Raw genomic sequence first — 72089 nt, 5'->3', positions numbered from 1 at the left:
AAGAAAACATAAGAATCTCTACGTCAGAGTGCAGAATATAATTAATTCTTAATTAAACTCAAAATAGCATCCATAGTGGCTAAAATAAACAGTATTGCACAAAACTCAAAATAGCATCCATAGTGGCTAAAATATAATTAATTCTTAATTAAACTCAACAATTTAAGTGCAAATTTACTAGGAAAAGATAGACAAGATGCTCACGCATCAGTGACTTCATGCAAGGATGCATACGCACCAAATGTCATGCGTACACACGATGGGAATTCTGCGCTACTGTGCATACGCGTGCATATGCGTGAGGTCATTAATGGAAATTGCTGGGGGCGAATTCTGGGCCTCCAAAACCCAATCCAACTCATTTTCTGAAGCTATTTAAGGCCAAAGTAAAGAGGAATGAAGGGGGCAATTATGTTTAGCTTTTATCATGTTTTAGTGTAGTTCTCTAGAGAGAGAAATTCCCCTCTCTCTCTAGAATTAGGGTTCTTTAGTTTAATTTCTTGTAATTTCTACTTTTAATTCTTGTTTTCATTTACTTTTCCTTGTCATTTATTGTTATTGCATCTTTGTTCTTCTTCATTTCTCTTGTTATTTTCCTTTATTTTGTCATTTTCATGTTTATGCACACTCTTGTTATTTTGATTTTCAATTAATGCAATTTATGTTTTATGCTCATTTAGTGCTTTCTTTAATTGTTATTATCATTTTCTTGCTTTTGGTAATTAGCTTTTATTTTTAATACAATTTAATGTTATTTTATTTTCATGCACACCAAGTGTTTGATAAAATGCTTGGCTTAGTTTTTACATAGTTTTTCTCCACTCTTGGCTTGAAATTGATGACTTTGGTGATCCTTGAGTCATTGATGTCCATTCTTGTTTGATACATTAGAGTAGTTAGTTGATTTGGTCTCCCTTGACTCTATGTGACCCCTTAGTGTTGACATAGGACTTAGGGATTGAAATTAACTATGCCTATTTGACTTATCTTCGATGTAAGGTTGACTAAGTAGGATTAACTCTTCATAATCATCATGTGTTTGTGGTCAATGACTAGATAGTTAGCCTTAACTCTCAATTACTTGCCAAGAGGTTTTCTTGCATTTGAAGTTTACTTGCTTTGACTTTACTTGCTTTGACTTTTATTGCTTTGATGTTTAATTTCTTGCATGTTTAGCTTTTCCCACTCTTGGTTGAGAAATTGGATGTTTGGGTGAAATTGAGTTGTGGATGTCCATTCCGCAGTGTGGGAATGGCTAATTAGTTTGGTTTCAAATGACGCTAGTCTTTCACTAAGTAATTAGTAAGTTGATTAGGACTTATGGATTGAGACCAATTATGCCCTTTTGACTAATTCTCAAGGAGGATTGACTAATTTGGATTGACCCCACACAATTGCCATGTTTGTGGTCCATAACTAGGATAGGAATCCTAAATTACCTAATTATCACCAAGAGTCATTTTTAGCATTTAATTTCCATTTTCATTGCCTTACTTGCTTTCTCTTTTAATTTCCTTGTATGATCATCTACTTTCTTGCTATTTACATTAGTTGCTTGCTTTCTTGCTATCATTCTCCATGCTCTCTCTCATTGCCAATAATTGTACATTTCATTGCAACTCCTAGGGAAGACGACCCCAGGTTTAAATACTCTCGGTTAATTAGAATTTGTAAACATTTGATTAAGAGAATTCATTGTTGGTTTGGACTATGCTACCAACGAATTGATGCTTGTTTTGATTGATTCCAAACTATACAGTAATTCTCTCGCCAATACGCCAATAAAGTATTCTGGATAGTGTTGTGCTGGTTTGATTTTTATTTTTTTATTTCATTCAATTTTATTCAAATAATTTAAAATTTTAAAATTAAAAAAATTGTAATTTAAAATTTAAATAAATATAAGTTAAATTAACGATTTAATTCAATCCAATACAAATAAACGTACTCGTATTATTGTACTCTTATTTAAAAGTAATTAAAAATTAGTTATGTAAGTATAATAATACAAGTACGTTTCTTTATATTAAATTAAATTAAGTCGTTAATTTTAATTATATCTATCTAAATTTTAAATTCAATTTTTTTAAATTATTTGAATAATATTAATTTAAATAAAAAACTATAATAAAATCATATTGTAACACATTACAATCTCAGGTACACTTGGTTGAAAGTTTTTTAGAGAAATTTTAGAAGACTATCAGAATTTATTAATTTTGGCCATCATTTAGCCATCAATTTAATTATTTTAGTATAATTCTTTTAGTTTAGTAATCCAACAACATATTTTTAAATTTTTTTAGTCTAGTTCCTTTAGTCTAGTAATCTAACAATATACTTTGTCCTATATTTTGAAACATTAATGACTAACTCATGACTAAAAATAATAAACTCTGATGACCCTTCAGCATTCCTCTTTTTTCTATGTAACATGTGTTCAACTATTTTAATGGTATATGTTCCAAGGGTTACATGAAATGTTGATTTAGGTCTGAACATGAGGTCTAGGTCCCTTTGTATGGCAGTGTCCGATTTGTTGATGTTGCGGTGCCGCCTGTCCGAGTTCCTTGTGAGGAGGTGGGGGGTGGTAGCTGCAAAAGACTCCGATGCTTAAGTTATCAAGGGCTTTAAGGTGGTTTTTAGTAGGTTAGAATGTGAGTTATACCTAGGAGATGCCAGTGTATTTATAGTAGAGTTGATAACCACCTTTGCTGGAGTAGTTCTATATTTTTTGATAGATAAACGTTCCCTTTATCTTGGGAGTTTGTTAGGATCTACCTTTTAGATGAGGTAGAGTTATTTGGAGAGACTTAAGGAGGCAGTTACTTGTTATACCAAGTAGAGCTAGACCTCTATGTCATTGTCCGACCTCTTTAAAGAGGTCAGGCTTTTCATGAGGTCCACCTTTATTGGTGGACCTTTTTGTGTTATTGGGCCTAGCCTTCAATTATTGCTACAAGGTATGAACAGTGCCCCTGCTTGAGTACATTCCTTGTATAGGTCGTGCTCAAGCACTTCACTGCTTCTGCTGTTGACGTCGGGTTCGAGCTTATCGGGTTGCCAGACGTGTTTTAAAATTTTGAACGTTGGAAGGGTTTTAATGATGTGCGAGTAATGTGGAACAACTGTTCCTGGGGGTCCATGCTTTTTAAAGAGGAAAAGGGAATTGTTTGACTTTGTTTCATATAAAGGGCTTTTCAGTTTTCCTTTTCCCTTCTTCTTTGCTTCTACTTTCTTAAAGAAACTTCTCTGTGCTATTTCAACTGCTTCTTTTTCCTCCAAGATATCTTTTGTTAGATTTTGAAGAATTTTTTTGCTTTTGGCGTGAGTATCATTCGTGTTTGTGCTGTCATAGGCATGTTCTTCCTTTTTCACAGTCCTCTTCGAGGTTGGTTCAATTCCCCCTTTTTCTGGATTCTCGGTTGCTTGTTTGTCTGGGATTGCTTGCTATTTGTGTTAAGTTTTTATCGACCTGCTTTGTTTGTTGTTTCTCTTTTCTTCAAATAATCTTTTGATTTTAATTATCTTGCGAGCTTGATTTGATATTTTGAAAATGCTTTGTAAGTAGGAGATTTTGCACATTTGCCTAACTGTGATCATTTTCCTTTGTCGCCTGTTGACTGTACGTCTGTATTGCCCCTAATGGTGTCACTTTGATGTACTGTTGGGTGGGAAGTGGCATCATTTGGCTTTTATGTAAAAAAGATTTTGAAAAGGGTAGTTGTTTTCTGTAGATTTGTCTGACCTCTTTGAAGTGATGTCCAATTTACGTGGTAACGGTGCTCTTTATTTTTTGCATTTGTAGGTGTAGCCTTTATGTCTCGCCGTGTTATTAAGAACATGTCAACCAAAGTTCCCCTAATCTTCGTGTTTGGGTAGATAATATCGTTCTTTATTGTGTCTCCATTACTGATAATGAATATTGTGAGGAATTTTTTAGGCACCATAGTATCTGCGAGAATAGCGAAGAGGAGAAAAACCATGTTTTAGAGCCATCTGACCCAGAGGAGAGAGTGTTCTTTCCCCCTTTAGTGGATTCAGAGCGGCCTTTCTTCTATGCCCATGACTGCTTTTTCACTAGGTTAGGCATCCGACTTCCATTTACTCCCTTTGAAATGGAGGTTCTTAGAGCTTATAACCTTGCCCTTACCCAATTGCACCCGAATTCTCGAGCGTTTGTGAAGATGTACGAGCTCCTATGTTAGGAGATAAGTGTCGGACCCTCCTTAAATATTTTCTTTTATCTCTTTGTTGTGACGAAGCCTCATAGTTTTTCAAGTAGGTCGAGATGGATATCCTTCCGAGCTATAAAGGTCGTAAGGTATTTTCCATTTTTTATGAGCCTTTCCATGATTTTAAGAACCACTTTTTCAAAGTTTGAGCTGCTGACAATACCCGAGCTTTCTTTCTTCCTAAAAACCAAGAACTTCCCTTTCCTCTATACTGACAAGAGAACCTCATAATTTGTAAAGTTGACTTATCCGAGTTAGATGACCTAGAGAGGGGTGTGATGGATTTTTTGTTGGATACTTGGGGTCAAGCTCCCCATTTGGATTCAAAAAGAATTTTGGGAGATCCCGGCCTTCTGAAGTCCGAGCTTGGTAGCTCCCTTTCCTTTTCTTGTTAAATTTTATTTATTTGTAATTTATTGTATTTTATTGTATTTTGCTTTGTTTTGCAGAAAGTATGGCTCCCATGTCTGGTATGAAGCTTCTTTGCAACACCAAGAAGACGGTTGTAGCTCGGAACCTTTAGCGGTAGAAAGAAGTCAGGGAGGGTTCTTTGCAACAGGAAGTTGGGAAGATTGTTCGATCTTCTCCTAAGAAGAGGCCGGGGTTGGATCCTTCTGATCCAAAAGTTATTAATCCTACTCCCCTCTCTCGTCTTATCCCTTCAAAGTCCACTCCTTCACCTCCTTCTTCTACCGAGCCTCCCTCCAAAAAACAAAAAAATGATGAAGAGGAGAGCATCTACACCAAAAACTTCGATGCTTTAGCTTGGGGGGAAGAGAACCTTTTCCCTCATCATCGTGTGAGCATGGATGATGTGGCAATTCAGAACCATCTCTAAACTCTTGCTCGTCGGGGACTTTGCCCTGTGGGAGTGTGCTCTCAACTTTCTAGGGAGCTGAAGAGCTCTCCCATCCAAGCTATGAGTGGGGCCTTGGTGGCTGCCCGAGCCGATGTGGAGAGGCTCAGTGAGATCAAGGTGGAGTTGGATCAAGAGAAAAACACATTAAAGGCCGATTTGGAGAGAGCTCAAGAGAGGGCAAGCAAGGCTGAGGCTACCGTCACCTTGGCCGAGAAGAAGGCCAAAAAGTATCAAGAAATTTATACTCGGGTCTTCGAGGAGAGGTTGGCTCAGGAAGAGGAGCTAGAAAAACTGAAGCAGGAGTTGGCCGAGTTCCAACATACAGCTGCCTTGGGCATGGATGAAATGTTCGAGAACCTGGAGGCTCAGATTAAGGTATTGGCTCCCGACCTTAATCTCTCCCTCATTAGCATAGACAATATAGTGGTGGACTGGAAGATTGTCTGTGCACCTGAGTCGGACGAGGAGGAAGAGCCTTCTCAGGATCCAAAGTCTTCGAAACTTCAGGTCAGTCCACCCTCCACTTCGGGACCACAGACAGCTTCGACTTCCTCCTTAGGAGCCCCACCTGAAAATGTTGCTATTGAGGCCTCCTCGGATCCAGTATCGGTCGTGCCTGTCTCCATGCTTCTTCCTTCTCCCCAAAAAGATGAAGCTACTGGGGAGAAACTTGACTCTCTTTTTGGCAAGGATCCTTAAGTTCTCTTCAAATCTCTTTTGTTATTTGCTAGTAGCTTAACCTGTGGGCTTTTATAACATTTTGACTTTCTAATAGTTGGTAGTTTCTTGAACACTTTACTTTTATTGTGTAATTGCTTGTTTACAACTTTTATTAAGCAATGTTAAGAACTTTTATAACTTCTTGCACTAACTTGTACCTCGTCGCTTTATTTTGCCAACCACTTTAGGTCGAGCAATGATTTATATGGTTTGTCGAGCTTAAGTTAATGCGTTTGAAATAGGAAACTTAAAAAGATATAAACTAGGAATATTTTATTAATGTTTAAGGAATTTTTTTACAAAGCTATTTGCTAGAGGCTTGGGTGCCTCTAGTGTAACACCCTAATTAGCCTAAGCCTTACCTCGCGTCATAAAGCAAAGGTTAATCAGAGATTACGACAGTTCTAAGCTCATACATAATATATATATATATAGAAAGAATAGTATAATCTAGAAGCCCGATGAGGGATATAGTCTCAAAAATAGGATTTAAAAGCGCAAAACAAACTAACGTAGCGTCTAACTTAAAGCTCAAGAAACAAATGTCATGTATATAAAGAGGATAGTGTAATAGCATAAGAAACTAGTCCCGACTCATGGAGTTTAAGCCGGCTAGTCAAATATCCAGACAAAAAGAAACTAAAGTTTAAAATGGCTTATACAAGTTTTGCTCTCTCTCAAATACAAGCCTCTAGGCCAAAACAAAATACAAAAGCGAGAGATAAATATAAAACCAATAAAAAGACTCCAAAAGGTATCTGGATCCTCCATTTCTGTCACCAATCGAACAACTCACCGAGGTGGGTTGCGATCTGCATCTGAAAAACACAACAGAAATATGGTATGAGAACCGAAGGTTCTCGGTATGGTAATAGTACCCAATAATGTAGGATATAAGACCCCGGGACGCCAAAGGCAATCCTAAGCTCCATATCCATCACAAGATTCAAGCTTAAAGCATTCTAAAACAATTAAGCATAATATACCAACATTGACTTAAAATAAACCAGGTTATCTATCTTAGGGGATTTCTACTCTAAACAAACACCGCTGTCCCACAGCTTTCACCAACCTATCATCCATGTGATCCCATCGCCACCGCCTTCCAAACCTCCTCAATCCCAGTAGAAAGCACAGGTAATATACAATGCAAGTAAAGCACAAGTAGAAGCATATAAAGCAAATAATTCAAATAGCAAGTAAGCATATTATTCAATTAGGCAAGCCATTACAAGTAAACAAAGAATACAGACAGGTAGAAAATGCATATGATGAATGCCTGCCCTACTGGCTGTGATATCACATTGTCGGTTCAACTGCCAACCCGACACATCTCCATGGAGACGTCGCCCTTCGGATTTCTCATATGGGAACCCTCGAGATATAGTGCCCGGATCACTGTCTAGGTACCGGCGCCTGCTCGCCCTATAGATCCAAAGGGATGCGAGCGGGATACTCTTGCCACAGACCTCACATCTCAACGCAAGCGGGACGAACCACCGCCCTTACGCCGCCGTCGCTACCTCGAACAGGTGGGATCCAACCTCAGCCCCTGCCCGGGCTTATAACGTCTCATAGTTTCAATAAAAAGTAGTGTAGTGGTTTTGAAAACATTTTCAATATATCATGGATCCAACATCTCATTCAGAGTCCTCGATTCATCTCAACCACTTGTCATTTCAACATTTCCATTCTTCATTCTCACTCTACTAACCTATCCTCAGTACACCATAAACCTAAGCCTCCGTTCTCTAATATTTCATAATAGTCATCGACTAAAACCCTTAGCATATGTCCCATATTTCCATACTCAAAATTAAGCCCAAAAGCCTTAAAATGGTGTTATAGAAGCTTACAACCTTGTTGGGAAGGTGAAATAGTTGAAAACAAAGTCTAAAATTGTGAAACTGGCATGTGCGGCCGCACAGGGGTGTGTGCGTGCGCACACTTCTGACAGTTTTAAAATGTGTGCGTACGAACAGGGGTGTGCGTACGCACAGGCGTTAAATTTTACAAAAATCTGTTCACTCGCACAACCTGTGCCAATTCCCCCAATAGATTGGACTCTCCAACGTGTGCGTCCGCACAGATTGAAATTCTTCCTTAGATATGCGAACGCACAAGCTGTGCTAGCGCTGCAAACAGAACGCACTTCCCTGCCTGTGCATGTGCACAAGTGTGTGTGCGTCTGCACAAGTCCAAATTTTCACAGGGTGTGCGTCTGCACAAGGGTGTGTGCCCGCACATATTAGAAATCATGAAATTTTGAATGATCATAACTTCCTCTACAAAATTCCAATTTTCACAAACTTCATATCGATTTAAAGGGTTTTCAAAGGTCTTTAATTCTAAACAAATTTCACCCAATTTTGAAAACCGAGGCAAAAGTTATGATCATACAAAGTTCACCAAAAACCAACTTTTACCTAATATCACCATTACCTCAATTTCTCATAAAACACAATCAAAACCATACCAAACCATTCCAAACTTCATTTCTCATCAATATTAACTCTTTATGTCATATAATACCAAGCACACCACAATTTCCTTTACCATTCATCATCCTCAACTTCCACATCAATAAATCACATTTAAATCAATTCTCATTAATACTTTTCTAACTACCTTACCATATCATCATCATTATCATCATATATACTAACACAATCCACTTCTTAACCTCACAATTCATTCATCCTTATCATATCATTATCAATCATCATAATTAAAATTCAACAACCATCAATTCATCATAAATCAACATACAACAACATTCAATACTTATCAACCATATTAATTCAAACCTATCCTATGGGTCACTAGCCTAAGTGTCCATGAATATTATATACTACATAGAGGAAACCGAAACCATACCTTGGCCGATTCTCAAATGCTCCAAACACCAAAACAAAACCACCAAACTTGATCCAAAGCCTCAACCAATTCCAACAAACACCAAAGCTCAAACTAACAACACATATATCACCAAAATCAAAACCAAGGATACATAAAATAACTAAACACAAGGGTTTAGTGAAATCTTACCTTATCCAACGTGAGTAGGGGTAAAATCCATCAATTACCCGTTACTAGAGATCACCTAAACAAGCAAAACCACAAAAATCTACTAAAAAACTAAACCCAAAAACGAACAGAACTTAGGGCATAAAACTGGAGTGTGGAGAGAGAGATCTTACCAGATTTATTTAAATAGAAGGGAAGAGCTCGTTGATAGCTTCACGTGGCCGCAAATGCCTCGTCAATCGGAGCTTCGGATAAGAAGTTATGGAGCTTTGAAGGAGTAAGTGAATAGTGTTCTTCTTTCTCCTCTCCTCTCTCAACTTGGGCCAAAACTTAAGTTTGGGCCCAACTTGGGCCTGGTCCAATCCGTTAGCGTTTTTATCCCGTTTGGCCCAACTTCGGGCCAAACCTTTAAAATTAACGCCCGGTTTTTAACTTCTAATATTTTTCTAAGGTCTTGGACTATTTTCACTTTTTCTCACGCATCATCGGGCAGACTTGAACCGGTTAAACCGATTCGATAGCCGGTTCACAGTTTTTCATGGTTTTTCGCAGAAAATACATTTACTGACTCAGAAAAATCTGTGGAGTCCAAAAATCATATTTAAATCCCCAAATTCTCATCCAAACTTTCCAGAATTTAATTTGGGCATTTAAATGATTTTATCCGTGAAAAATCTGGTTCTTACATCTAGCCCTTGTCCTGGTGCCTCATTAAAAAATCCTTACTTATCGGGTAAAAGACTGTACCTAGGTACAAGGCTTTTTAGCTATAGTACCTTTTTAGGTTACAAGCGTACCAAGACCTTGGGAGCTTCTACCCTTGGAGGTCGAACACCTTATAGGAACTTTTGCTTAGGACCTCTACTATCTTGTAAGGTCCTTTTGTAGCTAGGTTTTCTTCACTCGACTTTTGTGTTTCGATGTCGTTCCGAATCACGACGACGTCATTGGTGGTGAAGTTTCTCTTGATCACCTTTTTATTGTACCTTAGAGCCATCCTTTTCTTCATAGCTTCTTCTTTAATCCGAACTCTTTCTCGGACTTCATATAAGATGTTAAACTCTTCTCTTTGAGCCTGGGTGTTAGCTCTTTCATTGTAAAATAAAACTCTAGGTGATTCTTCAGCTACTTCTATAAGGATCACTGCTTCCATTCCATATGCAAGTCGGAAGGGTGATTCTCCCGTTGTGGAATGTGGAGTGGTCCGATAAGCCTACAAGACCTGATGAAGCTCGTCAGCCCAAGCTCCTTTCGCATCTTGCAATTGATGCTTTAACCCGACTGTTCTGAGGGTTACCTGAAACTGTAGGTCGATCTCAAACGAGATCTTTTATACTGGTCGGCGCTGTTGAGTCCGACTTGATGATGTTGGCCGAAGCCGCTGTGTCTGACTTGTTGAACTTGGTGGTGGTGCTGATCCTTCGTCACGGGAGGGTGGTCGTACCTACAAGGGACTCCGATGCTTAAGTTAGCTAGGGTATTAATTAGGTTTTTCGTAGAATCAGAGTATGAGTTATACCTGGATGCTCCAGTGTATTTATAATGGCGTAGAGTGACCTTCTTAGATAAGATAAGTTAGTTATCTTATCTTTATCTTATCTTCAAGTGAGGTCATCTTATTGATGACTTGCATCATCTACCCTTCTTTCTTGCATAAAGAAGACCATAAAAGAGCACAAATCTCATTTGATCAGTACAATTCATGCATTATTTGATGAATATTATGGTACACTACTTTGAGATGAGTTGTGCTGAATTTCAGGTGAAAAAAGCATCAAAAATGGGAAGAAGACAAACAAAAAGCTGGGCCTGTGAAACTGGCATGCCACTTGGGGTAAACGCCGCAAAAATGCACTGGTGTGGCACGCCAGGAGCTAAGCGTGGCACGCCAGTACTAAATTCCAGAAGGGAGATCCAAGCATGCATGTGGGCGTGGCACGCCAGGGATTGGGCGTGGCACGCTAGTACAAATTTCCAGAGAGCAAAATGGAGGATATAAAAGGGGTGTGGCATGCCAGGTTGGGCGTGGCACGCCTGACCCATCAACTACTATGGGCGTGCCACTTGAGCAAAGGGGCGTGGCATGCCAACTCACCATCTCAAGAAGAACCTCCACTATGGCGTGCCACTTGGTGTCGAAGGCGTGGCACACCAGCTCCAAAAAGTCACTTTGGCGTGCCACTTGAAGACCCAGGCGTGGCACGCCAAGCTTGAAGAGTGCACAAATACATGGGCGTGCCACTTGAGCAGCCTGGCGTGGCACGCTGGTACAATGATCCAGAGAAGGGGCTGAAGGCAATTGAAGACTGGGCGTGCCACTTGAAGTCGAAGGCGTGGCACACCAACCTCTCAACCTCACTTAGGCGTGCCACTTGAGCAACCAGGCATGGCACGCCAATGCACAAGATAACATAAGCAAGGACTGGGCGTGCCACTTGGTGTCGAAGGCGTGGCACGCCAATCCAAGCATGTCACTATGACGTGCCACTTGAAGGCCGAGGCGTGGCATGCCAACTACTGGAACAAGACAAGATCATGGGCGTGGCACACCAACCATTAGGTGTGGCACGCTGGTATAAGTTTCCAGAGAGGATGGAAGAGGCCAATTACATGGGGTGTGCCACTTGGTATCGAAGGCGTGGCATGCCATTCACTATTCTTCACTTAGGCATGCCACTTGAGCAACCAGGCGTGGCACGCCAGTGTCATTCAGAGGGAAAAGAAGCATTGGGGCGTGCCACTTGAGTTCATGGCATGGCACGCCAAATAGAGGAACCATTCACTCACAAAGGGGCGTGGCACGCCAGACCCTGGGCGTGCCACGCTAGTGCAACTTTTCAGAGGAGGTTAGCCAAGCACACAACAAGGGTGTGGCACGCCAGACCCTGAGCGTGCCACGCTAGTTCAAGTTTCCAGAGGCAAAGGAAAGTAGAATAATCAAAAGGCGTGCCACTTGAGCTCGAAGGCGTGGCACGCCAACACAAGAATTCCACTATGGCGTGCCACTTGAGTTTGAAGGCGTGGCATGCCAAGGTTGATAATTGGACGAGCGTGCCACTTGAAGGATTGAGTGTGGCACGCCAAGCTAGTTTGAAGGGCACGTGACACGCCGGTAAAGCACCAGCCACACGCCAGCTAAGAAATCATGCTTATTGAGTGTTTTCTTTCCCTCAAAAATATAATTTTCCCTTTTTCAGTTTTGTAATTCTTTTATTTTTACTAGGAGTAGTATAAATACCCCCAAGGAGTACTGAAGAGGGGTTAAACAGTTAGTTTTAGATCTACTTTTACACTCCACTTTTGAGTACTAATCAAGCTATGAGTAGCTAACTTCCCTCTCATTGAGAGAGGGAGCTCTGTTGTACTTGATGGATTGATAATAGTGAAATTCTTCTTCTCTTCATCTTCTCTTTGATTTGCTAGAAGGAATTTCGCTCTTAATGCTTAGTGTTCAATTATCTTGGGAAAGAGATTGAATGCAATTGGGTTTCATGGGAACCTTGGGAAAGGAAACATGAAACCATGCTCGAAATCCCTTCTCACACTTGAGTAGAATTTGGGTTTTGGTGATGGGATACGTGACATATAATCCACCCTCTACCTGGACCTATGAGGGTGTGTGGTATAATCAGGGACCAAGCATATCTCTCTTCATGAGCAATTAAACCAAGGAATTGGCTATTGATCAAGATCTGAGAGATTGAGTCACCAAGGGATTGGGGCTCAATCAATCATGATTACCAAGAGGTCAATGAGTTGCATGATTGAAGAAGATATAAGCTAGATTTGATCCAAAGAGACAACATCTCCCAATCTCAATGAATTCCCCCATTCTTATCTATCCATTTCTTTACATCTTAATTTTACATTCAGCAATTCCCCACTCCCATTTACATTCAAGTCATTTATGATTCAGCACTTTACATTCTGCAATTTCCCTTTCTGTACTTTATTGCTTTTCTTTATATTCTAGTCATTTACATTTATGTCATCATTTACAATTCTGCACTTCACAATCTTATTGATCTGCTTGACTAATTCATCAATTAATTAAAACTGTTTGGATTTGCCAATCTCTGTGGATACGATCCCACTCCACTGTGGGTTATTACTTGACGATAATTTTGGTGTGCTTGCCAAAAGAACTAATTCACTAATTTTTGAAAGGGGTAGTGAATTCTGGTCATCAAGTTTTATGGCGCTTGGTGCACAAAATTGTGATCTCTACTTTTCACAACTTAAACAATCCCCGGTAATGGTTCCAAAAACTTGGTGCTCAATACCATGGTCTAAACATAATTTCACAACTTCGCACAACTAACCAGCAAGTGCACTGGGTCGTCCAAGTAATAAACCTTACGCGAGTAGGGGTCGATCCCACGGAGATTGTTGGTATAAAGCAAGCTATGGTCATCTTGTAAATCTCAGTCAGGCAGATTCAAATGGGTATGGGTGATATATGAACAAAGCATAAAGTAAAGATAGAGATACTTATGTAATTCATTGGTGAGAACTTCAGATAAGCGAATGGAGATGCTTTGTCCCTCCCGTCTCTCTGCTTTCCTACTGTCTTCATCCAATCCTCCTTACTCCTTTCCATGGCAAGCTGTATGTTGGGCATCACCGTTGTCAGTGGCTACAGTCCCGTCCTCTCAGTGAAAATGTTCAACGCACCCTGTCACGGCACGGCTAATCATCTGTCGGTTCTCAATCAGGTTGGAATAGAATCCATTGATTCTTTTGCGTCTGTCACTAACGCCCAGCCTTCAGGAGTTTGAAGCTCGTCACAGTCATTCAATCCTTAAATCCTACTCAGAATACCACAGAAAAGGTTTAGACCTTCCAGATTCTCTTGAATGCCACCATCAATTCTAGCTTATACCACGAAGATTCCGATTAAGGAATCCAAGAGATATCCACTCAATCTAAAGTAGAACGGAGGTGGTTGTCAGGCACACGTTCATAGGTGAGAATGATGATGAGTGTCACGGATCATCACATTCATCAAGTTGAGGAACAAGTGATATCATAGAACAAGAACAAGCTGAATTGAATAGAAGAACAATAGTAATTGCATTAATACTCGAGGTACAGCAGAGCTCCACACCTTAATCTATGGTGTGTAGAAACTCCACCGTTGAAAATACATAAGAACAAGGTCTAGGCATGGCCAAATGGCCAGCCTCCCAAAGAGGGTTCAATCATAAAAACATGATCAAAAGATCTAAAGATCGAAAGACTTCGAATACAATAGGAAAAGGTCCTATATGTAGAAAACTAGTAGCCTAGGGTTTACAGAAATGAGTAAATGACAGAAAAATCCACTTCCGGGCCCACTTGGTGTGTGCTTGGGCTGAGCATTGAAGCATTTTCGTGTAGAGACTTCTCTTGGAGTTAAACGCCAGCTTTTGTGCCAGTTTGGGCGTTTAACTCCCATTCTTGTGCCAGTTCCGGCGTTTAACGCCGGGCAGTTTTGAGCTGATATGGAACGCCAGTTTGGGCCATCAAATCTCGGGCAAAGTATGGACTATTATACATTTCTGGAAAGCCCAGGATGTCTACTTTCCAACGCCGTTGAGAACGCGCCAATTGAGCTTCTGTAGCTCCAGAAAATCCACTTCGAGTGCAGGGAGGTCAGAATCCAGCAGCATCTGTAGTCCTTTTCAGTCTCTGAATCAGATTTTTGCTCAAGTCCCTCAATTCCAGCCAGAAAATACCTGAAATCACAGAAAAACACACAAACTCATAGTAAAGTCCAGAAAAGTGAATTTTAACTAAAAACTAATAAAAATATAATAAAAACTAACTAAAACATACTAAAAACAATGCCAAAAAGCGTATAAATTATCCGCTCATCACAACACCAAACTTAAATTGTTGCTTGTCCCCAATCAACTGAAAATCAAATAAGATAAAGAGAAGAGAATATGCAATGAATTCCAAAAACATCTATGAAGATCAGTATTAATTAGATGAGCGGGGCTTTTAGCTTTTTACCTCTGAACAGTTTTGGCATCTCACTCTATCCTTTGAAATTCAGAATGATTGGTTCTATTGGAACTTAGAATCCAGATAGTGTTATTGATTCTCCTAGTTAAGTATGATGATTCTTGAACACAGCTACTTTATGAGTCTTAGCCGTGGGCCAAAGCACTCTGTCTTCCAGTATTACCACCGGATACATACATGCCACAGACACATAATTGGGTGAACCTTTTCAGATTGTGACTCAGCTTTGCTAGAGTCCCCAATTAGAGGTGTCCAGGGTTCTTAAGCACACTCTTTTTGCCTTGGATCACAACTTCATTATTTTTTTTCTTTTCTTTTTTTTTTCGTTTTCTCTTTTCTCTCTTTTTTTTTTGAATATTCACTGCTTTTTCTTGCTTCAAGAATCATTTTTATGATTTTTCAGATCCTCAGTAACATGTCTCCTTTTTCATCATTCTTTCAAGAGCCAACATTCATGAACAACAAATTCAAAAGACATATGCATTGTTTAAGCATACATTCAGAAAACAAAAGTATTGCCACCACATCAAAATAATTAATTTGTTATAAAATTCAGAATTCATGTAATTCTTCTCTTTTTCAATTAAGAACAATTTTTTATTTAAGAAAGGTGATGGATTCATAGGACATTCATAACTTTAAGGCATAGACACTAAGACACTAATGATCACAAGACACAAACATAGATAAACATAAGCATGAAAATTCGAAAAACAGGAAAATAAGGAACAAGGAGATTAAAGAACGGGTCCACCTTAGTGATGGCGGCTTGTTCTTCCTCTTGAAGATCTTATGGAGTGCTTGAGCTCCTCAATCTCTGTTCCTTGCCTTTGTTGCTCCTCTCTCATGATTGTTTGATCTTCTCTAAATTCATGGAGGAGGATGGAATGTTCTTGGTGCTCCACCCTTAGTTGTCCCATGTTGGAACTCAATTCTCCTAGGGAGGTATTGATTTGCTCCCAATAGTTTTGTGGAGGAAAGTGCATCCCTTGAGGTATCTCAGGGATTTCATGATGAGTGAGATCTCTTGTTTGCTCCATCCTTTTCTTAGTGATGGGCTTGTGGTCATGCCTTCTTAGTTGAACCGGCTTCCCTCTTGAATCTCTCTTCCATTGAGCGCCCTCTTCACAAATATCTATGAGGACTTGGTCCAACCTTTGATCAAAGTTGACCCTTCTAGTGTAAGCGTGTTCATCTCCTTGCATCATGGGCAAGTTGAATGCCAACCTTACATTTTCCGGACTGAAATCCAAGCATTTCCCCCGAACCATTGTAAGCCAATTCTTTGGGTTCGGGTTCACACTTTGATCATGGCTCTTGGTGATCCATGCATTGGCATAGAACTCTTAGACCATTAAGATTCTGACTTGTTGAATGGGGTTGGTAAGAACTTCCCAACCTCTTCTTCGAATCTCATGTCGGATCTCCGGATATTCACTCTTTTTGAGTTTGAAAGGGACCTCGGGGATCACCTTCTTCAAGGCCACAACTTCATAGAAGTGGTCTTGATGCACCATTGAGATGAATCTCTCCATCTCCCATGACTCGGAGGTGGAAGCTTTTGCCTTCCCTTTCCTCTTTCTAGAGGTTTCTCCGGCCTTAGATGCCATAAATGGTTATGGAAAAACAAAAAGCAATGCTTTTACCACACCAAACTTAAAAGGTTTGCTCGTCCTCAAGCAAAAAGAAGAAAGAAGAGAGTAGAAGAAGAAGAAATAGAGGAGATGGAGATGGCTTTGTGGTTCGGCCAAAGGGTGAGAAGTAGTGTTTAGGTTGTGTAAAAATGAAGGAGCGAAGATGGGTTTATATAGGGGTGGAGAGAGGGGTATGGTTCGGTCATGTAAGGGTGGGTTTGGGAGGGATAGTGGTTTGAATTTGAATGGTGAGGTAGGTGGGGTTTTATGAAGGATGGATGTGAGTGGTGAAGAGAAAGATGGGATTTAATAGGTGAGGGGTTTTTGGGGAAGAGGTGTTGAGGTGATTGGTGAATGGGTGAAGAAAAGAGAGTGTGGGTGGTGGGGTAGGTGAGGATCCTGTGGGGTCCACAGATTTTGAGGTGTCAAGGAAAATTCATCCCTGCACCAAGTGGCGAGCAAAAATGCTCTTCATGCCAATTCTGGCGTTAAACGCCGGGCTGGTGCCCATTTCTGGCTTTTAACGCCAACTTCTTGCCCTTTCCTGGCGTTTAACGCCAGTCTGGTGCCCTTTTCTGGCGTTAAACACCCAGAATGGTGCCAGACTGGGCGTTAAACGCCCATTTGCTGCCCTTACTGGCGTTTAAACACCAGCAAGGTCTTCCTCCAGGGTGTGCTATTTTTCTTTCTGTTTTTCATTCTATTTTTGCTTTTTCAATTGATTTTGTGACTTCCCATGATCATCAACCTACAGAAAACATAAAATAACAAAGGAAGATAGATAAATATAACATTGGGTTTCCTCCCAACAAGCGCTTCTTTAATGTCAGTAGCTTGACAGTGGGCTCTCATGGAGGCTCACAGATACTCAGAGCAATGTTGGAACCTCCCAACACCAAACTTAGAGTTTGACTGTGGGGGCTCTGTTTGACTCTGTTTTGGCTCTTCATGCTTCCTCTCCATGGTTACAGAGGGATAACCTTGAGCCTTAAACACAAAGGATTATTCATTCACTTGAATGATCAATTCTCCTCTGTCAACATCAATCACAGCCTTTACTGTGGCTAGGAAGGGTCTGCCAAGGATGATGGATTCATCCATGCACTTCCCAGTCTCTAGGACTATAAAATCAGTAGGGATGGAATGGTCTTCAATCTTTACCAGAACATCTTCTACAAGTCCATAAGTTTGTTTTCTTGAATTGTCTGCCATCTCTAGTGAGACTCTTGCAGCTTGCACCTCAAAGATCCCTAGCTTCTCCATTACAGAGAGAGGCATGAGGTTTATACTTGACCCTAGGTCACACAGAGCCTTCTTAAAGGTCATGAAGCCTATGGTACAAGGTATTGAAAACTTCCCAGGATCTTGTCTCTTTTGAAGTAATTTCTGCCTAGACAAGTCATCCAGTTCTTTGGTGAGCAAAGGAGGTTCGTTCTCCCAAGTCTCATTACCAAATAACCTGTCATTTAGCTTCATGATTGCTCCAAGGTATTTAGCAACTTGCTCTTCAGTGACATACTCATCCTCTTCAGAGGAAGAATACTCATCAGAGCTCATGAATGGCAGAAGTAAATCCAATGGAATCTCTATGGTCTCAGTGTGAGCCTCAGATTTCCATGGTTCCTCATTAGGGAACTCATTGGAGGCCAGTGGACGTCCATTGAGGTCTTCCTCAGTGGCGTTCACTGCCTCTTCCTTCACTCCTAGTTTGGCCATGTGGGTCATGTTAATGGCCTTGCATTCTTCTTTTGGATTCTCCTCTGTATTGCTTGGAAGAGTACTAGGAGGGGGTTCAGTAATTTTCTTACTCAGCTGTCCCACTTGTGCCTCCAAGTTTCTAATGGAGGACCTTGTTTCAGTCATGAAACTTTGAGTGGTTTTGATTAGATCAGAGACCATGGTTGCTAAATCAGAGTGGCTCTGCTTAGAATTCTCTGTCTGTTGCTGAAAAGATGATGGAAAAGGCTTGCCATTGCTAAACCTGTTTCTTCCACCATTATTGTTGTTGAAACCTTGTTGAGGTCTCTGTTGATCCTTCCATGAGAGATTTGGATGATTTCTCCATGAAGAATTATAGGTGTTTCCATAGGGTTCTCCCATGTAATTCACCTCTTCCATTGAAGGGTTCTCAGGATCATAAGCTTCTTCTTCAGATGAAGCGTCCTTAGTACTGCCTGGTGCAGCTTGCATTCCAGACAGACTTTGAGAATTCAAATTGACTTGCTGAGTCAAAATTTTGTTCTGAGCCAATATGGCATTTAGAGTATCAATCTCAAGAACTCCTTTCTTCTGATTCGTCCCATTGTTCACAGGATTCCTTTCATAAGTGTACATGAATTGGTTATTTGCAACCATTTCAATGATCTCTTGAGCTTCTGTAGGCGTCTTCTTCAGATGAAGAGATCCTCCAGCAGAGCTGTCCAATGACATCTTGGACAGTTCAGATAGACCATCATAGAAGATACCTATGATGCTCCATTCAGAAAGCATGTCAGAAGGACACTTTCTAATCAATTGTTTGTATCTTTCCCAAGCTTCATAGAGGGATTCTCCTTCCTTCTGTCTGAAGGTTTGGACTTCCACTCTAAGCTTACTCAATTTTTGAGGTGGAAAGAACTTTGCCAAGAAGGCATTGACTAGCTTTTCCCAAGAGTTCAGGCTTTCTTTAGGTTGTGAATCCAACCATATCCTAGCTCTGTCTCTTACAGCACAAGGGAATAGCATAAGTCTGTAGACCTCAGGGTCAACCCCATTAGTCTTGACAGTGTCACAGATTTGCAAGAACTCAGCTAAAAACTGATGAGGATCTTCCAATGGAAGTCCATGGAACTTGCAATTCTGTTGCATCAGAGAAACTAATTGAGGCTTAAGCTCAAAGTTGTTTGCTCCAATGGCAGGGATAGAGATGCTTCTCCCATAGAAGTCAGGAGTAGGTGCAGTAAAGTCACCCAGCACCTTCCTTGCATTGTTGGCATTGTTGTTGTTTTTGGCAGCCATGTCTTCTTCTTGTTTGAAGATTTCTGTTAGGTCCTCTACGGAGAGTTGTGCCTTAGCTTCTCTTAGCTTTCGCTTCAAGGTCCTTTCAGGTTCAGGGTCAGCCTCAACAAGAATGCTTTTGTCTTTGCTCCTGCTCATATGAAAGAGAAGAGAACAAGAAAATATGGAATCCTCTATGTCACAGTATAGAGATTCCTTGAGGTGTCAGAGGAAAAGAAAAATGGAAGGAAGAGGTAGAATAATTCGAACTTATCAAGAAAGATGGAGTTCGAATTGTGTATTAAGGAGGAGTGTTGGTCCATAAATAGAAGGATGTGAGAAGAGGGGAAGAAATTCTCGAAAATAAATTAAAAAGATTTTAAAAACATTTTGAAAAATACTAATTGATTTTCGAAAACTAAGAGTGGAAAAAGAAATCAAGTGATTTTTGAAAAAGATTTTGAAATTAGAAATAAAAAAGATATGATTGAAAACTATTTTGAAAAAGATGTGATTAAGAAGATATGATTGAAAAGTTATGGTTTTAAAAAAGATGTGATTGAGAAGATATGATTTGAAAAATAATTTAAAAAGATTTGATTTTGAAAATTAATTACTTGGCTAACAAGAAAAGATATGATTCAGACATTAAACCTTTCTCAACAGAAAAGGCAACATACATGAAATGTTGAATCAAATCATTAATTGTTAGCAAGTATCTTTGAAAATGGAAAGAAATTGATTTTGAAAATATATGATTGAAAAGATATGATTTTGAAAAAGATTTGATTTAGAAAAATTTTGAAAACTTGAAAAAATTTTGAGTTAAAAACAAAATCTTCCCTCTTGTGCCATCCTGGCATTAAACGCCCAGAATGGTGCACATTCTGGCATTTAACGCCCAAATCTCTACCCTTTTGGGCGTTAAACGCCCAACTAGGCACCCTGGCTGGCGTTTAAACCCCAGTTTTCCTTCTTCACTGGGCGTTTTGAACGCCCAGCCTTTTCTATGTAATTCCTCTGCTGTATATTCTGAATCTTCAATTCTCTGTATTATTGACTTGAAAAGACACAAATTAAAAATTTTTTTGATTTTTAATAATGAGGAATAGTCAAAATGCAACTAAGATCAAATAAAAAATACATGCAAGACACCAAACTTAGAAGTTTGTATACTATTGACACTAACAAATGAGAATGCATATGAGAAAAAACAAAACACTCAAGTCAAGAGAATTTAAAGATCAGAGCAAGGAAATCATCAAGAACAACTTGAAGATCAATGAAGACACATGCATGAATTCAAAAAATGCAAGAAGAACAGAAACATGCAATTGACACCAAACTTAAAATGAGACACTAGACTCAACAAGAAACATGAAAATATTTTTGGTTTTTATGATTTTGTAATTTTTTTTGGATTTTTTGAAAATTAAGTGGAAAAGAAAATAAAGATATCAAAATTCTTAATGAGAATTCCAGGAATCATGCAATGTTAGTCTAAAGCTTTAGTCTAAAGAAATTAGACATGGCTAGCCAAGCTTCAGCAGGACATTGCATTCAAGAGCTAAATTGATGAAAATCAATCAGCTTTGGTGATGATAAGAACATCACCTTGAAACACTAGAATTCATTCTTAAGAACTCTGAAAAAAATACCTAATCTAAGCAACAAGATGAACCGTCAGTTGTCCAAACTCAACAATCCCCGGCAATGGCGCCAAAAACTTGGTGCACGAAATTGTGATCTCTACTTTTCACAACTTAAACAATCCCCGGTAATGGTTCCAAAAACTTGGTGCTCAATACCATGGTCTAAACATAATTTCACAACTTCGCACAACTAACCAGCAAGTGCACTGGGTCGTCCAAGTAATAAACCTTACGCGAGTAAGGGTCGATCCCACGGAGATTGTTGGTATGAAACAAGCTATGGTCATCTTGTAAATCTCAGTCAGACAGATTCAAATGGGTATGGGTGATATATGAATAAAGCATAAAGTAAAGATAGAGATACTTATGTAATTCATTGGTGAGAACTTCAGATAAGCGAATGGAGATGCTTTGTCCCTTCCGTCTCTCTGCTTTCCTACTGTCTTCATCCAATCCTTCTTACTCCTTTCCATGGCAAGCTGTATGTTGGGCATCACCGTTGTCAGTGGCTACAGTCCCATCCTCTCAGTGAAAATGTTCAACGCACACTGTCATGGCACGGCTAAACATCTGTCGGTTCTCAATCAGGTTGGAATAGAATCCATTGATTCTTTTGCGTCTGTCACTAACGCCCAGCCTTCAGGAGTTTGAAGCTCGTCACAGTCATTCAATCATTGAATCCTACTCAGAATACCACAGACAAGGTTTAGACCTTCCGGATTCTCTTGAATGCCGCCATCAATTCTAGCTTATACCACGAAGATTCTGATTAAGGAATCCAAGAGATATCCACTCAATCTAAAGTAGAACGGAGGTGGTTGTCAGGCACACGTTCATAGGTGAGAATGATGATGAGTGTCACGGATCATCACATTCATCAAGTTGAGGAACAAGTGATATCTTAGAACAAGAACAAGCTGAATTGAATAGAAGAACAATAGTAATTGCATTAATACTCGAGGTACAGCAGAGCTCCACACCTTAATCTATGGTGTGTAGAAACTCCACCGTTGAAAATACATAAGAACAAGGTCCAGACATGGCCGAATGGCCAGCCTTCCAAAGAAGGTTCAATCATAAAAACATGATCAGAAGATCTAAAGATCGAAAGACTTCGAATACAATAGGAAAAGGTCCTATATGTAGAAAACTAGTAGCCTAGGGTTTACAGAAATGAGTAAATGACAGAAAAATCCACTTCCGAGCCCACTTGGTGTGTGCTTGGGCTGAGCATTGAAGCATTTTCGTGTAGAGACTTCTCTTGGAGTTAAACGCCAGCTTTTGTGCCAGTTTGGGCGTTTAACTCTCATTCTTGTGCCAGTTCCGGCGTTTAACGCCAGGCAGTTTTGAGCTGATTTGGAGCGCCAGTTTGGGCCATCAAATCTCGGGCAAAGTATGGACTATTATTTATTGCTGGAAAGCCCAGGATGTCTACTTTCTAACACAATTGAGAGCGCGCCAATTAGGTTTCTGTAGCTCCAGAAAATTCACTTCGAGTGCAGTGAGGTCAGAATCCAACAGCATCTGCAGTCCTTTTCAGTCTCTGAATCAGATTTTTGCTCAGGTCCCTCAATTCCAGCCAGAAAATACCTGAAATCATAGAAAAACACACAAACTCATAGTAAAGTCTAGAAAAGTGAATTTTAACTAAAAACTAATAAAAATATAATAAAAACTAACTAAAACATACTAAAAACAATGCCAAAAAGCATATAAATTATCCGCTCATCACAACACCAAACTTAAATTGTTGCTTGTCCCCAAGCAACTGAAAATCAAATAAGATAAAGAGAAGAGAATATGCAATGAATTCCAAAAACATCTATGAAGATCAGTATTAATTAGATGAGCGGGGCTTTTAGCTTTTTGCCTCTGAACAGTTTTGGCATCTCACTCTATCCTTTGAAATTCAAAATGATTGGTTCTATAGGAACTCAGAATCCAGATAGTGTTATTGATTCTCCTAGTTAAGTATGATGATTCTTGAACACAGCTACTTTATGAGTCTTGGCCGTGGCCCAAAGCACTCTGTCTTCCAGTATTACCACCGGATACATACATGCCGCAGACACATAATTGGGTGAACCTTTTCAGATTGTGACTCAGCTTTGCTAGAGTCCCCAATTAGAGGTGTCCAGGGTTCTTAAGCACACTCTTTTTGCCTTGGATCACAACTTCATTATTTTTTCTTGTTTTTCTTTTCCTTTTTTTTGTTTTCTCTTTTCTCTCTTTTTTTTTTGAATATTCACTGCTTTTTCTTACTTCAAGAATCATTTTTATGATTTTTCAGATCCTCAGTAACATGTCTCCTTTTTCATCATTTTTTCAAGAGCCAACATTCATGAACAACAAATTCAAAAGACATATGCACTGTTTAAGCATACATTCAGAAAACAAAAGTATTGCCACCACATCAAAATAATTAATCTGTTATAAAATTCAGAATTCATGCAATTCTTCTCTTTTTCAATTAAGAACAATTTTTTATTTAACAAAGGTGATGGATTCATAGGACATTCATAACTTTAAGGCATAGACACTAAGACACTAATGATCACAAGACACAAACATAGATAAACATAAGCATGAAAATTTGAAAAACAGGAAAATAAGGAACAAGGAGATTAAAGAGCGGGTCCACCTTAGTGATGGAGGCTTGTTCTTCCTCTTGAAGATCTTATGGAGTGCTTGTTGCTCCTCAATGTCTTTTTGGCACTGTTTTTAGTATGTTTTTAGTATGTTTTTATGAGTTTTTATTTAAAATTCACTTTTCTGGGCTTTACTATGAGTTTGTGTGTTTTTCTGTGATTTCAGGTAATTTCTGGCTGAAATTGAGGGACCTGAGCAAAAATCTGATTCAGAGGCTGAAAAAGGACTGCAGATGCTATTGGATTCTGACCTCCCTGCACTCGAAGTGAATTTTCTGGAGCTACAGAAATCTAATTGGCGCGCTCTCAATTGTGTTAGAAAGTAGACATCCTGGGCTTTCCAGCAATAAATAATAGTCCATACTTTGCCCGAGATTTGATGGCCCAAACCGGCGTTGCAAATCAGCTTCAGAATTCCCGGCGTTTAACGCCGGAACTGGCACAAAAGTTGGAGTTAAACGCCCAAACTGGCACAAAAGCTGGCGTTTAACTCCAGGAAAAGTCTCTACACATGAAAGCTTCAATGCTCAGCCCAAGCACACACCAAGTGGACCCCGAAAGTGGATTTTTACGTCATTTACTCATTTCTGTATATCATAGGTTACTAGTTCACTATAAATAGGATCTTTTGACATTGTATCTTTACCTCATGACAGTTTACACGTTTCATATTGTACCTTCTACGGCATGAGTCTCTAAACCCCATGGTTGGGGGTAAGGAGCTCTGCTGTGTCTTGATGGATTAATGCAATTACTACTGTTTTTCATTCAAACACGCTTGTTTCCATTCTAAGATATCACTTGCTCCTCAACTTGATGAATGTGATGATCCGTGACACTCATCATCATTCTCACCTATGAACGTGTGCCTGACAACCACCTCCGTTCTACTTTAGATTGAGTGGATATCTCTTGGATTCTTTAGCCAGAATCTTCGTGGTATAAGCTAGAATATATTGGTGGCCATTCTTGACGATCCGGAAGGTCTAAACCTTGTCTGTGGTATTCTGAGTAGGATTCAGGGATTGAATGACTGTGACGAGCTTCAAACTCGCAATTGTGGGGCGTTAGTGACAGACGCAAAAGAATCACTGGATTCTATTCCGACATGATCAAGAACTGACAGATGAATAGCCGTGCTATGACAGAGCGCGTTGAACATTTTCACTGAGAGGATGGGAGGTAGCCATTGACAACGGTGAAACCCTACATACAGCTTGCCATGGAAGGAGCCTTGCGTGTATGAAGAAGAAGACAGTAGGAAAGCAGAGATTCAGAAGATAGAGTATCTCCAAAACCTCAACCTGTTCTCCATTACTGCAAAACAAGTATTTATTTCATGTTCTTCTACTTTTCACAATTAAACCTGAGAATTATTGATCTCCTGACTAAGAGTTACAAGATAACTATAGCTTGCTTCAAGCCGACAATCTCTGTGGGATCGACCCTTACTCACGTAAGGTATTACTTGGATGACCCAGTGCACTTGCTGGTTAGTTGTGCGGAATTGTAAAAGTGTGATTGCAATTTCGTGCACCAAATGCCATTTTGGCTCAGAACAAAATGTTGACCCAGCAAGTCAACATGATTTTTCAAAGTCTGAATGGATGGAAAAAAGCATCCAACAGTACTAAAGAGGCATCTTCTGAAGAAGAAGCTTATGATCCTGAGTAACCTGCAATAGCAGAGGTAAATTATATGGGTGAACCTTATGGAAACACCTATAATTCATCATGGAGAAATCATCCAAATTTCTGATGGAAGGATCAACAAAAGCCTCAACAAGGCTTTAATAATAGTGGAAGAAATAGGCTCAGCAATATCAAGCCTTATCCATCATCTTCTCAGCAACAGATAGAGAATTCTGAACAGAACACCTCTAACTTAGCAAATTTAGTCTCTGATCTGTCTAAGGCCACTTTAAGTTTCATGAGTGAGACAAGGTCTTCCATCAGAAATTTGGAGGCACAAGTGGGCCAGCTGAGTAAGAAAATCACTAAAACTCCTCCTAGTACTCTCCCAAGCAATACTGAAGAGAATCCAAAAAGAGAGTGCAAGGCCATTGATATAATCAACATGGCCAAACCTAGAGAGGAAGGAGAGAACGTGAATCTCAATGAGGAATACTTCATGGGACGTCTCTCAAGTAAGAAGGAGTTCCCTATTGAGGACCCAAAGGAACTTGAGGCTCATATAGAGACCATAGAGATTCCATTAAACCTCCTTCTGCCATTCATGAGCTCTGAAGACTATTCTTTCTCTGAAGAAGATGAAGATGTAACTGGAGAGCAAGTTGCTCAATATCTAGGAGCTATCATGAAGCTGAATGCCAAGTTATTTGGTAATGAGACTTGGGAAGGTGAACCTCCTTTGCTCATTAGTGAACTAGATACATGGGTTCAGCAAACCTTACCTCAAAAGAGACAAGATCCTGGCAAATTCTTAATACCCTGTACTATAGGCACCATGACCTTTGAAAAGGCTCTGTGTGACCTGGGGTCAAGCATAAATCTTATGCCACTCTTTGTAATGAAAAAGCTGGGGATCATTGAGGTACAACCTGTCATATTTTCATTGCAAATGGCAGATAAGTCAGTAAGACAGGCGTATGAATTGGTAGAGGACGTGTTAGTAAAGGTTGAAGGCCTTTACATCCCTGCTGATTTCATAATCTTAGACACTAAGAAGGAGGAGGATAAATGCATCATCCTTGGAAGACCTTTCCTAGCCACAGGAGGTGCTGTGATAGATGTTAACAGAGGAGAATTAGTCCTTCAATTGAATGGGGACTACCTTGTGTTTAAGACCCAAGGGTGTTCTGCTGTAAACATGGAGAGGAAGCATGAAAAGCTTCTCTCAGTACAGAGTCAAACAAAGCCCCCACCATCAAACTCTAAGTTTGGTGTTAGGAGGCCACAGCCAAACTCTAAGTTTGGTGTTGGGAGTCTACAACATTGACCTGATCACCTGTGTGGCTCCATGAGAGCCCACTGTCAAGCTATTGACATAAAAGAAGCGCTTATTAGGAGGCAACCCAATTTTTATTTATCTAATTTTATTTTCCTTTTATTATTCTTTTATGTTTTATTAGGTTCATGATCATGTGGCGTCACAAAAAGACATACTAAAATTAAAAACAGAATCAAAAACAGCAGAAGAAAAATCACACCCTGGAGGAAGGACTTACTGGCGTTTAAATGCCAGTAAGGAGCATCTGGCTGGCGTTCAACGCCAGAACAAAGCATGGATCTGGCGTTGAACGCCAGAAACAAGCAGCATCCTGGCATTTGAACGCCAGGAATATACCCTGAGGAAAGCTGGCGCTGAACGCCAGAAACAAGCATGGAACTGGCATTCAACGCCAGAAACATGCTGCAATTGGGCGTTGAACGCCCAAAATAAGAATCACTTTGGCGTTTAAATGCCAGAATTGTATGCAAAGATGTTTTAGATGCCTAATTGGTGCAGGGATGTAAATCCTTGACACCTTAGGATCTGTGGACCCCACAGGATCATCCCAAGATCTGTGGACCCCACAGGATCCCCACTTACCTCAACTCACCTTCTCTCTCTTCTTCACCAATCACCTCAATCTCTCTTCCCAATACCACCCATATGGCCGAAACATACACATCTCTCCCTCTCCTTCATATCTTCTTTTCCTTCCATTCTTTCTTCTTTGCTCCAGGGCGAGCAACATTCTAAGTTTGGTGTGGTAAAAGCATAGTTTTTTTGCTTTTCCATAACCATTGATGGCACCTAAGGCCAGAGAAACCTCAAAAAAAAAAAAAAGAGAAGAAGAAGAGAAAAGGGAAGATAATTGCTTCCACCTCTGAGTCATGGGAGATGGAGAGATTCATCTCAAGGGTCCATAGCTCAGTAATAAAGAATTTGACTGCACATCAAGAGGGCATGAGGAATTCCCTCATCAAGAAATCCCTGAGATACCTCAAGGGATGCACTTTCCTCTCAACAACTATTGGGAACAACTCAACACTTCTCTAGAAGATTTGAGTTACAATATGGATCAATTAAGGGTGGAACATCAAGAGCACTCCATCATTCTCCATGAAATTAGAGAAGATCAAAGAGCAATGAGGGAGGAGCAACAAAGGCAAGGAAGAGACATAGAAGAACTCAAGGACATCATTGGTTCTTCAAAAAGAAAGCGCCACCATCACTAAGGTGGACTCATTCCTTGTTCTTATTTTTTCTGTTTTTTGAATTTATGTTATATGTTTGTTTATGTTTTGTGTTTCTACTTCATGATCATTAGTATGTAGTAACTGTCTTAAGGCTATAAATAGTTCCATAAATCCTTCACCTCTCTTAAATGAAAAATGTTTCTAATTCAAAAAGAACAACAAGTACATGAATTTCGAAATTATCCTTGAATTTAGTTTAATTATATTGATGTGGTGACAATACTTTTTGTTTTCTGAATAAATGCTTGAACAATGCATAATTTTGATCTTGTTGTTTATGAATGTTAAAAATGTTGGCTCTTGAAAGAATGATGAACAAAGAGAATGTTATTGACAATCTGAAAAATCATAAAAATTGATTCTTGAAGCAAGAAAAAGCAGTGAAAAAGCAAAAGCTTGCGAAAAAAAAATTTGCGAAAAAAATTAGAAAGAAAAAGAAAAAGCAAGCAGAAAAAGCCAATAGCCCTCAAAACCAAAAGGCAAGGGTATAAAGGATCCAAGGCTTTGAGCATCAATGGATAGGAGGGCCTAAGGAAATAAAATCCAGGCCTAAGCGGCTAAATCAAGCTGTCCCTAACCACGTGCTTGTGGCATGCAGGTCCAAGTGAAAAGCTTGAGACTGAGTGGTTAAAGTCGTGATCCAAAAAGAGTGTGCTTAAGAGCTCTGGACACCTCTAACTGGGGACTTTAGCAAAGCTGTGTCACAATCTGAAAAGGTTCACCCAGCTATGTGTCTGTGGCATTTATGTATCCGGTGGTAATATTGGAAAACAAAGTGCTTAGGGCCACGGCCAAGACTCATAAAAGTAGCTGTGTTCAAGAATCAACAAAATTAACTAGGAGAATCAATAACACTATCTGAAATTCTAAGTTCCTAGAGATGCCAATCATTCTAAACTTCAAAGGGGAAATTGAGATGCCAAAACTGTCCAGAAGCAAAAAGCTACAAGTCCCGCTCATCTAATTAGAATTAATATTCATTGATATTCTGGAATTTATAGTATATTCTCTTCTTTTTATCCTAATTGATTTTCAGTTGCTTGGGGACCAGCAACAATTTAAGTTTGGTGTTGTGATGAGCTGATAATTTATACGATTTTTGGCATTGTTTTTAGATAGTTTTTAGTATAATCTAGCTACTTTTAGGGATGTTTTCATTAGTTTTTATGCTAAATTCAAATTTCTAGACTTTACTATGAGTTGGTGTGTTTTTTTGTGATTTCAGGTAATTTCTGGCTGAAATTGAGGGACCTGAGCAAAACTCTGATAAAAGGCTGACAAAGGACTGCTGATGCTGTTGGATTCTGACCTCCCTACACTTGAAATAGATTTTCTGGAGCTAAAGAACACCAAATGGCGCGCTCTCAACGGCGTTGGAAAGTATACATCTAGAGCTTTCCAGCAATATATAATAGTTCATACTTTATTCGAGATTAGACGACGTAAACTGGCGCTCAACGCCAGTTCCATGTTGCATTCTGGAGTCAAACGCCAGAAACACGTCACGAACCAGAGTTGAACGCCAAAACACGTTACAACTTGGCGTTCAACTCCAAAAGAAGCCTCTGAACGTGTAAAGCTCAAGCTCAGCCCAAGCACACACCAAGTGGGCCCCGGAAGTGGATTTCTGCATCAATTACTTACTTCTGTAAACCCTAGTAGCTAGTCTAGTATAAATAGGACATTTTACTATTGTACTAGGTGTCTTTGACCATTCGGTCTTTTGACCACATATCTGGTCCTTCTCCTTAGTTTCAAATTCATATCACGTTTTGGGGGGCTAGCCATTCGGCCATTCCTGGACCTTCATCACTTATGTATTTTCAACGGTGGAGTTTCTACACTCCATAGATTAAGGGTGTGGAGCTCTGCTGTACCTCGAGTTTTAATGCAATTACTACTATCTTTTATTCAATTTCAATCTTATTTCTATTCTAAGATACTACTCATACTTCAACCTGATGGATGTGATGATCTGTGACACTCATCATCATCCGTCCCTATGAACGCGTGCCTGACAACCACTTCTGCTCTACAAGCGAAAGCTAGAGTGTGTATCTCTTGGATTCCTGATGCACGACACATGGTTGCCCTCGCCTGACAACCGAGCCTTCCATTTTGTGACATCAGAGTAGGATTCCGGGATTGAATGACTGTGACGAGCTTCAAACTCGTGATTGTTGGGCGTGATGACAAACGCAAAAGAATCAAGGGATTCTATTCCGACATGATCGAGAACCAATAGATGATTAGCCATGCCGTGACAGAGCATTTGGACCTTTTTCACTGAGAGGATGGGATGTAGCCATTGACAACGGTGATGCCCTACATACAGCTTGCCATGGAAAGGAGTAAGAAGGATTGGATGAAGGCAGTAGGAAAGCAGAGATTCAGAAGGAGCACAGCATCTTCATACGCCTATCTGAAATTCTCATCGATGATCTACATAAGTATTTCTATCTTTATTTTCAGTTTATTTATTATTATTATTCGAAAACTCCATAACCATATATTATCCGCCTAACTGAGTATTTCAAGATGACCATAGCTTGCTTCATATCAACAATCTCCGTGGGATCGACCCTTACTCACGTAAGGTTTATTACTTAGACGACCCAGTGCACTTGCTGGTTAGTTGTGCGAGGTTGTGAAGAAAGTGCTGAGTAATAAACGTGCATACCAAGTTGAATGCCATTATTAGAGATCACAATTTCGCCCATCACCAACACTCTAAGACATACAACCCAGGTTGGAAGAACCACCCAAACTTTGGGTGGGGAAATCAACAAAACCACAACCAGGACCACAACAAGCCTTACCCATCAAATCAGCATCCCAACCACAACCCCAACCATCAAACAGGGAACCATAGACCCTACCATAACTCACAAAACACATCATACCATAACAACCAACCCATACACAACAACCTCAATCAAGATGCACCATCCTCAACTATGCAATCATGCGAAATCAAGAGCAACTTTGAGAGGATGGAGGCTGCAATAGTACAACTGTTATCCCAAATTTTAGGGGCAGTTTCCTCCCTCATGGACAGACAAGCACAAACTGACGGAAGGATAGATGCTAATCAAGAGGAATACAGGTCAAATCTGAAAAATCAAGGCGCAGCAATTTCAAAGTTGGAGACACAAGTGGGGATTTTGTCCAAGAATATCCCACTTTCCACACACACATTTCCCAGCGATACCATGGCTAACCCAAGAGGGGAATGCAAATCCATAACTCTGGGAAGTGGGAAGGTTGTAGAGGAAGGAGCCCCAAGCAAAGATAATCATGAAGAGGTTGCACCAAAACATGGGAACGAGGATGAAGGGGAGATCCCAGCTTCACCTCCACCAAAACCAGTTTTGAAGCCCTATGTGCCAAAGGCACCATACCCACAAAGATTGAGAAAAGATGGGAAAAATGGCAAGTTCTCTAAGTTCCTAGAGATCTTTAAGAGGCTCCAAATCAACATACCATTTGTTGAGGCATTAGAACAAATGCCACTCTATGCCAAGTTCTTGAAGGAGCTTATAACCAAAAAGAGGAACTGGGAGGCAAAAGAAACCATAGTATTGACTGAGGAGTGCAGTGCCATCATACAGAAGAAGTTGCCTCAAAAGCTGAAAGACCCAGGGAGTTTTCAAATCTCCTGCATCATAGGGGACATCATTGTTGAGAAAGATTTGGGTGATTTGGGAGCTAGCACAAATCTTATGTCCCTAACCATGATGAGAATGATGAAGATTGAGGAAGCCAAGCCAACAAGAATGGCACTCCAATTGGCTGACAGAATATTTAAGTTTCCACATGGAGTGGTGGAAGACTTGCTAGTGAAAGTAGGAGAATTCGTTTTCCCTGCTGATTTCGTTTTGCTGGACATGGAAGAAGAGGCCAACACGTCAATTATCCTAGGGAAACTATTTCTAGCTACTGCTGGAGCCATCATTGAAGTTCAGAAAGGGGAATTAGTCTTGAGATTGCATGAAAAGAAAATGGTCTTCAACGTCTTTAAAGCAATGAGTTACCCCAAGGAACCCATAGGAGAATGCATGCTGGTAGACACCATGAAATAGATAGTTCAAGAAGTCATGGGAGAAGAACAATGTGAAGAAAACATTGAGTTGGAGCAAGCATCAGATGGAAAACTACCACAAGCAACCATGAGGAACTCAATCATGCCAACTACCACAAACAACAAAGATGCAGAGTCACCAAAACTAGAACTGAAAGTCTTACCACCCAGCTTGAAGTATGCATATCTGGGTGCTAACAACACTCACCCAGTAATCATAAATTCAAGTCTGAGTATGGAACAAGAAGAGGAACTTATCTAAGTGCCGAGACAACACAAGGATGCCATAGGCTGGACACTTTCAGATTTAAAGGGGATCAATCCTTCAATGTGCATGCATAAAATCTTACTTGAAGAGGATGCCAAACCCTCAAGACAGCAACAAAGGAGGCTGAACCCAACTATGAATGAAGTGGTTCAGAAAGAAGTGTTGAAATTGTGGCAAGCAGGGGTGATCTATCCCATCTCAGATAGCCCTTGGGTAAGCCCGGTGAAAGTAGTCCCTAAGAAGGGAGGGATCACTGTTGTGGCAAATGAGAAGAATGAACTGATACCCACAAGGACGGTGACTGGATGGCGTATGTGCATTGACTACCAAAAACTTAATGAGGCCCCCGGAAGGATCACTTTCCCTTACCCTTCATGGACCAGATGCTTGAAAGACTGGCAGGACATGAGTATTATTGTTTCCTGGACGGATACTCGGGCTACAATCAAATTTTTGTAGACCCCAAGGATCAGGAAAAAACTTCACTTACTTATGCATATGGTATATTTGCTTATAGGAGAATGCCCTTTGGATTATGTAATGCACCTGCAACATTCAGATATGATTGAGAAGTTCATAGAAGTATTTATGGACTATTTCTCTGTGTTTGGGGACTCATATTCTGATTGCCTATACCATCTTTCTCTTGTGCTAAAAAAGTGTCAAGAAACCAACCTGGTTTTAAACTGGGAGAAGTGCCATTTTATGGTGACTGAAGGGGTGGTTCTTGGTCACAAGATTTCAAAATATGGCATAGAAGTAGATAGAGCAAAAGTAGAAGTAATTGAAAAATTACCTCCACCTTGCAATGTCAAAGCAATCAAAAGCTTTTTGGGACACGCTGGGTTCTATAGGAGGTTTATCAAGGACTTTTCAAAGATTGCGAAACCCCTCAGCAACCTACTTGTCTCAAATACTCCTTTTGTTTTTTATAGAGAATGCATGGTAGCCTTTGATGAACTCAAAAAGAAACTCTCCTCTGCACCTATCATAGCACCACCAAGCTGAAATCTTCCCTTTGAACTAATGTGTGATGCATCTGATTTTGCTGTTTGTGCTGTCCTAGGACAGAGGAAAGACAAGCTAGTACATGTTATTTACTATGCTAGCAAGGCCCTTAATGAGAATCAAAGGAACTATACCACCACAGAGAAAGAACTTTTAGCCATAGTTTTTACTTTTGATAAGTTTAGATCATATCTCATTGGCTCAAAAGTAATTGTGTTCAGTGATCATGCAGCACTCAAATACTTGCTTACCAAACAAGAATCTAAGCCCAGACTAATAAGGTGGATCCTGCTGCTCCAAGAATTTGATATTGAGATTAAAGATAGGAGCAGAGCAGAGAACAAGGTAGCTGACCACCTCTCAAGGATCCCACAAGAAGAAGAAATACAGCAAGTAGTAGTTGGTGCACGAAATTATGATCCATTCTTTTCACAACTCAAACAGTCCCAGGTAATTGCTCCAAAAACATGGTGCTCAATACCATGGTCTAAACATAATTTCACAACTTCACACAACTAACCAGCAAGTGCACTGGGTCGTCCAAGTAATAAACCTTACGCGAGTAAGGGTCGATCCCACGGAGATTATTGGTATGAAGCAAGCTATGGTCATCTTGTAAATCTTAGTCAGGCAGATTCAAATGGTTATGAATGATATATGAATAAAACATAAGATAAAGATAGGGATACTTATGTAATTCATTGGTGAGAATTTCAGATAAGCGAATGGAGATGCTTTGTCCCTTCCGTCTCTCTGCTTTCCTACTGTCTTCATCCAATCCTTCTTACTCCTTTCCATGGCAAGCTATATGTTGGGCATCACCGTTGTCAGTGGCTACAGTCCCGTCCTCTCAGTGAAAATGTTCAACGCACCCTGTCACGGCACGGCTAATCATCTGTCGGTTCTCAATCAGGTTGGAATAGAATCCATTGATTCTTTTGCGTCTGTCACTAACGCCCAGCCTTCAGGAGTTTGAAGCTCGTCATAGTCATTCAATCATTGAATCCTACTTAGAATACCACAGACAAGGTTTAGACCTTCCGGATTCTCTTGAATGCCGCCATCAATTCTAGCTTATACCACGAAGATTCCGATTAAGGAATCCAAGAGATAAACATTCAAGCCTTGTTAGAACGGGAGTGGTTGTCAGGCACGCGTTCATAAGTGAGAATGATGATGAGCATCACATAATCATCATATTCATCAAGTTCTTGAGTGCGAATGAATATCTTGGAATAAGAACAAGCTGAATTGAATAGAAGAACAATAGTAATTGCATTAATACTCGAGGTACAGCAAAGCTCCACACCTTAATCTATGGTGTGTAGAAACTCCACCGTTGAAAATACATAAGAACAAAAGTGATCATTGGCTTCGGCCCCAGAGAGGGAACCAGAAAAACCAAGATGAAAATACAATAGTAAAAGGTCCTATTTGTAGATAACTAGTAGCCTAGGGTTTACAGAAATGAGTAAATGACATAAAAATCCACTTCCGGGCCCACTTGGTGTGTGCTTGGGCTGAGCATTGAAGCATTTTCGTGTAGAGACTTCTCTTGGAGTTAAACGCCAGCTTTTGTGCCAGTTTGGGCGTTTAACTCCCATTCTTGTGCCAGTTCCGGCGTTTAACGCTGGGTAGTTTTGAGCTGATTTGGAGCGCCAGTTTGGGCCATCAAATCTCGGGCAAAGTATGAACTATTATACATTTCTGGAAAGTCCAGAATGTCTACTTTCCAAAGCATTTAAGAGGGCGCCAATTGGGCTTCTGTAGCTCCAGAAAATTCACTTCGAGTGCAGGGAGGTCAGAATCCAACAGCATCTGCAGTCCTTTTCAGTCTCTGAATTAGATTTTTGCTCAGGTCCCTAAATTTCAGCCAGAAAATACCTGAAATCACAGAAAAATACACAAACTCATAGTAAAATCTAGAAAAGTAAATTTTAACTAAAAACTAATAAAAATATAATAAAAACTAACTAAAACATACTAAAAACATACTAAAAATAATGTCAAAAAGCGTATAAATTATCCGCTCATCACAACACCAAACTTAAATTGTTGCTTGTCCCCAAGCAACTGAAAATCAAATAAGATAAAGAGAAGAGAATATGCAATGAATTCCAAAAACATCTATGAAGATCAGTATTAATTAGATGAGCGGGGCTTTTAGCTTTTTGCCTCTGAACAGTTTTGGCATCTCACTCTATCCTTTGAAATTCAGAATGATTGGCTTCTATAGGAACTCAGAATCCAGATAGTGTTATTGATTCTCCTAGTTAAGTATGATGATTCTTGAACACAGCTACTTTATGAGTCTTGGCCGTGGCCCAAAGTACTCTGTCTTCCAGTATTACCACCGGATACATACATGCCACAAACACATAATTGGGTGAACCTTTTCAGATTGTGACTCATCTTTGCTAGAGTCTCCAATTAGAGGTGTCCAGGGTTCTTAAGCACACTCTTTTTGCCTTGGATCAAAACTTTATTTCTTTCTTTTTCTTTCTTTTTCTCTTTCTCCCTTTTTTTCTCGTTTTTTTTTCGCTTCTTTTTTTTTGTATTCACTGCTTTTTCTTGCTTCAAGAATCATTTTTATGATTTTTCAGATTCTCAGTAACATGTCTCCTTTTTCATCATTCTTTCAAGAGCCAACATTCATGAACAACAAATTCAAAAGACATATGCACTATTTAAGCATACATTCAGAAAACAAAAGTATTGCCACCACATCAAAATAATTAATCTGTTATAAAATTTAAAATTCATGCAATTCTTCTCTTTTTCAATTAAGAACATTTTTCATTTAAGAAAGGTGATGGATTCATAGGACATTCATAACTTTAAGGCATAGACACTAAGACACTAATGATCACAAGACACAAACATAGATAAACATAAGCATGATTTTTCGAAAAAATAGAAAAATAAAGAACAAGAAAATTAAAGAACGGGTCCACCTTAGTGATGGCGGCTTGTTCATCCTCTTGAAGATCTTATGGAGTGCTTGAGCTCCTCAATGTCTCTTCCTTGCCTTTGTTGCTCCTCTCTCATGATTGTTTGATCTTCTCTAATTTCATGGAGGAGGATGGAATGTTCTTGGTGCTCCACCCTTAGTTGCCCCATGTTGGAACTCAATTCTCCTAGGGAGGTGTTGATTTGCTCCCAATAGTTTTGTGGAGGAAAGTGCATCCCTTGAGGTATCTCAGGGATTTCATGATGAGTAGGATCTCTTGTTTGCTCCATCCTTTTCTTAGTGATGGGCTTGTCCTCATCAATGGGGTGTCTCCCTCTATGTCAATTCCAACTGAATAACAGAGGTGACAAATGAGATGAGGAAAGGCTAACCTTGCCAAGGTAGAGGACTTATCCGCCACCTTATAAAGTTCTTGGGCTATAACCTCATGAACTTCTACTTCTTCTCCAATCATGATGCTATAAATCATGATGGCCCGGTCTAGAGTAACTTCGGACCGGTTGCTAGTGGGAATGATTGAGCGTTGGATAAACTCCAACCATCCCCTAGCCACGGGCTTGAGGTCATGCCTTCTTAGTTGAACTGGCTTCCCTTTTGAATCTCTCTTCCATTGGGTGCCCTCTTCACAGATGTCTATGAGGACTTGGTCCAACCGTTGATCAAAGTTGACCCTTCTAGTGTAAGGGTGTTCATCTCCTTGCATCATGGGCAAGTTGAATGCCAACCTTACATTTTTCGGACTAAAATCTAAGCATTTCCCCCGAACTATTGTAAGCCAATTCTTTGGGTCCGGGTTCACACTTTGATCATGGTTCTTGGTGATCCATGCATTGGCATAGAACTCTTGAACCATTAAGATTCCGACTTGTTGAATGGGGTTGGTAAGAACTTTCCAACCTCTTCTTCGAATCTCATGTCGGATCTCCGGATATTCACTCTTTTTGAGTTTAAAAGGGACCTCGGGGATTACCTTCTTCATGGCCACATCTTCATAGAAGTGGTCTTGATGCACCCTTGAGATGAATCTCTCCATCTCCCATGACTCGGAGGTGGAAGCTTTTGCCTTCCCTTTCCTCTTTCTAGAGGTTTTTCCGGCCTTGGATGCCATAAATGGTTATGGAAAAACAAAAAGCAATGCTTTTACCACACCAAACTTAAAAGGTTTGCTCGTCCTCGAGCAAAAGAAGAAAGAAGAGAGTAGAAGAAGAAGAAATAAAGGAGATGGAGATAGCTTTGTGGTTCGGCCAAAGGGGAAGAAGTAGTGTTTAGGGTGTGTGAAAATGAAGGAGTGAAGATGGGTTTATATAGGGGTGGAGGGAGGGATAGGGTTCGGTTATGAGTGGGTGGGTTTGGGAGGGAAAGTGGTTTAAATTTGAATGGTGAGGTAGGTGGGGTTTTATGAAGGATGGATGTGAGTGGTGAAGAGAAAGATGGGATTTGATAGGTGAGGGGTTTTTGGGGAAGAGTGGTTGAGGTGATTGGTGAATGGGTGAAGAAGAGAGAGAGTGGTGGGGTAGGTGGGGATCCTGTGGGGTCCACAGATCCTGAGGTGTCAAGGAAAAGTCATCCCTACACCAAGTGGCGAGCAAAAATGCCCTTCATGCCAATTCTGGCGTTAAACGCCGGGCTGGTGCCCATTTCTGGCATTTAACGCCAGCTTCTTGCCCTTTCCTGGCGTTTAATGCCAGTCTGGTGCCTCTTTCTGGCGTTAAACGCCCAGAATAGTGCCAGACTGGGCGTTAAACGCCCATTTGCTGTCCTTACTGGCGTTTAAACGCCAGCAGGTTCTTCCTCCAGGGTGTGCTGTTTTTCTTTCTATTTTTCATTCTGTTTTTGCTTTTTCAACTGATTTTGTGACTTCTCATGATCATCAACCTACAGAAAACATAAAATAACAAAGGAAAATAGATTAAATATAACATTGGGTTGCCTCCCAACAAGCACTTCTTTAATGTCAGTAGCTTAACAGAGGGCTCTCATGGAGCCTCACAGATACTCAGAGCAATATTGGAACCTCCCAACACCAAACTTAGAGTTTGAATGTGGGGGTTCAACACCAAACTTAGAATTTGGTTGTGGCCTCCCAACACCAAACTTAGAGTTTGACTGTGGGGGCTCTGTTTGACTCTGTTTTAAGATAAGCTCTTCATGCTTCCTCTCCATGGTGACAGAGGGATATCCTTGAGCCTTAAACACAAAGGATTCTTTATTCACTTGAATGATCAATTCTCCTCTGTCCACATCAATCACAGCCTTTGCTGTGGCTAGGAAGAGTCTGCCAAGGATGATGGATTCATCCATACACTTCCCAGTCTCTAGGACTATGAAATCAGCAGGGATGTAATGGTCTTCAATCTTTACTAGAACATCTTTTACAAGTCCATAAGCTTGTTTTCTTGAATTGTCTGCCATCTCTAGTGACATTCTTGCAGTTTGTACCTCAAAGATCCCTAGCTTCTCCATTACAGAGAGAGGCATGAGGTTTATGCTTGACCCTAGGTCACACAGAGCCTTCTTAAAGGTCATGGTGCCTATGGTACAAGGTATTGAAAACTTCCCATGATCTTGTCTCTTTTGAGGTAATCTCTGCCTAGACAAGTCATCCAGTTCTTTGGTGAGCAAAGGAGGTTCGTTCTCCCAATTCTCATTACCAAATAACTTGTCATTTAGCTTCATGATTGCTCCAAGGTATTTAGCAGCTTGCTCTTCAGTGACATACTCATCCTCTTCAGAGGAAGAATACTCATCAGAGCTCATGAATGGCAGAAGTAAATCCATTGGAATCTCTATGGCCTCAGTGTGAGCCTCAGATTCCCATGGTTCCTCATTAGGGAACTCATTGGAGGCCAGTGGACGTCCATTGAGGTCTTCCTCAATGGCGCTCACTGCCTCTTCATCCTCTCCAAGTTCGGCCATGTTGATGGCCTTACACTCTCCTTTTGGATTTTCTTTTGTATTGCTTGGAAGAGTACTAGGAGGGAGTTCAGTAATTTTCTTGCTCAGCTGTCCCACTTGTGCCTCCAAGTTTCTAATGGAGGACCTTGTTTCAGTCATGAAACTTTTAGTGGTTTTGATTAGATCAGAGATCATGGTTGCTAAGTCAGAGTGGCTCTGCTTAGAATTCTCTGTCTGTTGCTAAGAAGATGATGGAAAAGGCTTGCCATTGCTAAACCTGTTTCATCCACCATTATTGTTGTTGAAACCTTGTTGAGGTCTCTGTTGATCCTTCCATATGAGATTTGGATGATTTCTCCATGAAGAATTATAGGTGTTTCCATAGGGTTCTCCCATGTAATTCACCTCTTCCATTGAAGGGTTCTTAGGATCATAAGCTTCTTCTTCAGATGAAGCGTCCTTAGTACTGCCTGGTGCAGCTTGCATTCCAGACAGACCTTGAGAAATCATATTGACTTGCTGAGTCAATATTTTGTTCTGAGCCAGAATGGCATTCAGAGTATCAATCTCAAGAACTCCTTTCTTCTGATTCGTCCCATTGTTCACAGGATTCCTTTCAGAAGTGTACATGAATTGGTTATTTGCAACCATTTCAATGAGTTCTTGAGCTTCTGTAGGCGTCTTCTTCAGATGAAGAGATCCTCCAGCAGAGTTGTCCAATGACATCTTGGACAGTTCAGACAGACCATCATAGAAGATACCTATGATGCTCCATTCAGAAAGCATGTCAGAAGGACACTTTCTGATCAATTGTTTATATCTTTCCCAAGCTTCATAGAGGGATTCTCCTTCCTTCTGTCTGAAGGTTTGGACTTCCACTCTAAGCTTACTCAATTTTTGAGGTGGAAAGAACTTTGCCAAGAAGGCATTAACTAGCTTTTCCCAAGAGTTCAGGCTTTCTTTAGGTTGTGAGTCCAACCATATCCTAGCTCTGTCTCTTACAACAAAAGGGAATAGCATAAGTCTGTAGACTTCAGGGTCAACCCCATTGGTCTTGATAGTGTCACAGATTTGCAAGAATTCAGCTAAAAACTGATGAGGATCTTCCAATGGAAGTCCATGGAACTTGCAATTCTGTTGCATTAGAGAAACTAATTGAGGCTTAAGCTCAAAGTTGTTTGCTCCAATGGCAGGGATAGAGATGCTTCTCCCATAGAAGTCGGGAGTAGGTGCAGTAAAGTCACTCAGCACCTTCCTTGCATTGTTGGCATTGTTGTTATTTTTGGCTGCCATGGGTTCTTCTTCTTTGAAGATTTCTGTTAGGTCCTCTACAGAGAATTGTGCCTTAGCTTCTCTTAGCTTTCGCTTCAAGGTCCTTTCGGGTTCAGGGTCAACCTCAACAAGAATGCTTTTGTCTTTGCTCCTGCTCATATGAAAGAGAAGAGAACAAGAAAATATGGAATCCTCTATGTCACAGTATAGAGATTCCTTGAGGTGTCAGAGGAAAAGAAAAATAGAAGAAAGAAGTAGAAGAATTCGAACTTATCAAGAGAGATGGAGTTCGAATTGTTCATTGATGAATAGTGTTAGTCCATAAATAGAAGGATGTAAGAAGAGGGGAAGAAATTTTCGAAAATTAAGTAAAAGATTTTAAAAACATTTTGAAAAATACTAATTGATTTTCGAAAACTAAGAGTGGAAAAGAAATCAAGTGATTTTTGAAAAAGATTTTGAAATTAGAAATCAAAAAGATATGATTGAAAACTATTTTGAAAAAGATGTGATTAAAAAGATATGATTGAAAAGCAATTTAAAAAGATTTGATTTTAAAAATTAATGACTTGGCTAACAAGAAAAGATATGATTCAAACATTAAACCTTTCTCAACAGAAAAGGCAACATACTTGAAATGTTGAATCAAATCATTAATTGATAGCAAGTATTTTTGAAAATGGAAAGAAATTGATTTTAAAAAAGATTTGATTGAAAAGATATGATTTGAAAAAGATTTGATTTTGAAAAATTTTGAAAACTTGAAAAAATTTGAATTAAAAACAGAATCTTCCCTCTTGTGCCATGCTGGCGTTAAACGCCCAGAATGGTATCTGTTCATACCCTGACCGGGCTCCTCCAACTCGGCAGATCCATGAAAAGGTCCGACCTCGCCCTAAGGCCCACGCCTAAAGGTCGGACCTCGGACAAATCAAGCAAAGGAAGGCCCATCAAAAGGAACACAGCCCAAACCTAAAGGCCAAAAAGGCCTAGCAAAGGCGGTTCCACAAAGATAGGGATAAAACTCCTGAAAGATAAGATAAGATAAGAATATCTTATCCAGGGAAGATCACGGCAACTACTATAAATACACTGGAGCACCCAGGTATTTCATACATTCCATATTCTACACATATCTGCTTGGACCCATGCTAACTTAAGCATCGGAGTGTCATTGCAGGTACAACCACCAACCGCTCGGCACATCAAGCTCGGGTCCCAGAACCCTCACCTCGGGCCTCTCCAAGACAACCGAGCTACACGTTTCAGGTAACCCTCGGAACATTGGCGCCGTTGCCGGGGACCTGGAAGTCATCCCTCTATCATGGCGGACGACCCTCACAACAATGATCGCGCTGCATCTGAACAAGAGGAAGAAATCAACACCGGAGAACGACCGGACAGCCCTCTATCACCACGCACTCCAGGAGGAAACAAACAGAATCGCCCAAAGACATCACTCCCAAACAAAGATCCACCGAATCCCGAAAAAGGGGAGAGCTCGGAAATCCTGGAAACAGTCCGGGAACAACAACACCGGCTGAAACAACTTGAAGAGGACATAAAGAAGCAGAAAGAAACTGAACAAGATCTGAGAAGGGAGACTCGAAAGCGCAGAGAATTAGAAGAAAAACTGCGGAAAATAGAGGCCAATCTGAAAGACCGGACAGAACGCGGCACCACCCCCAAAGGCAACCCTGATCCCTTCACGCAAGAGATCATGAAGGAGAAGGTACCGCGAAACTTCAAACCACCCGACATGGATCTCTACGACGGCACCACCGATCCAAGCCACCACCTCAGCAACTTCAGGAGCCGAATGTACCTAGTCGACGCCTCCGACGCAATTCGGTGCAAAGCCTTCCCCACCACTCTCACCAAGTCGGCCATGAAGTGGTTCGACAACCTGCCACCAAGATCAATCACCAGCTTCGAAGACCTAACCAAAAAATTCCTAACAAGGTTCTCTATTCAAAAGGACAAGGCAAAACATGCCCCCAGTCTACTCGGGATCAAACAGGGTAACCAAGAAACTCTCCGAGAATACATGGAGCGATTCAACAAAGCCTGCCTGGACATACAACACTTGCCCACTGAAGCAGCCATCATGGGACTAGCAAACGGTCTAAAAGAGGGACCGTTTAGCCAATCCCTATCCAAACGATACCCGACCTCCTTATACGAGGTGCAGGAGCGGGCAGAAAAATATATCAACATGGAGGAAACCTCCCAGCTAAGAGACTCCTCTAGGAAGGAAGCAACCTACCCACTCCGAGATCGAGATCGGGAACAGAAAAAGAAAGAAGAATCCAACTCGGACAAGCCCCGGAAGTACCACAACTACACCCCCCTCCGAGTCTCCCTGGTAGATGTCTATAGAGAAGTATGCCACACCGAAAAGATCCCACCGCCCCGACCGCTAAAACACAAGAGAGTGGGAAGAGATCGGTCCGAATACTGTGAATATCACAAACTCTACGGACATTCTACTAACGACTGCTACGACCTAAAAAATGTCATAGAAAAGCTGGCCAGAGAAGGAAAACTCGACAAATACACAACAGAATAAACGAAGAAAAAGGAAGGGAGCAAATAAATAATGCCTTCACAAAGCCCGAACGGAAATCGAGGAGAAACGGTAAAATGCAATAAATGCAGAAACGGCCATTTTTGAAATTTTGAAAAAACTACTATGCCCGAGCTCGACCTCCCAAAAAAGGACGAACTCGGGCAGGGGCACTGTTCATACCCTGACCGGGCTCCTCCAACTCGGCAGATCCATGAAAAGGTCCGACCTCGCCCTAAGGCCCACGCCTAAAGGTCGGACCTCGGACAAATCAAGCAAAGGAAGGCCCATCAAAAGGAACACAGCCCAAACCTAAAGGCCAAAAAGGCCTAGCAAAGGCGGTTCCACAAAGATAGGGATAAAACTCCTGAAAGATAAGATAAGATAAGAATATCTTATCCAGGGAAGATCACGGCAACTACTATAAATACACTGGAGCACCCAGGTATTTCATACATTCCATATTCTACACATATCTGCTTGGACCCATGCTAACTTAAGCATCAGAGTGTCATTGCAGGTACAACCACCAACCGCTCGGCACATCAAGCTCGGGTCCCAGAACCCTCACCTCGGGCCTCTCCAAGACAACCGAGCTACACGTTTCAGGTAACCCTCGGAACAGTATCCATTCTGGCGTTTAACGCCCAAAGCACTACCCTTTTGGGCGTTAAACGCCCAGCCAGGTACCCTGGCTGGCGTTTAAACGCCAGTTTGCCCTTCTTCACAGGGCATTTTGAACGCCCAGCTTTTTCTGTGTAATTCCTCTGCTGAATGTTCTGAATCTTCAATTCTCTATGTTATTGACTTGAAAAGACACAAATTAAAAATATTTTTGGATTTTTTAATACTGAGGAATAATCAAAATGCAACTAAAATCAAATAGACAATGTATGCAAGACACCAAACTTAGCAGTTTGTATACTACTAACACTAACAAAATGAGAATGCATATAACAAAACACTCAAGTCAAGAGAATTCAAAGATCAGAATAATGGAAATCATCAAGAACATCTTGAAGATCACTTAAGACACATGAATGAATGCAAGAAGAACAGAAACATGCAATTGACACCAAACTTAAAATGAGACACTAGACTCAACATACAATATTTTTGGTTTTTATGATTTTTTAATTTTTTTTGGTTTTTTTGAAAATTAAGTGGAAAAAGAAAATAAAGATATCAAAATTCTTAATGAGAATTCCAGGAATCATGCAATGTTAGTCTAAAGCTTTAGTCTAAAGGAATTAGACATGGCAAGCCAAGCTTCAGCAGGACATTGCATTCAAGAGCTAAATTAATGAGAATCAATCAGCTTTGGTGATGATAAGAGCATCACCTTGAAACACTAGAATTCATTCTTAAGAACTCTGAAGAAAAAATACCTAATCTAAGCAACAAGATGAACCGTCAGTTGTCCATACTCGAAAAAATCCCCGTCAACGGCGCCAAAAACTTGGTGCACGAAATTGTGATCCATTCTTTTCACAACTCAAACAGTCCCCGGTAATGGCTCCAAAAACTTGGAGCTCAATACCATGGTCTAAACATAATTTCACAACTTCGCACAACTAACCAGCAAGTGCACTGGGTCGTCTAAGTAGTAAACCTTACGCGAGTAAGGGTCGATCCCACGGAGATTGTTGGTATGAAGCAAGCTATGGTCATCTTGTAAATCTTAGTCAGGCAGATTCAAATGGTTATGAATGATATATGAATAAAACATAAGATAAAGATATGGATACTTATGTAATTCATTGGTGAGAATTTCAGATAAGCGAATGGAGATGCTTTGTCCCTTCCGTCTCTCTGCTTTTCTACTGTCTTCATCCAATCCTTCTTACTCCTTTCCATGGCAAGCTGTATGTTGGGCATCACCGTTGTCAGTGGCTACAGTCCCGTCCTCTCAGTGAAAATGTTCAACGCACCCTGTCACGGCACGGCTAATCATCTGTCGGTTCTCAATCAGGTTGGAATAGAATCCATTGATTCTTTTGCGTCTGTCACTAACGCCCAGCCTTCAGGAGTTTGAAGCTCGTCACAGTCATTCAATCATTGAATCCTACTCAGAATACCACAGACAAGGTTTAGACCTTCCGGATTCTCTTGAATGCCGCCATCAATTCTAGCTTATACCACGAAGATTCCGATTAAGGAATCCAAGAGATAAACATTCAAGCCTTGTTTGCTTGTAGAACGGGAGTGGTTGTTACGCACGCGTTCATAAGTGAGAATGATGATGAGCGTCACATAATCATCACATTCATCAAGTTCTTGAGTGCGAATGAATATCTTAGAATAAGAACAAGCTGAATTGAATAGAAAAACAATAGTAATTGCATTAATACTCGAAGTACAGCAGAGCTCCACACCTTAATCTATGGTGTGTAGAAACTCCACCGTTGAAAATACATAAGAACAAAAGTGATCATTGGCTTCGGCCCCAGAGAGGGAACCAGAAAAACCAAGATGAAAATACAATAGTAAAAGGTCCTATTTGTAGAGAACTAGTAGCCTAGGGTTTACAGAAATGAGTAAATGACATAAAAATCCACTTCCGGGCCCACTTGGTGTGTGCTTGGGCTGAGCATTGAAGCATTTTCATGTAGAGACTTCTCTTGGAGTTAAACGCCAGCTTTTATGCCAGTTTGGGCGTTTAACTCCCATTCTTGTGCCAGTTCCGGCGTTTAACGCTGGGCAGTTTTGAGCTGATTTGGAGCGCCAGTTTGGGCCATCAAATCTCGGGCAAAGTATAAACTATTAAAGATTGCTGGAAAGCCCAGGATGTCTACTTTCCAACGCCGTTGAGAGCGCGCCAATTGGGCTTCTGTAGCTCCAGAAAATCCACTTCGAGTGCAGGGAGGTCAGAATCCAACAGCATCTGCAGTCCTTTTCAGTCTCTGAATCAGATTTTTGCTCAGGTCCCTAAATTTCAGCCAGAAAATACCTGAAATCACAGAAAAACACACAAACTTATAGTAAAATCCAGAAAAGTGAATTTTAACTAAAAACTAATAAAAATATAATAAAAACTAACTAAAACATACTAAAAATAATGCCAAAAAGCGTATAAATTATCCGCTCATCAGTAGTAAATGAAAGCTTTCTTGATGAACAATTGATGATGATTCGAGTAGTCCCTTGGTTCGCAGACATAGCTAACTTCAACGCTATTGGGGAGCTACCAACTAACATCAATAAGCCCATGAAGAGGAAGCTAATCAAGGATGCCAAACACTACATCTGGGATGACCCCTATTTTTTCAAAAAGTGTACTGATGGTGTCCTAAGAAGGTGTATATCCCATGAAGAAGGGCAGGAAGTGTTATGGCAGTGCCATGGATCAGCATATGGAGGTCACTTCAGTGGAGAAAGGACAGCAGCAGAAGTGCTCCAATCCGGATTTTACTGGCCAACAGTGTTTAAGGATGCCAAGGAAATGGTGTCAAGGTGTGATGAATGTCAAAGAGCTGGTAATCTAACCAAGAGGAATGAGATGCCACAGCAATACATACTAGAGCTGGAACTATTTGACGTATGGGGGATAGATTTCATGGGACCCTTCCCAACCTCCTACTCAAATAGCTACATATTAGTGGCTGTTGATTATGTTTCAAGATGGAAAGAGGCCATAGCTACTGCAACAAATGACAACAAGGTTGTGATAAGCTTCTTGAGAAGGAATATCTTCAGCAAATTTGGAGTTTCCAGAGCTCTCATTAGTGATAGAGGGTCACACTTCTGCAACAAATAACTAGAAGCACGCCTTCTCAGATATGGAGTCAAACACAAAGTGGCAACCCCATACCGCCCACAGACCAACGGGCAAGCTGAGATCTCCAACAAAGAACTAAAATGAATCCTTGAAAAAACTGTTGGAAGCTCAGTAAAGGACTGGTCTAGGAAGCTAGACGATGCTCTATAGGCCTACAGGACATCCTTAGAGACCCCCATTGGGATGTCACCATACCAACTAGTATTTAGCAAGGCTTGCCACTTGCTAGTTGAACTAGAGCATAGAGTCTTCTGGGCTCTAAAACTACTAAATTTTGATGAGCAAGCTGATGAGGAAAAGAGATTGATGCAACTCAATGAACTGGAAGAGTTTAAAATCAAGCATATGAGAATGCAAAAATCTACAAAGAGAATACAAAAAGGTGGCATGACCAAAAGATAGTAAGAAAAAAGGAGTTCACTGAAGGATAGAAGGTGTTACTCTACAACTCAAGACTCAAGTTCTTCCCTGGAAAATTTAAGTCTCGATGGTCAGGACCTTTCACCATACTTAAAGTGTTTCCCTATGGTCATGTGGAGCTCATGAAGGACAAGACTCAGAGAACTTTTTCTGTCAATGTCCATAGACTCAAACACTACTTGGGAGGCTCCTTGGAGGAGCAGAGAGTGAGCTACAAGCTCAGCTAAAGATGAAGGAATGTCAAGCTAATGACAATAAAGAAGCGCTAGTTGGGAGGCACCCCAACACTTTATCCTTTTTTATTTAATTGCTTTTCTTAGAAGTAGTTTAAATTCTGTTGCTTTAGATAGTTTAATTTTCAGTAATTAGGATTAGTTGCAACTGTAGATTAGGAAGTTTGATATTAGCTTTGATAGTTAGATTTTCTTTACACTCTCTTATTTCTTTCTATTTGGGAGTTGCAACTTGATGAATGCATAACTAATGATAAGTGAATGGGCTGAGAACTAGCTAAAGTGTTAAGTTTGGTGTGGCCTCTCACCCACTTAATCTAGGCTTACAAATAATTAACAGTTTGATTTTGAAGAGTAAGCCCAGAAATTAAGTCTGGTGTGGCCACCACCAATGAGCACATAGTAGCCCAAGTCACCAAATTTGAAAGCACTTAATGCTTTGGGTAAGAACATGAACGTGATTTAATGAGTTCAGAGGAGTTGGATTCAAAAGAAAATGAAAAGATTGATGTTATTCCACTCTTATGAACACATTAAATACACAATGATGAAACCAATTTATTAAGATGCCAAAGAATTAAGTTTGGTGTCCCAAGGGACACCCATCGGTTGCAATCTAATTTATTCTTGGTGAGAAGGAATGTGAAGTGTAAAAGTGGATCTAAAACTGACTGCTTAACCCCTTCTTTAGTACTTCTTGGGGGTATTTATACTACTCCTAGTAAAATAAAAATATTACAAAAGTGAAAAGGGAAAATTACATGTTGGAGGGAAAAGAAAACACTCAATAAGCGTGACTTTTTAGCTGGCGTGTCACGTGCCCTTCATTTCTAGCTTGGCTAAGCTCCTCTGGAAAGTTGTACTAGCATGGCACGCCCAGGGTCTGGCATGCCACGCCCCTTTGTGAGTGAGTGATTCCTCTGTTTGGCGTGCCACGCCACGAACTCAAGTGGCACGCCCCAATACTTCTTTGCCCTCTGAATGACTCTAGCGTGCCACACCTGGTTGCTCAAGTGGCACGCCTAAGTGAAGAATGGTGAATGACGTGCCATGCCTTCTGAAAACTTGTACCAGCGTGCCACGCCTAAAGGCTGGCATGCCACACCCATAATCTTGCCTAGATTCCAGTTGTTGGCGTGCCACGCCTCAGCTTTAAGTGGCACGCCATAGTGAGATGCTTGGGTTGGCGTGCCACGCCTTCGATACCAAGTGGCACGCCCAAGTGAGATTGAGAGGTTGGCGTGCCACGTCTTTGACTTCAAGTGGCACGCCCAGTCTTTAGTTGCCTTCAGCTCATTCTCTGGATTATTGTACCAGCATGCCACGCCATGATGCTCAAGTAGCACGCCCATGCATTTGTGCACTCTTCAAGCTTGGCGTGCCACGCCTAGGTTCTCAAGTGGCACGCCCAAGTGACTTCTTGGAGCTGGCGTGCCACGCCTTCGACACCAAGTGGCACGCCATAGTGGAGGTTCTTCTTGAGATGGTGAGTTGGCGTGCCACGCCCCTTTGCTCAAGTGGCACACCCATAGTAGTTGATGGGTCAGGCGTGTGGTGCACGAAATTGTGATCAATACTTTTCAAAACATAAACAATCCCTAGTAATGGCTCCAAAGACTTGGTGCTCAATACCATGGCATAAACACAACTTCGCACAACTAACCAGCAAGTGCACTGGGTCGTCCAAGTAATAAACCTTACGCGAGTAAGGGTCGATCCCACGGAGATTGGTGGTATGAAGCAAGCTATGGTCATCTTGTAAATCTCAGTCAGGCAGACTCAATTGGGTATAGATGATGAACGAAAATAACATAAAGGATAAAGATAGAGATACTTATGTATATCATTGGTGTAAGAGCTTCAGACAAGCGTATGAAGATGCCTTCCCTTCCGTCTCTCTGCTTTCCTACTGCCTTCATCCAATCCTTCTTACTCCTTTCCATGGCAAGCTCGTGTAGGGTTTCACCGTTGTCAGTGGCTACCTCCCATCCTCGCAGTGAAAGCTAATGCTCACGCACTCTGTCACAGTATGGCCAATCACCGGTTCGGTTCCCTCCCCTGCCGGAATAGAATCCCTCTTTTGCGTCTGTCACTAACGCCCAGCAGGTTACAAGTTTGAAGCACGTCACAGTCATTCAATCATTGAATCCTACTCAGAATACCACAGACAAGGTTAGACCTTCCGGATTCTCTTGAATGCCGCTATCAGTTCTTGCCTATACCACGAAGATTCCGGTTAAAGAATCCAAGAGATATTCACTAAGCCTCAGATGCTTGTAGAACAAGAATGGTTGTCAGTCACCTTGTTCATAGGTGAGAATGATGATGAGTGTCAATCATCACCTTCATCAGATTGAAGAACAAGTGATATCTTGAACAAAGAACAAGCGGAATTGAATAGAAGAACAATAGTAATTGCATTAATACTCGAGGTACAGCAGAGCTCCACACCTTAATCTATGGTGTGTAGAAACTCCACCGTTGAAAATACATAAGAACAAGAGTGATCATTGGTTTCGGCCCCAGAGAGGGAACCAGAAGAACCAAGATAAAAATACAATAGTAAAAGGTCCTACTTATAGAAAACTAGTAGCCTAAGGTGTACAAAGATGAGTAAATGACATAAAAATCCACTTCCGGGCCCACTTGGTGTGTGCTTGGGCTGAGCAATGAAGCATTTTCGTGTAGAGACTCTTCTTGGAGTTAAACGCCAGCTTTTATGCCAGTTTGGGCGTTTAACTCCCATTTAGGTGCCAGTTCCGGCGTTTAACGCTGGTTTTTCTTGAGGTGACTTTGGACGCCGGTTTGGGCCATTAAATCTTGGGCAAAGTATGGACTATCATATATTGCTGGAAAGCCCAGGATGTCTACTTTCTAACGCCGTTGAGAGCGCGCCAATTGGGCTTCTGTAGCTCCAGAAAATCCACTTCGAGTGCAGGGAGGTCAGAATCCAACAGCATCTGCAGTCCTTTTGAGTCTCTGGATCAGATTTTGGCTCAGATCCCTCAATTTCAGCCAGAAAATACCTGAAATCACAGAAAAATACACAAACTCATAGTAAAGTCCAGAAAAGTGAATTTTAACTAAAAACTAATAAAAATATACTAAGAACTCAACTAAAACTACCAAAAACATACTAAAAACAATGCCAAAAAGCGTATAAATTATCCGCTCATCACAACACCAAACTTAAATTGTTGCTTGTCCCCAAGCAACTGAAAATCAAATAAGATAAAAAGAAGAGAATATACTATAGACTCCAAATTATCAATGAAACTAAGCTCCAAATTAGATGAGCGGGACTAGTAGCTTTTTGCCTCCGAACAGTTTTGGCATCTCACTTTATCCTTTGAAATTCAGAATGATTGGCTTCTTTAGGAACTCAGAATCCAGATAGTGTTATTGATTCTCCTAGTTAAGTATGATGATTCTTGAACACAGCTACTTTATGAGTCTTGGCCGTGGCCCAAAGCACTCTGTCTTCCAGTATTACCACCGGATACATATATGCCACAGACACATAATTGGGTGAACCTTTTCAGATTGTGACTCAGCTTTGCTAGAGTCCCCAATTAGAGGTGTCCAGGGTTCTTAAGCACACTCTTTTTGCCTTGGATCACAACTTTATTTCTTTCTTTTTCTTTCTTTTTCTTTTTCTCTTTTTTTTTTCGTTTTTCTCCTTCTTTTTTTTCTTTTTTTTTGTATTCACTGCTTTTTCTTGCTTCAAGAATCATTTTAATGATTTTTCAGATCCTTAGTAACATGTCTCCTTTTTCATCATTCTTTCAAGAGCCAACAATTTTAACATTCATGAACCACAAATTCAAAAGACATATGCACTGTTCAAGCATACATTCAGAAAACAAAAAGTATTGTCACCACATCAAACTAATTAAGCTAGTTTTAAAGATGAATTTAAAATCCTGTACTTCTTATTCTTTTGTAATAAAACAGTTTTCATTTAAGAAAGGTGATGGATTCATATTCATAGCTTTAAGGCATAGACACTAAGACACTAATGATCATAAGACACAAACATAGACAAACATAAGCATGAAAATTTCGAAAAACAGAAAAACAAAGAACAAGGAGATTAAAGAACGGGTCCACCTTAGTGATGGCGGCTTGTTCTTCCTCTTGAAGTTCTTATGGAGTTCTTTGAGCTCCTCAATGTCTCTTCCTTGTCTTTGTTGCTCCTCTCTCATGATTCTTTGATCTTCTCTAATGATGATGGAGTGTTCTTGATGCTCCACCCTTAGTTGTCCCACATTGGAACTCAACTCTCCTAGGGAGGTGTTAATTTGCTCCCAATAGTCTTGTGGAGAAAAGTGCATCCCTTGAGGTATCTCAGGGATCTCTTGATGAGAGGGGTCTCTTGTTTGCTCCATCCTTTTCTTAGTGATGGGCTTGAGGTCGTGCCTTCTCAGTTGAACCGGCTTTGGATGCCATAAATGGTTATGGAAAAACAAAAAGCAATGCTTTTACCACACCAAACTTAAGAGGTTTGCTCGTCCTCGAGCAGAAGAAGAAAGAAGAGAGTAGAAGAAGAAGAAATGAGGAAGAAGGGAATGGCTTTGTGTTTCGGCCATTAGGGGAAGAAGTAGTGTTTAGGGTGTGTGAAAATGAAGGAGTGATGATGATAGTGGGATTTGATAGGTAAAGGGTTTTTGGGGAAGAGGTAATGAGGTGATTGGTGAATGGGGGGAGAAGAGAGAGAGTGGTTGTGGGGTTGGTGGGGGTCCTGTGGGGTCCACAGATCCTGAGGTGTCAAGGAAAAGTCATCCCTGCACCAATTGGCATCAAAATCCACGTTTTGAGCCATTTCTGGCGTTAAACGCCGGGCTGGTGCTCATTCCTGGCGTTTAACGCCAGGTTCTTGCCCTTTTCTGGCGTTTAACGCCAGTCTGGTGCCCCTTTCTGGCGTTAAACGCCCAGAATGGTGCCAGACTGGGCGTTAAACGCCCAACTGCTAGGCTTACTGGCGTTTGAACGCCAGCAACATCTCCCTCCAGGGTGTGCTGTTTTTCTTCCTGTTTTTCATTCTGTTTTTGCTTTTTCAATGGATTTTGTGACTTCTTATGATCATCAACCTACAAAAAACATAAAATAACAAAGGAAAATATATAAAATATAATCATTGGGTTGCCTCCCAACAAGCGCTTCTTTATTGTCAGTAGCTTGACAGAGGGCTCTCATGGAGCCTCACAGATACTTAGAGCAATGTTGGAATCTCCCAACACCAAACTTAGAGTTTGAATGTGGGGGTTCAACACCAAACTTAGAGTTTGGTTGTGGCCTCCCAACACCAAACTTAGAGTTTGACTGTGGGGGCTCTTCTTGACTCTGATTTGAGAGAAGCTCTTCATGCTTCATCTCTATGGTGACAGAGGGATATCCTTGAGCCTTAAACACAAGGGATTCTCCATTCACTTGAATGATTAGTTCACCTCCATCAACATCAATCACAGCCTTTGCTGTGGCTAGGAAGGGTCTGCGAAGGATGATGGTTTCATCCATGCACTTCCCAGTCTCTAGGACTATGAAATCAGTAGGGATGTAATGGTCTTCAATCTTAACCAAAACATTCTCTACAAGTCCATTAGCTTGTTTTCTTGAGTTGTCTGCCATCTCTAGTGAGATTTTTGCAGCTTGTACCTCAAAGATCCTTAGCTTCTCCATTACTGAGAGAGGCATGAGGTTCACACTTGACCCTAAGTCACACAGAGCCTTCTTGAAGGTCATGGTGCCTATGGTACAAGGTATGGAAAACTTCCCAGGATCTTGTCTCTTGTGAGGTAATTTCTGCCTAGACAAGTTATCCAGTTCTTTGGTGAGCAAAGGAGGTTCATCCTCCCAAGTCTCATTTCCAAATAACTTGTCATTTAGCTTCATGATTGCTCCAAGGTATTTAGCAATTTGCTCTTCAGTGACATACTCATCCTCTTCAGAGGACGAATACTCATCAGAGCTCATGAAAGGCAGAAGTAAGTCCAATGGAATCTCTATGGTCTCATTTTGAGCCTCAGATTCCCACGGTTCCTTATTGGGGAACTCAGAAGAGGTTGGTACACGCCCATTGAGGTCTTCCTCAGTAGCGTCCACCTCCTCTCTTTCCTCTCTATATTCGGCCATGGTTATGGCTTTGCACTCTCCTTTTGGATTTTCTTCTGTGTTGCTTGGGAGAGTACTAGGAGGGAGTTCAGTAATTTTCTTGCTCAGCTGACCCACTTGTCCTTCCAAATTCCTAATGGAGGACCTTGTTTCATTCATGAAACTTTGAGTGGTCTTTATTAGATCAGAGACCATTGTTGCTAAGTCAGAGGTATTCTGCTTAGAACTCTCTGTCTGTTGCTGAGAAGATGATGGAAAAGTTTTGCCATTGCTAAACCTGTTTCTTCCACCATTATTGTTGTTAAAACCTTGTTGAGGTCTCTCTTGATTCTTCCATGAGAGATTTGGGTGATTTCTCCATGAAGAATTATAGGTGTTACCATAGGGTTCTCCTAGGTAATTCACCTCCTCCATTGAAGGATTCTCAGGATCATAAGCTTCTTCCTCAGATGAAGCTTCCTTAGTACTGCCAGGTGTATTTTGCATTCCAGACAAACTCTGAGAAATCAAATTGACTTGTTGAGTCAATATCTTGTTCTGAGCCAGTATGGCATTCAGAGTGTCAATCTCAAGAACTCCTTTCTTCTGACTAGTCCCATTGTTCACAGAATTCCTTTCAGAAGTGTACATAAATTGGTTATTTGCAACCATCTCAATTAGCTCTTGAGCCTCTGTAGGCGTCTTCTTCAGATGAAGAGATCCTCCAGCAGAGCTATCCAAAGACATCTTGGACAGTTCAGAGAGGCCATCATAGAAAATACCTATGATGCTCCATTCAGAAAGCATGTCAGATGGACATTTTCTGATTAATTGTTTGTATCTTTCCCAAGCTTCATAGAGGGATTCTCCATCCTTCTGTCTGAAGGTTTGGACTTCCACTCTGAGCTTACTCCATCTTTGTGGTGGAAAGAACTTTGCCAAGAAGGCATTGACTAGCTTTTCCCAAGAGTCCAGGCTTTCTTTAGGTTGAGAGTCCAACCATATTCTAGCTCTGTCTCTTACAGCAAAAGGGAATAGCATCAGTCTATAGACCTCAGGGTCAACCCCATTAGTCTTGACTGTGTCACAGATTTGCAAGAATTCAGCTAAGAACTGATGAGGATCTTCCATTGGAAGTCCATGGAACTTGCAATTCTGTTGCATTAGAGAAACTAATTGAGGCTTAAGCTCAAAGTTGTTTGCTCCAATGGCAGGGATAGAGATGCTTCTCCCATAAAAATCAGGAGTAGGTGCAGTAAAGTCACCCAGCACCTTCCTTGCATTGTTTGCATTATTGTTGTTTTCGGCTGCCATGTCTTCTTCTTCTTTGAAGAATTCGGTCAGGTCCTCTAAAGAGAGTTGTGCTTTGGCTTCTCTTAGCTTTCTCTTCAAGGTCCTTTCGGGTTCAGGGTCAGCTTCAACAAGAATGCCTTTGTCTCTGCTCCTGCTCATATGAAAGAGAAGAGAACAAGAAAATGTGGAATCCTCTATGTCACAGTATAGAGATTCCTTGAGGTGTCAGAGGAAAAGAGAAATAGAAAGAAGAAGGAGAAGAAGAATTCGAACTTTACTTAGATAAGGTTCGAATTGTGCATTGAGAAGGAGTGGTACTCCATAAATAGAAGGATGTGAGAAGGAGGGAAGAAGATTTTCGAAAATTAATTAAAATATTTTGAAAACATTTTTGAAAAACACTAATTGATTTTCGAAAATAAAAGTGGAAAAGAAATCAAGTGATTTTTGAAAAAGATTTTTAAATTAGAAATCAAAAAGACTTGATTTAAAACTATTTTGAAAAAGATGTGGTTAAGAAGATATGATTGAAAAGTTATGGTTTTAAAAAGATTTGATTTGAAAACAATTTTAAAAGATATGATTTGAAAACACTTTTAAAAAGATTTGATTTGAAAAATTAATGACTTGCCTAACAAGAAAAGATATGATTCAAACATAAAACCTTCCTCAACAGAAAAGGCAAAAAATGTTCAATCAAATCATTAATTGTTAGTAAGTATCTTTGAAAAAGGAAAGAAATTAATTTTGAAAACATTTGATTGAAAAGATTTGATTTGAAAAAGATTTGATTTTGAAAAACTTTGAAAACTTGAAAAAAAATTTGATTTGAAAAACAAAATCTTCCCCCTAGCACCATCCTGGCGTTAAACGCCCAGAATGGTATCCATTCTGGCGTTTAACGCCCAAAATGCACCCTTTTTGGGCGTTAAACGCCCAACCAGGTACCCTGGATGGCGTTTAAACGCCAGTTTGCCTTCTTCACTGGGCATTTTCGAATGCCCAGCTTTTTCTGTATAATTCCTCTGCAGTATGTTCTGAATCTTCAATTCTTTGTATGATTGACTTGAAAAGACACAAATTAAAAATATTTTTGGATTTTTAATAATCAAAATGCAACAAGAATCAAATAACAATGCATGCAAGACACCAAACTTAGCAGTTTGTAAACTACTGACACTACATGAGACACATAAACACTCAAGTCAAAAGAATTCAAAGATCAGAGTAAGAAATCATCAAGAATTACTTGAAGATCCTTAAGACACATGAATGAATGTATGCAATTGACACCAAACTTAAGATGAGACACTAGACTCAAGCAAGAAACATCAAATATTTTTGGTTTTTATGGTTTTTGTGAATTTTTTTTTTTGTGTTTTTCGAAAATTAAGTGAAAACATCAAAATTCTTAATGAGAATTCCAGGAATCAGTGCAATGCTAGTCTAAGACTCCGGTCCAGGAATTAGACATGGCTTCACAGCCAGCCAAGCTTTCAAAGAAAGCTTCGGTCCAAAACACTAGACATGGCCAAAGGCCAGCCAAGCCTTAGCAGATCACTGCTCCAAAAGCAAGATCAACAAGCTCTTGTGATGATAAGTTGAAACCTCGGTCCAATGAAATTAGACATGGCTTTACAGCCAGCCAGATTTCAGCAAATCATCATGAAACTCTAGAATTCATCTTCAAGAATTTCGAAAAAAATAAATGCCTAATCTAAGCAACAAGATGAACCGTCAGTTGTCCATACACAAGAACAATCCCCGGCAACGGCGCCAAAAACTTGGTGCACGAAATTGTGATCAATACTTTTCAAAACATAAACAATCCCTAGTAATGGCTCCAAAGACTTGGTGCTCAATACCATGGCATAAACACAACTTCGCACAACTAACCAGCAAGTGCACTGGGTCGTCCAAGTAATAAACCTTACGCGAGTAAGGGTCGATCCCACGGAGATTGGTGGTATGAAGCAAGCTATGGTCATCTTGTAAATCTCAGTCAAGCAGACTCAATTGGGTATAGATGATGAACGAAAATAACATAAAGGATAAAGATAGAGATACTTATGTATATCATTGGTGTAAGAGCTTCAGACAAGCATATGAAGATGCCTTCCCTTCCGTCTCTCTGCTTTCCTACTGCCTTCATCCAATCCTTCTTACTCCTTTCCATGGCAAGCTCGTGTAGGGTTTCACCGTTGTCAGTGGCTACCTCCCATCCTCGTAGTGAAAGCTAATGCTCACGCACTCTGTCACAGTACGGCCAATCACCGGTTCGGTTCCCTCCCCTGCCGGAATAGAATCCCTCTTTTGCGTCTGTCACTAACGCCCAGCAGGTTACAAGTTTGAAGCACGTCACAGTCATTCAATCATTGAATCCTACTCAGAATACCACAGACAAGGTTAGACCTTCCGGATTCTCTTGAATGCCGCCATCAGTTCTTGCCTATACCACGAAGATTCCGGTTAAAGAATCCAAGAGATATTCACTAAGCCTCAGATGCTTGTAGAACAAGAATGGTTGTCAGTCACCTTGTTCATAGGTGAGAATGATGATGAGTGTCAATCATCACCTTCATCAGATTGAAGAACAAGTGATATCTTGAACAAAGAACAAGCGGAATTGAATAGAAGAACAATAGTAATTGCATTAATACTCGAGGTACAGCAGAGCTCCACACCTTAATCTATGGTGTGTAGAAACTCCACCGTTGAAAATACATAAGAACAAGAGTGATCATTGGTTTCGGCCCCAGAGAGGGAACCAGAAGAACCAAGATAAAAATACAATAGTAAAAGGTCCTACTTATAGAAAACTAGTAGCCTAAGGTGTACAAAGATGAGTAAATGACATAAAAATCCACTTCCGGGCCCACTTGGTGTGTTCTTGGGCTGAGCAATGAAGCATTTTCGTGTAGAGACTCTTCTTGGAGTTAAACGCCAGCTTTTATGCCAGTTTGGGCGTTTAACTCCCATTTAGGTGCCAGTTCCGGCGTTTAACGCTGGTTTTTCTTGAGGTGACTTTGGACGCCGGTTTGGGCCATCAAATCTTAGGCAAAGTATGGACTATCATATATTGCTGGAAAGCCCAGGATGTCTACTTTCTAACGCCGTTGAGAGCGCGCCAATTGGGCTTCTGTAGCTCCAGAAAATCCACTTCGAGTGCAGGGAGGTCAGAATCCAACAGCATCTGCAGTCCTTTTGAGTCTCTGGATCAGATTTTGGCTCAGATCCCTCAATTTCAGCCAGAAAATACCTGAAATCACAGAAAAACACACAAACTCATAGTAAAGTCCAGAAAAGTGAATTTTAACTAAAAACTAATAAAAATATACTAAGAACTCAACTAAAACTACCAAAAACATACTAAAAACAATGCCAAAAAGCGTATAAATTATCCGCTCATCAGCGTGCCACGCCCAACCTAGCGTGCCACGCCCAACCTGGCGTGCCACGCCCCTTTTGTATCCTCCATTTTACTCTCTGGAATTTCGTACTAGCGTGCCACACCCAGTCCCTGGCGTGCCATGCCCATATGCATGCTTGGACTTCTTCTCTGAACTTTAGTACTGGCGTGCCATGCCTAGCTTCTGGCGTGCCACCCCAGTGCATTTTTGTGGCGTTTACTCTAAGTGGCATGCCAGTTTCACACGCCCAACTTCTTGTTTGTCTTCTACCCATTTTTGATGCCTTTTTCACCTGAAATTCAGCACAACTCATCTCAAAGTAGTGTACCATAATATGCATCAAATAATGCATGAATTGTACTGATCAAATGAGATTTATGCTCTTTTATGGTCTTCTTTATGCAAGAAAGAAAGGTAGATGATGCAAGTCATCAACAACCTACAAAAGTCCTCATGATATTTGCATTCATGCATCAAATACTAGTTGATTGTTAGATGACTTGCAAATCTTTAAAAAACATGATTAAAGGAGAATTGAGTGATTAAGCCCTAAACACTAAGCGACTAGAGTGTAAACACATCCGGTGAAGGATTCAATCACTCAATTCTATGATTCCATTGCTTATCTTGTATCTTCTTGCAAGTTGTTGAACTTAATTTTGGAAACTTCAAATCAAATCTTTGGACATCAATCATATTGCTATATTTGCTTTCTCTTGGCCCTAAGTTTCTACTTTGGATTGATGGAGATTCTCTTGTTTGTTTTTACCAAACTCAATAGAAACCATATTGTAGATATAGATAGATAGTATTTTGCATAGTTGCATGCATGTAAGTAGTTGCATTAAATAAAATGTTTACCCTTTCATTCTTCTCCTTTGGTTGTGTTTAGCATGAGGACATCCTATTGTTTAAGTGTGGAGGAATTTATGAGTCCATATTTTACAATATATTTTGTTTTGATTTGAGTGGATTTCATCACATAAACCCACATTTATTATTCTAAATAGCATGCTTTTGAGATTTCTTCCTAAATTGTGCTTAATTGTGAAAACATGCTTTTTAGGCCTTAAAATAGCTAAAATTAATTCACTTTAATCCCATTTGGTGCCTTGATGTATTTGTTAAGAGATTTCAGGTTTCCAAGGCAAGTATGGGATGGAAGAAGTGAAGAGAAAAGCATACAAAAGGGAGAAATCATGAAGAAAATAAAGTTTGGAAGCTGCTGGAATAGTCTGTATGCACTGCGTGATGCGTGCGTACGTACAAAGGTGACTGGTGTGGTATTTCTAACCACAGATTAACCGGCAAGTGCACCGGGTCATACCAAGTAATACCTTACGTGAGTAAGGGTCGATCCCACGAGGATTGATGGATCAAGCAACAATAGCGTTTAATAGGATTAGTTAGGCAAGCAGAAAATGGTTTTAAGATATTCTAAGAGCATTAAACAGTACCTTAAAAATTTCAGAAACTAAGCAGCAATGAGTTGGGAATAAAATATTTGAGAAAGTAGTTAAGGTTTCAGAGTTATCTAATTTTAGGATTAACTTTTATTACTAATTAATTTAATCATGCAAGATTTAATTTCATTAATTGCCAATTCCTTAGACCTTCGTAGTCTCCTCTAAAATTCATTAATTGCTAATTCCTTGGTCAATTAATTCTAATTAGAGGGTGATGATCAATTTATAGTTTATATGCCAAAAAAATCCTAATTATCCACAAATAAGGAGATTATATGTCACGTATCTCGTTAAATACAAACAATTAGAAATTCAGTATAATATGTTTTCAAGCTGTTGTTCAAGTAAAGAGCTTTTCCAAGTTTCAAAAGAACTCAATTAGAACATGGGTCATACTTCCGTTCCACCCAATGTTCATAAAATAAAGAACGAAAATAATTATTGAAATATAAATCAAGACATGAATTAAATTAAAAAGATCAAACGAGTCAATCCATGAAAATAGACAGAGCTCCTAACCTTAACACTGAAGGATTAGTTGCTCATGGTTCAGAGAAGAAAAATAAGGGTTCTGGTAACAATGTTTGTCTAAATTACAGAGTTCCTATTTATAACTAATCATAATAAATTTTAAAATATAATTATCTAAAAGTAAAAAAATAATATCTTTTCCTAAAAGATAAGATTTGAATTTAAATTTAAATTAATTATCAAGTCTTCAGCTGATGGGTGGGGACCACTTGATTTGTCCATTCTGCAGCTTCTAATCTGTGTTTTTTGGGTTGGAAACTAGGTCAAAACGCGGCCCAAAATCCACGCCAGTGATTTCTGTAACTTCTGCAAATCGTGCACATCACGCGTACGCGTCAGTCACCCGTACGCGTCGCTGGTCTTCTTCGCAAGTCACGCGAACGCGTCGCTGAGCAAATCTTCAAATCACGCGTACGCGTCGTCATGCATACTTCCAGATCACACGCACGCATCAGGCACGCGTGCGCGTCGCTCATCGCAGCCATCTCCTTTGATTCTTGTGCTGTAGAAACTCCATCAAATTTCGCCGAATGCTTTCTAAAATAAACAGTATTGCACAAAACTCAAAATAGCATCCATAGTGGCTAAAATATAATTAATTCTTAATCAAACTCAACAATTTAAGTGCAAATTCACTAGGAAAAGATAGACAAGATGCTCACGCATCACAACACCAAACTTAAACTGTTGCTTGTCCTCAAGCAACCAAAACTAATATAAGCTTATGATGTGAATTTGCATGAGAATGAGAGTTCGATTAAGCTCGTGTATCTTCTTATAGTGGGGTTTACAACTGCAATCCTAAATAGGTTTGGCATCTCACTCTTCTTTGAATCAGAAGAATGGTAATGTCATTCGGAATTTGAATCCGGATAATATTATGAATTATCTGATCTTTTATATTTCAGTTTAATCCTTGAACATAGCAAAATTTACTTTAATTTATTTTTCTTTGGTGCTTTGCACCTTGAGCCTAGCCGTGACTTTAAATGTTTTGTCTCAAGCTTTACTTGACACAGAAACACCACAAGCACTTAACTGGAGAACTTTCTTTGAGTTCTGATTTTTCTTTTTTTTTTTCAGTTACTCCCAGACAGTGGTGCTCAAAGCCTTTGGCATACTCTTGTTAAATGCACTTGGTTTCGATTCTAAGTGTTCTGTCTCAAGAATTACTTGACACAATCACACCACAAGCATATGACTAGGGAAACAACTCTTTGAGCTTTTAATCATGTCTGACCTCCCTAGTCATTGATGCTCATAGCCTTGGACCTTGCTTTTATTTATTAATTATTATCTATTTTTTTCTTTTGCTGTTTCTTTTGCTTCAAGGAATAAATTTTTGTTTATTTTAGAGAAGTCATAATAATTCTCTAAATTCCTGTTCCTTATACATCAACATCCCTTGATTCAAATTCAAATATGCACTATTCATATCATGCATTCAGAATTACAATTAATACCACCACATTTAAGTGAATAAGACTATTTAAAATTAACTCAATTTCTCATGCAATACATCACTTCTTTTCTTTTCTCTTTAGATTCAAGTTCAGTGAGTGGTACATGAAACATCTTTTCAGTATTAAAGCAATTAAAAGAAAACTAAACTAATCCAAGGATTCTAACTAATAAAGGATCATGCAACAAATAAAGCGAAATAGCAGAGAGCCAGAACATAACATAGAAAAAGAGGGGAGGAATAAAAAATGAAAGGAACTCAACCACCTTAATTATCCTAGTGGTCGCTTTATTCTTCAGGTTGTGCTCCTCCGTGAAGATGATTTGCCTCCCGTTTGTGCTAGAAAACCTATAAGCATAGCGTCAACACCAAATAAAAACAAATAGTGAAAGGAAAGAAAAATATAAAGATAAAAGAATAAGAGAGAATTAGGAGTAGGAGAGAGAGAAAGAAATGTGAAAACTGTGCGGCGAAGGCGACGCATACGCGTACAGTACGCGTATGCTTGGGTCGCAAATTTTCCTTAATGACGCGTTCACGTCAGGCACGCGTCCGCGTGCCATGGGTTTTGTGCGATTCGCGCAAAGCCGGCCGCGCGCACACACAACTCTCTGTTCACATGGCTTGGGAACCAATAATTTCATACGATGCGTTCGCGTCATACACGCGAACGCGTTGAGGACCATTTTTGCAAATGACGTGCACGCGTCATGGATGCGTACGCCTGAGTAAATTTGTGCCTCTATCACGCTTCCTGCCCCAAGGCAGCACAACTCTCTGCCCAAACACTCCTTTACGTCGATTTTGCAAGTCACGCGTACACGTCAATGACGCGCACGCGTGGATAGCGATAAGTGCAAACGACGTGCACGCGTGGGATACGCGTATGCACGGTCATGTTTATGCGCCAAGCATGGGTCCAGCGCCACTCCCGCGTAACTCTCTGTCAAATTTCAATTTTCATGCACACATAATTGACGCATTTGCGTCAACGACGCTTGCGCGTCGTGTGCTTCTCTTTTTTTTTAGCTTGAGGTGTTCGGTTCCTGGAGTAACATAGCTGCATGATCAGAAAATTAGTAAGAACTCAATAAAATAACTAAGAAAACTACTACTACGAAAAATAAAAATAGCTAAGGATACGAAATTATCGGGTTGCCTCCCGACAAGCGCTTCTTTATCGTCACTAGCTTGACGGTCAGCTCCTCTAAGGAGGAGGATCATAGGGGCTCAGCTCTTCACCCCTTACTTTGAACTTCTTTCCTGTGTCTCTATAATGTAGCTCAATATGCTCCAGAGAGAGGATTCTGATTACTGTATAAACCCTTGCTAGATTGCTGGTTAACACCACCTTCATTTCTGGGGAGAAACCTTCAGTGGGGATCTTTTTGTTTCTCCATTCTCTGGGTACTTTCTTCATTTTGGGAACCTCCTCCTTGGTAGATGATGTATTCCCAACACCAAACTTATGTTTGATGTCAGGAGAAATTTTATTGATTGTTGCCAAGGGAGGTTTAAGCTGCAGATTCTGCTGTGTATCATCAGGGGGTTTTTGAAGGGTTGGATCAATAAGCTCAGCATGCATGCACCTCTCTTCTTCACCTGTTGGATGTATATCTTTGAAGAAATGAAATACTAGTTGCTCATTATGCACTCTAAGCACTAATTCACCCACTTCTACATCAATCAGAGCTCTTCCAGTGGCTAGGAATGGTCTTCCTAGAATTATAAAGGCATTCTCATCCTTTCATGTGTCAAGAATCACAAAGTCTGCTGGGAGGAAGAACTTACCCACTTTGACTAGGATATTCTCTACTAATCCGTATGCAGGCTTCATAGATTTATCTGCCATCTGCAATACTATCTTTGTGGGTTGTGCCTCTTGGATTTGCAGCTTCTTCATTACAGATAAAAGCATTAGATTTATGCTTGCCCCCAGATCACATAGGGCTTTTTCAAAGGTTGTGCTCCCAATGGTGCATGGAATTTGAAAGCTCCCTAGATCTGGCATCTTCCTTGGCAAGTTATTCTGAATTATGGCACTGCATTCCTTAGTCAGTACTACTGTCTCATCTCCCTTTAAACACTTTTTCTTTGACAACAGCTCCTTCATAAACTTGACATAGATAGGCATTTGCTCCAAAACCTCAGCAAAAAGAATATTGATTTGTAACTTTTTAAAGATTTCCAAAAACTTTAAAAACTGCTTGTCCTTGGTCGCCTTTTGAAGTCTCTGAGGATACGGCATCTTAGGCTTGTACTCAGGAGCCTTTGGCAGTGTAGGATAAGTGTCAAGAGAGTCTGGGAATGGATTGTCCACACGTTTTGGAGGGGCGTGCTCTACTTCTCCCTTTTTCTCCTCTGGAGCTTCCTTTTCAACTAGCTCTTCATTGGCCTTGGTCTCAGAGCCAGCTACTTTACCACTTCTCAATTGAATAACCTTGCAATCTTCTCCTGGGTTCACCACTGTGTCACTTTGAAATGTACTTGCAGACCTCTCAAGTAATTGCTTGCTCAGTTGGCCCACTAGCACTTCTAAATTTCTAATGGAGGCTCTGGTTTCCTGCATAACTTGTGCTTCTGTACTTGTCACTTGTCCACTTATCACGGTGATAGCCTTGCATTCCTCTCTTGGATTTGGAATTGTGTTACTAAGAAGGCTATTAGTGGTCCTCTGATCAATTTCATTAACTCTGGTGGCTATTTGACCCATTTGAATCTCCAGTTTCTTGATGGACGCTCTGGTTTCCTGTCTAAAACCTGTCAATATTACTTCCAAATCATTGTTCTGTTGGAAACCGCCCTGAAAACTGTTGTTGAAGTTTTGAGGTCTCTGAGGTTGATCCCTCCATCTAAAATTTGGGTGATTCCTCCACCCCTGGTTGTATGTCTTAGAATATGGATCATTGTTGGGATTCCTAGGACCACTCCCCATGTAATTCACCTGTTCAAAAGAAGGTTGATCATAATCATAATTATCATTTTGCACAAAATTACCTGCCATGTCATAGGAGACTTCCTGTGGTGGATTTTGGGTGTTGATAGTTGAGATTTGCATGCCACCCATCTGTTGAGTAAGTAGATTTATTTGCTGAGACATCAGCTTGTTCTGAGTAAGAAGAGCATTAACAACATCTACTTCCAACACGCCTCTCTTCTGAGGGGTTTCAGAATTCACAGAGGTCCTGTTAGATGAGTATAAATATTGGTTGCTTGCAACCAATTTAATCAGCTCAATAGTCTCCTCTGGTGTCTTCTTCTTGTGCAATGAACCTCCTACAGAATTGTCTAAGCACATCTTGGACATTTCCCCCAAACCTTTATAAAAGATATCTAGTTGTGTCCATTTGGAGAACATGTCTGGAGGGCATTGCCTAGTCAGTAGCTTGTATCTCTCCCAAACTTCATACAGAGTTTCACCATCCTTCTGCCTGAAGGTCTGAACCTCCACCCTAAGCTTAGTCAGCTTTTTTGGTGGGAAAAATTTAGTGAGAAACTTAGTAACCACCTTGTTCCAAGTGTCCAAACTCTCCTTGGGTTGGGAATCTAGCCATAGCTTTGCTCTATCCCTTAGAGCAAATGGGAAGAGCATGAGTTTGTACACATCTGGATTTACTCCATTTGTCTTCACGGTATCACAAATTCAGAAAACTTGAAATAAATTGATTTGGGTCTTCGTGGGGAAGACCGTGATACTGACAGTTTTGTTGTACCAGAGTGACCAGTTGAGGCTTCAACTCAAAGTTGTTCGCAGCAATAGGAGGCACCACAATGCTCTTTCCATACAGATCTGCAGTAGGAGCAGAGAAAGAGCCAAGTACTCTCCTTTGTTCATTCCCATTCGGGTTTGCCGCATTGGTATTATCATTATTAATTGGATCCATAGTGGATTCTACAGCCTTGTAAAGTTTTGCATGTTGTAAACGCCGCCTGAAAGTCCTTTCAGGTTCAGGATCAAGGTCTAAGAGATGTTCTTTGTCTCTGTTCCTGCGCATAAACAAGCAGAAAATAAGAAAAGATGGGAATCTCTACGTCAGAGTGCAGAGAATTCCCAGTGAGGTAATCTGTGTAAAGAAAAAAATACTAAATAAAATAAATAAATAAATAGAAAAAAATAATAAATAGGTAACACCAAACTTTATTTCAAAAATAAATAAAAAAATATTGGTGCTATTTATTTATTAAATTTTTTTATTTTATTTTGTTATTTTATTTTATTTTTTATTTACAAAAACCAAGTTATAAAAGAAAAAAGGAAGAAGAATAGAACGAAACAGGGGGAGGGGGTTATAAACGAAAAGGGAAAGAGAAAAAAAAGATAACGTAAACGAAAGGGAAAAGAAAAAAAAATTTAACGTAAAGATAAGAAAAAAAAAGAAAAAATAACGTAAGAAAAAAGAAAAGCAAAATAAAAATTAATAATAATAGAAAAAATATAATAAAAAAATTATCTAATCTAAGCAATCAAACAACGAATAGTTGTTAATCACAGTCAATCCCCGGCAACGGCGCCAAAAACTTAGTGCGGTATTTCTAACCACAGATTAACCGGCAAGTGCACCGGGTCGTACCAAGTAATACCTTACGTGAGTAAGGGTCGATCCCACGAGGATTGATGAATCAAGCAACAATAGCGTTTGATAGGATTAGTTAGGCAAGCAGAAAATGGTTTTGAGATATTCTAAGAGCATTAAACAGTACTTTAAAAATTTCAGAAAGTAAGCAGCAATGAGTTAGGAATAAAATATTTGAGAAAGCAGTTAAGGTTTCAGAGTTATCTAATTTCCGGATTAACTTTTATTACTAATTAATTTAATCATGCAAGATTTAATTTCATGGCAAACTATATGTGACTAGACCCTAATTCCTTAGACCTTCTTAGTCTCCTCTAAAATTCATTAATTGCCAATTCCTTGGTCAATTAATTCCAATTAGAGGGTAATGATCAATTTCTAGTTTATATGCCAAAAGAATCCTAATTATCCACAAATAAGGGGATTATATGTCACGTATCCCGTTAAATACAAACAATTAGAAATTCAGTATAATATGTTTTCAAGCTGTTGTTCAAGTAAAGAGCTTTTCCAAGTTTCACAAGAACTCAATTAGAACATGGGTCATACTTCCGTTCCACCCAATGTTCATAAAATAAAGAACGAAAACAATTATTGAAATATAAATCAAGACATGAATTAAATTAAAAAGATCAAACGAATCAATCCATGAAAATAGACAGAGCTCCTAACCTTAATACTGAAGGATTAGTTGCTCATAGTTCAGAGAAGAAAAATAAGGGTTCTGGTAACAATGTGTGTCTAAATTACAGAGTTCCTATTTATAACTAATCCTAATAAATTTTAAAATCTAATTATCTAAAACTAAAAAAATAATATCTTTTCCTAAAAGATAAGATTTAAATTTAAATTTAAATTAATTATCAAGTCTTCAGCTGATGGGTGGGGACCACTTGATTTGTCCATTCTGCAGCTTCTAATCTGTGTTTTCTGGGCCAAAAACTGGGTCAAAACGCGGCCCAAAATCCATGCCAGCGATTTCTGTAACTTCTGCAAATCACGCATATCACGCGTACGCGTCAGTCATGCGTACGTGTCGCTGGTCTTCTTCACAAGTCACGCAGATGCGTCGGTCACGCGGACGGGTCACTGAGCAAATCTTCAAATCACGCGTACGCATCAGTCACGCGTATGCGTTGCCATGGATACTTCCAGATCACGCGCATGCGTCAGGCACGCGTGCACGTCACTCCTCGCAGCCATCTCTTTTGATTCTTGTGCTGTAGAAACTCCATCAAATTCCGCCGAATGCTACCTAAAATAAACAGTATTGCACAAAACTCAAAAATAGCATCCATAGTGGCTAAAATATAATTAATTCTTAATTAAACTCAACAATTTAAATGCAAATTTACTAGGAAAAGATAGACAAGATGCTCACACATCAGTGACTTCGTGCAAGGATGCATACGCACCAAATGTCGTGCGTACGCACGATGGAAATTCTGCGCAACTGTGCATACGCGTGCATATGCGTGAGGTCATTAATGGAAATTGCTGGGGGTGAATTCTGGGCCTCCAAAACCCAATCCAACTCATTTTCTGAAGCTATTTAAGGCCAAAGTGAAGAGGAATGAAGGGGGGCAATTAGGTTTAGCTTTTATCATGTTTTAGTGTAGTTCTCTAGAGAGAAGCTCCCCTCTCTCTCTAGAATTAGGGTTCTTTAGTTTAATTTCTTATAATTTCTACTTTTAATTCTTGTTTTCATTTACTTTTCCTTGTCATTTATTGTTATTTCATCTTTGTTCTTCTTCATTTCTCTTGTTATTTTCCTTTATTTTGTCATTTTCATGTTTATGCACACTCTTGTTAGTTTAATTTTCAATTAATGCAATTTATGTTTTATGCTCATTTAATGCTTTCTTTAATTGTTATTGTCATTTTCTTGCTTTTGGTAAGTAGCTTTTATTTTTAATGCAATTTAATGTTATTTTATTTTCATGCACACCAAGTGTTTGATAAAATGCCTGGCTTAGTTTTTACATAGTTTTTCTCCACTCTTGGCTTGAAATTGATGACTTTGGTGATCCTTGAGTCATTGATGTCCATTCTTGTTTGATACATTAGAGTAGTTAGTTGATTTGGTCTCCCTTGACTCTATGTGACCCCTTAGTGTTGACATAGGATTTAGGGATTGAAATTAACTATGCATATTTGACTTATCTTCGATGTAAGGTTGACTAAGTAGGATTAACTCTTCATAATCATCATGTGTTTGTGGTCAATGACTAGGATAGTTAGCCTTAACTCTCAATTACTTGCCAAGAGGTTTTCTTGCATTTGAAGTTTACTTGCTTTGACTTTACTTGCTTTGACTTTACTTGCTTTGACTTTTATTGCTTTGATGTTTAATTTCTTGCATGTTTAGCTTTTCCCACTCTTGGTTGAGAAATTAGATGTTTGGGTGAAATTGAGTTGTGGATGTCTATTCCGCATAGTGTGGGAATGGCTAATTAGTTTGGTTTCCATTGACGCTAGTCTTTCACTAAGTAATTAGTAAGTTGATTAGGACTTATGGATTGAAACCAATTATGCCCTTTTGACTAATTCTCAAGGAGGATTGACTAATTTGGATTGACCCCACACTATTGCCATGTTTGTGGTCCATAACTAGGATAGGAATCCTAAATTCCCCAATTATCACCAAGAGTCATTTTTAGCATTTAATTTCCATTTTCATTGCCTTACTTGCTTTCTCTTTTAATTTCCTTGTATGATCATCTACTTTCTTGCTATTTACATTACTTGCTTGCTTTCTTGCTATCATTCCCCATGCTCTCTCTCATTGCCAATAATTGTACATTTCATTTCAACTCCTAGGGAAGATGACCCGAGGTTTAAATACTCTCGGTTAATTAGAATTTGTAAACATTTGATTAAGAGAATTCATTGTTGGTTTGGAATATGCTACCAACGAATTGATGCTTGTTTTGATTGATTCCAAACTATACAGTAGTTCTCTCGTCAATATGCCAATAAAGTATTCTAGATAGTGTTGTGCTGGTTTGATTTTTATTTTTTATTTCATTCAACTTTATTCAAATAATTTAAAATTTTAAAATTAAAAAACTTGTAATTTAAAATTTAAATAAATATAAGTTAAATTAACGATTTAATTCAATCCAATACAAATAAACGTACTCGTATTATTGTACTCTTATTTAAAAGTAATTAAAAATTAGTTATATAAGTATAATAATACAAGTATGTTTCTTTATATTAAATTAAATTAAGTTGTTAATTTTAATTATATCCATCTAAATTTTAAATTCAATTTTTTTTAAATTATTTGAATAATATTAATTTAAATAAAAAACTACAATAAAATCATATTGTAACACTTTACAATCTCAAGTACACTTGGTTGAAATTTTTTTAGAGAAATTTTAGAAGACTATCAGAATTTATTAATTTTGGCCATCATTTAGCCATCAATTTAATTATTTTAGTATAATTCTTTTAGTTTAGTAATCCAACAACATATTTTTAAATTTTTTTAGTCTAGTTCCTTTAGTCTAGTAATCTAACAATATACTTTGTCCTATATTTTGAAACATTAATGACTAACTCATGACTAAAAATAATAAACTCTGATGACCCTTTAGCATTCTTCTTTTTTCTATGTAACATGTGTTCAACTATTTTAATGGTATATGTTCCGAGGGTTGCATGAAATGTTGATTTAGGTCTGAACATGAAGTCCAGGTCCCTTTGTATGGCAACATCCGATTTGTTGATGTCACGGTGCCGCCTGTCCGAGTTCCTTGTGAGGAGGTGGGTGGTGGTAGCTGCAAAAGACTCCGATGCTTAAGTTATCAAGGGCTTTAAGCTGGTTTTTAGTAGGTTAGTGATGAGCGGATAATTTGTACCCTTTTTGGCATTGTTTTTAGTATGTGTTTAGTATAATCTAGTTAGTTTTTAGTATATTTTTATTAGTTTTTAGTTAAAATTCACTTTTCTAGACTTTACTATGAGTTTGTGTGTTTTTCTGTGATTTCAGGTATTTTCTGGCTGAAATTGAGGGACCTGAGCAAAAATCTGATCCAGAGACTGAAAAGGACTGCAGATGCTGTTGGATTCTGACCTCCCTTCACTCGAAGTGGATTTTCTAGAGCTAGAGAAGCCCAATTGGTGCGCTCTCAACGGCGTTGGAAAGTAGACATCTTGGGCTTTCCAGCAATATATGATAGTCCATACTTTGCCCAAGCTTTGATGTCCCAAACCGGCGTTCAAAGTCACCCTCAGGAATTCCAGCGTTAAACGCCGGAACTGGCACCTAAATGGGAGTTAAACGCCCAAGCTGGCATAAAAGCTGGCGTTTAACTCCAAGAAGAGTCTCTACACGAAAATGCTTCATTGCTCAGCCCAAGCACACACCAAGTGGGCCCGGAAGTGGATTTTTATGTCATTTACTCATCTCTGTACACCCTAGGCTACTAGTTTTCTATAAGTAGGACCTTTTACTATTGTATTTTCATCTTGGTTCTTCTGGTTCCCTCTCTGGGGCCGAAACCAATGATCACTTTTGTTCTTATATATTTTTAACGGTGGAGTTTCTACACACCATAGATTAAGGTGTGGAGCTCTGCTGTACCTCGAGTATTAATGCAATTACTATTGTTCTTCTATTCAATTCCGCTTGTTCTTTGTCCAAGATATTCATTTGCACCCAAGAACATGATGAATGTGATGATTATGTGACGCTCATCATCATTCTCACTTATGAACAAAGTGACTGACAACCACTCTTGTTCTACAAGCAGACGAGGCTCTAATGTTTATCTCTTGGATTTCTTAACCGAAATCTTCGTGGTATAGGCGAGAACTGATGGCGGCATTCAAGAGAATCCGGAAGGTCTAACCTTGTCTGTGGTATTCTGAGTAGGATTCAATGATTGAATGACTGTGACGTGCTTCAAACTCCTAGCAGGCGGGGCGTTAGTGACAGACGCAAAAGAATCACTGGATTCTATTCCGGCCTGACCGAGAACCGACAGCTGATTAGCCATATGCTGTGACAGAGCATAGGAACATTTTCACTGAGAGGATGGGAGGTAGCCACTGACAACGGTGAAACCCTACACAAGCTTGCCATGGAAAGGAGTAAGAAGGATTGGATGAAGACAGTAGGAAAGCAGAGAGACGGAAGGGAAGGCATCTTCATACGCTTATCTGAAGTTCCTACCAATGAATTACATAAGTACCTCTATCTTTATCTTTATGCTTTATTCGTATATCACTATACCCATTTGAGTCTGCCTGACTAAGATTTACAAGGTGACCATAGCTTGCTTCATACCAACAATCTCTGTGGGATCGACCCTTACTCGCGTAAGGTTTATTACTTGGACGACCCAGTGCACTTGCTGGTTAGTTGTGCAAAGTTGTGTTTATGCCATGGTATTGAGCACCAAGTTCTTGGGGCCATTACTAGGGATTATTTGAGTTGTGAAAAGTAGTGATCACAATTTCGCACACCAGTTAGAATGTGAGTTATACCTAGGGGATGCCAGTGTATTTATAGTAGAGTTGATAACCACCTTTGCTGGAGTATTTCTTTGTTTTTTGATAGATAAGTGTTCCCTTTATCTTGGGAGTTTGTTAGGATCTACCTTTTAGATGAGGTAGAGTTATTTGGAGAGACTTAAGGAGGCAGTTACTTGTTATGCCAAGTAGAGCTGGACCTCTATGTCATTGTCCGACCTCTTTAAAGAGGTCAGGCTTTTCATGAGGTCCACCTTTATTGGTGGACCTTTTTGTGTTATTGGGCCTAGCCTTCAATTATTTGTCCAAGGTATGAACAGTC

At 39.9% G+C, this 72089-nt stretch overlaps 1 protein-coding gene and 1 non-coding gene across 2 annotated transcripts; both read left to right on the top strand.

The window, feature by feature from the left end:
• The first annotated feature begins 30958 nt into the window (after window positions 1-30958).
• Window positions 30959-32047, top strand: LOC130979217 (uncharacterized). Its single transcript, XM_057902603.1, has one exon. It carries the CDS (start codon window positions 30959-30961, stop codon window positions 32045-32047), a length of 1089 nt encoding a protein of 362 aa, XP_057758586.1.
• A 22305-nt stretch (window positions 32048-54352) lies between these two features.
• On the top strand, window positions 54353-54456 carry LOC130951658 (small nucleolar RNA R71). Its single transcript, XR_009074060.1, has one exon. It is a non-coding gene; the product is annotated as a small nucleolar RNA R71 (small nucleolar RNA).
• Window positions 54457-72089: the final 17633 nt, after the last annotated feature.

The sequence above is a fragment of the Arachis stenosperma genome, chromosome 1, assembly GCF_014773155.1.
Source record: "Arachis stenosperma cultivar V10309 chromosome 1, arast.V10309.gnm1.PFL2, whole genome shotgun sequence".
NCBI classification, from domain to species: domain Eukaryota; kingdom Viridiplantae; phylum Streptophyta; class Magnoliopsida; order Fabales; family Fabaceae; genus Arachis; species Arachis stenosperma.
Note: the sequence above shows the minus strand (reverse complement) of the source record. Positions and strands in the feature narration are given on the sequence as shown.

Excerpts from the sequence above, each read along its gene's own strand:
- LOC130979217 (XM_057902603.1), top strand. The coding sequence starts at position 30,959 with ATGGAGGCTGCAATAGTACAACTGTTATCCCAAATTTTAGGGGCAGTT.